General features: G+C 46.9%; 5 protein-coding genes across 9 annotated transcripts in view; 3 read left to right on the plus strand and 2 right to left on the minus strand.

The window, feature by feature from the left end:
* LOC125544684 (GTP-binding protein At2g22870-like) overlaps positions 1-2,577 on the minus strand; it is a 7,463-nt gene extending 4,886 nt beyond the window's left edge. The window contains exons 1-3 of the mRNA XM_048708430.1: positions 1,935-2,577; positions 1,053-1,122; positions 50-212 (exon numbers count right to left, since the gene is read on the minus strand). Of these exons, the coding sequence (XP_048564387.1) occupies positions 50-212; positions 1,053-1,122; positions 1,935-2,466 (765 nt within the window). The 5' untranslated portion in view covers positions 2,467-2,577. The remainder of the gene's footprint in view (positions 1-49; positions 213-1,052; positions 1,123-1,934) is intronic.
* A 1,843-nt stretch (positions 2,578-4,420) lies between these two features.
* LOC125544685 (mitochondrial import receptor subunit TOM7-1) lies at positions 4,421-4,831 on the plus strand. The gene has a single exon (XM_048708431.1). It carries the CDS (start codon positions 4,514-4,516, stop codon positions 4,709-4,711), a length of 198 nt encoding a protein of 65 aa, XP_048564388.1. The 5' UTR covers positions 4,421-4,513; the 3' UTR covers positions 4,712-4,831.
* Positions 4,832-26,874: 22,043 nt separating this feature from the next.
* On the minus strand, positions 26,875-32,383 carry LOC125544686. 4 transcript variants are annotated; one of them, XR_007299603.1, is made up of 9 exons: positions 32,143-32,383; positions 31,901-32,071; positions 31,498-31,823; positions 31,139-31,373; positions 30,450-30,883; positions 29,643-30,329; positions 29,446-29,485; positions 29,268-29,342; positions 26,875-28,252 (listed from the first exon to the last, which is right to left on the minus strand). XR_007299603.1 is itself a non-coding variant. In XM_048708432.1 (4 exons), exons 1-3 carry the CDS (start codon positions 32,279-32,281, stop codon positions 31,669-31,671), a joined length of 465 nt encoding a protein of 154 aa, XP_048564389.1. In that variant the 5' UTR covers positions 32,282-32,383; the 3' UTR covers positions 30,893-31,373; positions 31,498-31,668. The 4 variants fall into 4 exon arrangements, 1 of the variants encoding a protein (XP_048564389.1); XR_007299601.1 differs by having other exon boundaries at positions 26,876-28,252; positions 29,446-30,329; XR_007299602.1 differs by having other exon boundaries at positions 26,877-28,252; positions 29,446-30,329; positions 31,498-31,791.
* A 626-nt stretch (positions 32,384-33,009) lies between these two features.
* LOC125548582 lies at positions 33,010-34,837 on the plus strand. Of its 2 annotated transcripts, none has more exons than XM_048712153.1 (2): positions 33,010-33,547; positions 33,663-34,541. In XM_048712153.1, the coding sequence occupies exons 1-2, from the start codon at positions 33,228-33,230 to the stop codon at positions 33,703-33,705; spliced, it is 363 nt and encodes a 120-aa protein (XP_048568110.1). In that variant the 5' UTR covers positions 33,010-33,227; the 3' UTR covers positions 33,706-34,541. The 2 variants fall into 2 exon arrangements, with proteins under 2 accessions (XP_048568110.1, XP_048568109.1); XM_048712152.1 differs by lacking the exon at positions 33,663-34,541 and adding an exon at positions 34,553-34,837 and having other exon boundaries at positions 33,029-33,547.
* Positions 34,838-50,957: 16,120 nt separating this feature from the next.
* LOC125548583 (pathogen-related protein) lies at positions 50,958-52,416 on the plus strand. Its single transcript, XM_048712154.1, has 2 exons — positions 50,958-51,220; positions 51,412-52,416. The coding sequence occupies exons 1-2, from the start codon at positions 51,074-51,076 to the stop codon at positions 52,048-52,050; spliced, it is 786 nt and encodes a 261-aa protein (XP_048568111.1). The 5' UTR covers positions 50,958-51,073; the 3' UTR covers positions 52,051-52,416.
* The last annotated feature ends 18,016 nt before the right edge of the window (positions 52,417-70,432 follow it).

Here is a 70,432-nt window from a genome sequence, read left to right on the forward strand (position 1 = left end):
TCAACATCTTTCAGTATGAAGATTTAGTTGTTTGGAAAGGATGGCTTACCTTATTTTGCCCAAGCCAACTAGCATAGTCAAGATCAATCTTCTTAGCAGGAATACTTGCATCAATAAGGAGAAAAACTGACACCAAATTATCTCTGCTGAGGAAGTAATTTCTTGTAAATTCATCCCAATCTTTACGAGCTACCTGTGGTGCTGAAGCATATCTGTTCAAATAAATGCTTTAGTTAAAGCCAGAAGATGGAGAATATTTCAAAAAATATATAAGCTCCAACCAGTAGAGTTTAATTTTCTACTGTCATGGATCCTTTTCTCGTTTGATGTATGTCCGAATAAGAAGTATATTTTGATTTTTATTAACCTACATAAAGCAGGTTCAAAGAAGACACAAGTCAAGAAAGTGTTTTTGACATATACAATATATTAGTGTGTAACTCAAATTAATAAAGATATTGATATGCACAGTCACGGTCCATACTAGATGATGTGAACACTCTTCTAAATTCCCAAATATCAAATATATTTCGAAATGATTGGCACCAATTTGATCAGCATAATCATGTTTATGTACAAAGTCTAAAACTCCAGGTTAAAGTGCTCTGCTTTTCACCAAAAAAACTAACCATGATTTAATCAAATCATTTCCTGTTACTACAGATATTACCTATACACCATAGAACTTATTATCCACTAATGAACTATTCGTAGGTAGACAGTAACTTAAAAATAGGCATCCAGTAGGGCACTAACTCAAAGAGGGCCGATATGTTAAAAAGGGCAATTAAATTCACAATTTGAGAGTACAGTTAAGCTACTCAATTCATTTCAAGAATATCGATATTTGCAAGTAATGTGTCAGCTTTAATTCCAATGGATCTGTAACATCGAAATTGGCATGGAGAATTACGAAGAGATATGTTAAGTTTCATGGCAACAAAACAGGCTTGAAGTTCAATGGTCAAACATTTCAATGCATTTGTCTGCGTAGTTAAGAACTTTTTTCGGAAAATACGGAAACTGAAAGTGGGCTAAGAGCAGTAGCATACCCATAACCAGGCAAGTCAACAAGGTACCAACTGTCATTTATTTTAAAATGATTGATACACTGGGTCTTTCCTGCAATGATAAAAACAATTAAGAAAATTAATGAAATTAGGATAGAGAGTTGATTTCATAATATTGAGGTTCTGCTGCAGTGTATCGTGTAAGAGGCCAAGGAACGAACAGCTGGAAAAAGGTCATGTTGAACATATTTCTAGAGAATATATTGATGCTAGACCACGCAGTTCCATGTGCTTGCAGAAATTATTATTATTATTATTATTATTAAAACCAAAAGATACAGTTTGGCAAAAGAAAAATTATGTAGAACTAGACAGCAGAGGTTCATGGTCTTTCTGCTCTCTTTTAAGTATGGGCCGACAGATAAGCTCCTATATATAAGATAAACATCAAACATGTGGCCAACAAAACAAAACTCGAAGACCAGAGTGCCAGACCTTCTGAAAAGCCAACATTACAACAATAACCGGGCATAGCAAGAGAACTATTATCATCGGTGTGCGTGACCATTATAAAGAGAAAAGAACCATGTATGAAGAAAGAATAACCAGCTTTTCTATGTATGAATGGAATTGAACAGCTTGGTGTAAGATGCAGACGCATAATGTGCAGTTTTAGAGCTAGACACTAAAACCCAGAATCAAGTCAATCATATCCCCTAAAAGGTGCCTCCTATGAACACATTTGTGCACTCAAACCCCAGAATAGCCCGCTTCCACCATATCTCAAAGTACTCGCAAAGCCATCGTATCAACTAGGTAATCGCCTCCTAGCAAGTAGGAACGAGAGGACCTAAACCTTAAACCCCGGCAGCATTACAGTTGCAGCATATAATTAGGCAACAAAAAAAATTAAGAGCGGCCTACCAGGTTTCTTGGAAGTGAGCGCGAGGCGCTTGCGGCGGACGAGCGAGTTGAGCAGTGACGACTTGCCGACGTTGGAGCGGCCGACGAGCGCGAACTCGGGCAGCCCATCCCTGGGGCAGTCATCGGGTCGCACGCTGCTCTTTATGAAATCCGCGTTAACCACCTGCGCATCGCCCCGCGCGTACGTGCCCAGCACGATGTTGGAGCCCTTGAGGACCCGCGCGGTTACGACCTCCTCGTCCCCCGGGGTCACGCTCGCCCCCGGTGGCAGGAAGAGCCGGTCGAGGGGGAGCTTTACCTGCACCTCCTGCGGCTCCTGGGGCTCCTGGGGCTCTTCGGCGTCGAGGTGGTCGGCGGATTCTTCGGCGTCGGAGTGGTCTACGGTTTGGGGGGCCGCGAGCGCTGAGAGCGCGGCGCAGCGAGGCAGGAAGGGGCGGCGAGGAGGGAGGCGGGAGGGGCGGATGAGGAGCTTCGAGGTGGGGCTGGAGGGGAGGGAGAGGAGGCGAGGGAGGATGCGGTGGTAGAGGAGCATCGCCGCCGCCGGCGGTCAGGGATTTGGGTTTTGGAGGCCGCGAGAAGTGTGCGGCGTGGTTGGGGGCGCACGGAGTGGAGTGGAAAAGCTCGCAGGGATGGATTGGGTGGGACCGGAAGGGCTACCATAAGTATAAGAGTAAATAGTAAAGTACTAATAAAATGCATCAAAGGAGTTGTTTGTTTCAGAGATTTTTGCCCATCACCTGTTTATGCCGTAAAGTAAAACATGAACAGTGTTTGGTAACTATACACATAAACACATCCCTCCGTAAATGGGTCCAGGGAAGTTAATGATCGATACCGTCCACCCATCAGTAAAGGGTGTGATACCGAGCACATTGCCTCATCCTCCCCCGAGCTCCCTCTCGGCCTCATCCTTGCCTGACCTGAGTTCGGCACCGCGCCTCCTCGACCCCCTTTGAGCCCCCCTTGCAACAACCAGGCGTGTGAGATTGAAGAAGGCGATGGCGCTTGTGAACGGGAAGGGCCGCCGACGCTTGAGATCCTGGGCGGCTGAGGCCAATCAAGAGCGAGCTATTTTGCGGGGAGGATGGTGGCCAGCGAGGAGCAGGGCCGAGCAAGAGCAAAGTGATGGTAAACAATTCCTTTATTTGAACATGAACCAAACAAACTTAGAAAAAACTCATTACGCCTCCTTAATCGTTGTGATATGATTACATTCACATTTCAGTTGCCAAAGACCTTCAAAGTTTTTTTAAACACGGTACAAACGTTTATGAATGCTTATCATACCGTTGTGAACATTTTCAAGGGTTTGAGCCGACTGATCTTGACATCAACAAAGTTGTTACAGACACATCATAGTGGACGAGCACGTGGTACATTGAAAGAATAGCGCCGGAAAGACTATTGAAGAATATGCAAATACTGGTGTAAGAGTCAAGAACATCTATCTATACCTACCAGTAAATGGAGGTGATATTATTGGTCCCTCGTATACAATTGCAGACCCCCCCTAACATTTTCTGTAGTATAAATCAAATAACGCGAGGGTGAGGTTGCGGCGGGTCCAACGAAAGTTGAGCTCAAGGTTATTGCAACAGTTGCTCCAATCCTCGATCAATCGGTTCTTTAGACGCCACGGGCTGGTAAAGAGTCATATGATGTCGCCTATTCGAGTGAAAGGGTCAAGCTCGCGCCTTTATCTTCTCCGGTGCTCGTCTTTACTTCTGTGTTTAACACATAGATCCTTACCGCTCTTCCACTATTCCAACTAAATCTCCTGCAGAAACGGGGTACTGAATAATATGCATGGAGCCCCTCACCTAACTTAGACAGATCCTTGACATGGCTACCTTGGTCATGCCTGATAGGCCGACATATTAGCACGTGTGCCCCGACCCGTGTTAGGCTAGCCCGACACATGGCCCGCCTAGGGTCGTGCATGAGTCGCAAGGCTAGGCACATGCGCTAGCACAACACAACCCGTTTAATTTTTTTTTCTTCATCATAGCACACAAACAACCAAACTAGGCCCTAAAAAACAGCCTTAATAGGCCTAAAATCACGCAGTCTGGTGGGCTAAACCTGCCGGCGGGCCGACCTATTTTTATTGTTGTGGCGTGCCTGGGCCTGGAGGTTGGGCACGTGAGTCGGCCCCACACATGGTTAATCGGGTCATGGCCGACACATGGCCCGCCTAGGGTGGTGTATGGGCCGCAAGGCTGGGCACACGTGCCGGCACGACACGGCTCGTTTAGTTTTTCCTTTAGTTCTTTTATATATTAGCACAAAACAGCCTAAATAGGCCCAAAAAGTAGCCTAAGTAGGCGGGCTGGTGGGCTAAAAGTGCGACTGTTGTCGGCCCATTTCCTCGTTGTGCCGTGCCTGGGCCCGAAGACTGGGCACGCGGGCCAGGCCGTGCCAGGTGCGTTAAGCCCTGGGCCGGGCCATGTGGCCACCAGATCCCCATCGCATCCTGAACCTCCTCTCCTCTGGTTCTCCCCATCATCACAACTCACAAGCTGCAATATCCAAAATTCCAAATCATTCTTCTCTCGGCGACGCGATTGGCAGAAGCGGCCATGGAGAAGGGGAAGGCCCCAGCGGAGGCAGCGGAGTCGGCCGCGGCGTGTGCGGCGCAGCTGGTGCGTGAGTGGAGCACTTGGGCCATGAAGAACGCGAAGGTGGTCGCGCACTACGGCTTCATCCCCCTCGTCATCCTCGTCGGCATGAGGTCCGAACCCAAGCCCAGCCTCGCCCAGCTCCTTTCCCCCGTTTAGCTCCGTCCACCGGCCCGATCCGCACGGTTGTTCGCGTATTGAATTGATCAATTGTTGTATTCCTCCCTGAATAATTTCGATTACTTTTTGAATTGCTCTGATTATGGGTCTCCCTGATTACCACCGAGAGCCTACCAGCTAGTTTATCTCTATTGACTGTATTAAGCTAAGAGCTGTGATTAGTTTGCAAATACTGGTACCGCGAGAATGTATTACAGTCTCAAGGACGAGTTCGTGCTTCACCCTTTGAGATGGGAGGTGCCACCGTGGGAGCAAGCAAAGGTAGGGTGGTTTATAGGATTTGTGATGGATTTGGGAGTAGAAATTAATGCTTGCATACGTATACAAATATGTGACGATTAATAAAATCAATTAAGATAAGGTGCGATGAAAACATGACATCTTGTACAATAGATAGAATTGTCTTATCTTTATATTTGGAAGACATTATCCTGAACAAGGGAGAGATTCAAACAGTGGGAAAGGGGCTTATGATCGAGAGGCAGACCACAGCGCGCGCGCGCGGGGCATTACTAAGAATCACCATTGTACATGCTTTCCCTCCGCTAATTACAGACAAATCACACAAAAAAGCTTATAGGAAAATGGGGGAAAAGATATACACATAACATTTTGGGGGATGATGGAGTATTGTATGTGCTACAGTTATGATTTGACACAGGGTTACAATGCTTTGGGGTATATACAATCATACATACCATTATTGCGTATATTGTCCTCCATATCACCTACAAATAGAACTGTATGTCTGACGATAGTCTCCTTTAGATCTAACAATTTGTGAGGGTAAGATTCAGATGACACACATATCAGAATAATAATAGCATCTGTCTGCCGACTGTAAGTTGTTCATATAAATCTTACAGCCTTACAGGTGGTTGTCTATAGAGTTGTAGACCACCTCTTATTCTGACATGGTGTGACAGTTTGACAGTTAAACACTCAATCTTCAGTACATTAGTTGTTTGTTCAGGTGCTAATATTGCACCGAACTTTGCATCTTGTCGCTGTGATATACTCCCTCCATTCCTTAATATAAAACCTTTTAGCCTTTTCTTGATTCGTATGTATGTAGACACATTTTAGTCACTCATTTTAGCATGTATGTGGTCAATACTTTGGAATAGCTAAAAGGTCTTATATTAGGGAACGGAGGGAGTAGCTTGCAAGGACACTGAGGAACTCTTTTCCCTCTCTTATGCAATCATCAAGATAACACGATGCCTTTGCATCAAGTAGTGATGCCTGAGATAATGCGGTCTTGGCCTTTACGAGACACACCCTGAGTTCTTCTCTTGGCTTTTCATATGGAGGTCATTGCTCGTATCTCTGAAAACTTTCTCCAGCGAGTACTGATGCCTATTCAGTTAATTTTCTGTCTTTATTCTGCCTTTAGCCTTTGTTGAACTATGTTGAACCTTGTCATATGGTTTCATTTCTACGAAATGGAACCGGGGCGAGACCCCTGTTGATCGCAAAATATGGAGGTCATTATGGTCCCACATGCTAGAATTTGTGGTATGATCGTCCTGCTACTGATTGCAATTTATATGATCTCTGAAATGTTCTTCAAACAGCCATTCTATCTCACACAAACATGAGGAATTAGATATGTATGTACCACTGCAAAATTCTCAGTTTTGAGATCTACTGATATTCCACTATGGAGTGGTTGAAAATTGGAAGAAAGAATTGCCTCTACGTTTCTCATACGGAAAATTTGATAAAATACCAAATTTTATCAACACTTGATCATATAACACCTTGTACATTGTAACTGCTAAAATAACACTTATTAGTCTACCACTTTGCTGAAATACCGTGAAATGCTCTTCGTTTCACGTTTTAGCAGCTTTAAGAATGATGGCCAAACTAATCATGAAATGACCATATTACCATTGCCACATTCATCAAAGGTACGCATCTAAGTGTTGACCTGACCACATCGGTGATAGAACAGCTCGCCCCGTGTTCCCCCACTCCCCACTCTCCATGGCGAGCAAGAAGGGGTGTCGTGAAGGTGAGCTTGGTGACAGCATGTTCTGCCTTGACGGCGACAAGGCCGACTGCTCTGCATCGATGTAGAGGGAGAGCTCAGCGTCATCGTGGAGAGCGAGCCCGATGGTGGCAAGATGGTCTCCTCTATGGCGATGCAGTAGGTATGGCGGCGTGGAGGGCGAGCTTGCCACTCGCCAGCAGCGCGGGCGACTGCTCTCATTATCCATGGACTCTGGTGGATACTCTTGCGTGCGCATCATGGCAACAACAGTTGTTGAAATATATTGCCCTCCTTTTTTCATCAATTTGGAATTTTGAATGAATTAGCTGGAGCATGAATTCAATATGGTATCTGAGACAAAAGATCTTGAGTTTAAGACCTTGTCATGCAGTATTTAGAAAAAGATTATGTGACCTGCATCAATCCCACGTTTAACAAGGACTATATAGGACTAAACGTGAGCGAGTCGAAAGAGGTGTTATTTCTAAAGACCGTTAAGTCTAACACCATTTTTCACAAGGGAATAAATATGTTGTTCGTATGTTATATACCCAATTGCATGACTGCTTACACCATTTTGTTACTTGATGCGATTACCATCGATACTATGATTATCATGTTTTATCTACTGTTTTTCTAGATTGAACTTGATGAAAAATTGCTCATTATTCAACAATTTAATGGTTGAAATCTAGACATCTAAGGGCATCTGTAAGGGCATATTTATCCCTCCAGTGGTTTTGATGATTGATAACAATACATTTGCGGTCTAATCGTGTGCACTAAGTGTTTCAGGTGATCTATTATAAGGCTTTGCGATTGTTCCCCTCGAGGACTTCACTTTAGACGGATTATTTTCCTTCGTTTCTTTTCGGTGGAATTGAGTCGTAGGGATAACCGTACTATCAAGAGGGGATCCGTTTCGGAAGAGTATGGGTGGAATCATCACGTACACTTTTTCCTTGCACCCTCGTTGTCTTCCTGCCTATTGGTGTTTCCGTGTTGTGCAAAACAAGGGGTGCCTTGTGCTACGCGGTAGTACCGCGGCCAGGGCGGTAATACCGGTGGTACTACCGCCCCTGTTGTGGTCTCGACTTTTTCATGTCGGGTTTTCGTAAAAGACCACGTAGGGGGGCGGTAGTAGGGACGACAGTAGGGCGCGGTAGTACCGCTTGTTTAAGCGGTAGTATCGCTCCTACGTTCGCTCCAGCTGCCGCACAGCTCGTTGCCCTCCTCTGTTTTTTCAGCGGCTGTAGGGAGCAGCAGTACCGCTCACTAGCGGTAGTACCGCCCGCAGGGCGGTTGTACCGTTCGTGTGCGCATACTTCTTCCTCAGCCCTGGTTGACCTATGCCCGCTTGCCACAACGGTAGTACTGCTGTGGCAGCGGTACTACCGCTCCATCTACGTGTGACGCCCCAAGACCGGAGCTTCAGATGCCTTCCATGTTTCCGGGTTTCGTCGTGTGTTTTGTTTGGTTCGTTGCATCATGTGCATTGCATCATGTCATCATGCCATCATCTCATAAATCTTTTGCAACTCAACTAAATAAATTGCATGGATCTTCGGTCCATTTAAATCGAGGGAATTCACATGGTGATTCTCTTTATAACATATCCTCCCAATATTAGGGAGCTAAATAAAAATATTCCACTCGTTTGGAATTACCGCAAACACACTTGCAAAATATTCCATGCTTTTCTTACTATATTCCTCGTCTCCAAACTTTGCCCTAAATTCTTTCTTCACTTTCCGGAGGTCTACCAAAAATCTCAACATTTTGGGACCTTTCTAACGCCCACTTCTTATTCGAACTCATTTGAATTTAATTCAAACGAGTTCGAATCCAAACTTTGTACACATGCCCATTTATACTTTTATTGGATCAAGATCTTTATTGCGAGTCCAATAAAATTATCCCCATGCTCAAAATCCTTCCCTAACCCTCTCTTTCTTTTCCTCTCTCTAATTTCTTTTCTGTTAAAGGATTAAGTTTTAAAGAGAGAGAGGGAGAAGAGAACCCAGGCCCATCTTTTCCCCGCAGTCCAACCAGCCCCTAAGGCCCACCTAACTATACCTCGCGGCCTGACCTAGATGGCCCAAAGCCCAGCTCCTGCACCGCACTTCTCTCCCTCTCGATCCCTCCCTCGCGCCGCCAGGAGAGGAGGCCACGCGCTCGACCCCTTCTCTGCCCGATCCCACTTCTCTCCCTCTCGTTCTCTCCTTCCCGATCCTCATCTCCTTTCCCTCGCGCCGCCACTCACTCCTCACGCCACGAGAGCCCCGTGCTCGATCCCTTCTCCTCCCTCGCGCGTCACCACACGCAGGAGAGGGCGCGCCGACCATCTTCTTCCCCCATCTCCATCGATCCCCACTCAGAGGAGCCCCTCTGCCTCGCCGTTGCTCCTCGACGCGCCGACGAACAGGACCACGTCGCGGCCATGGCATCACCGTCCTCCCAACGCCCCCTCTCTGTCGGACCAGCGCTCGTCCACGCCGAATCCTGCAGCCCCGCGCAGTCCTCTCCTCCGCTCCTTCTTCGTCCTCCCGGGCGAGCTGCTGCGACACTGCACCCCCACAAGTCTAGCTGCGCATCCCCTCTGCGCCAACACCACGGCCTCGCCGGCCGGCCATCGGAGTTGTCGACCCGACCTGCCCTGCCGCGCTCTACCCCTTCCCTGCGTCCCCGTCTCGCCGGAGCGCACCACCACCATCATAGTCCTGCGCCACCTCGTGAGGGACGACCTCTTGGCTGCCCGCAGGAACCTTGCTCTGCTCCGGCCCCGACCTCCGCCCGTGACAGTTGCTGCTGCCGCGACTCGAGCTACTGCTCCCTGCTTCTCCACTACCGTCGCCTCTTTGCCATGGCCATCGCCGAGTTCCTCCCAGGACCCCCTGCAGTCATGTACAGGAAAAAAACAAGTCTGAAGACTGGCCGTGGATGTGTGCCTGGTGCTACTTGGATTCATCAAGACCGCCTACCTGGATCGTCAACTACCGTCTCCGGGATTTACCAAGTACCACGACGTATGGTGCCCGAACATCCACCACAACAGCGCCAAGTTCCACTACCGTCGACCCTCGAAGACCCCGTGGACGTCTAGTTCCATGTCGCGATCCCGAACATCTACGGACGCGTACGACTTCCGTGGCCGAAGACCCGTGTACAACTACCGTCGCCGTGTACGACTACCTCCACTACGAACGTCCTGAGAACGTCTACTTCCTCTGCTTTGCACCGAACGAGAACCGTCCCTTTTGCACGCTTCGAAGGTATAACCCCGAGACGATCGTCCGAGAACGTTTGCATGTGTTGTATGAGATGCACCCGTTGTCTGCACCGTGTCCGAGTTGTCACTTGCTCGGTCCTCCTCTTTTGCCGCTAACCCGTGGGAACCCGGTTACCGGGAGCACCCCACTGTTCATCACATGACACGCTCCCGTCACTTTCTTTTGCACCGACGTCTCAATGAGTTGACGGAACCGGAACGTTGCCGTGGCACCGTTTCGTTATCGTCGCCGTGGCACCGTTTCGTTATCGTCGCCGTGGCACCCCTTTCATTTCCGCCACGATGAAAAATGTTTCATAATGCTCTTGTCAACTTTTAAGAAAAATTGCATAAACTTGTTCATGTCATCCGCATCATGATAACAACAATTAAAATGTTTAGATTGTTGTTGCACCAAATTACTAATGCATATGGGGATTTACCGGTTTTGTTGTTTATTATATCCGGCCTCATTTAAATTGTTTAGATGGTATAGTTTGTTATGCTTCACCTCTTGCCATGTTAACCAACATTTAAATTTGTTGAGTACCTAACCGGGAGAGAACTAAATAATTAATGTGGTGTTCCGTCAATATGCAACTCGTTGCATATTGAGCTCCACTTAATTTGTAGGATTGTTTGTGCTCTTTGCCATGCCATGCTTCATTAAACCGGACATGCATCACACTTGGTTGCGCATCATGCCATGTTCATGTCGTGGTTGTTTACTATGTTGTTTGTTTCTTTCCGGTGTTGCTTCTTCGGGTTGGTTCCGATAACGTCGCGTTTGTGAGGACCCGTTCGACTACGTCCGTTTGTCTTCTTCATGGACTCGTTCTTCTTCCTTGCGGGATTTCAGGCAAGATGACCATACCCTCGAAATCACTTCTATCTTTGCTTGCTAGTTGCTCGCTCTTTTGCTATGCCTATGCTGCGATACCGACCACTTGCTTATCATGCCTCCCATATTGTTAAACCAAGCCTCTAACCCACCTTGTCCTAGCAAACCGTTGTTTGGCTATGTTACCGCTTTGTTCAGCCCCTCTTATAGCGTTGTTAGTTGCAGGTGAAGATTGAAGCTTGTTCCATGTTGGAACATGGATATTTTGTTGGGATATCACGATATATCTTATTTAATTAATGCATCTATATACTTGGTAAAGGGTGGAAGGCTCGGCCTTATGCCTAGTTTTTGTTCCACTCTTGCCGCCCTAGTTTCCGTCATATCGGTGTTATGTTCCCGGATTTTGCGTTCCTTACGCGGTTGGGTCATAATGGGAACCCCTTGACAGTTCGCTTTGAATAAAACTCCTCCAGCAAGGCCCAACCTTGGTTTTACCATTCGCCACCTAGCCTCTTTTTCCCTTGGGTTAGGCCAGCCCAAGGGTCATCTTTATTTTAACCCCCCCGGGCCAGTGCTTGTCTAAGTGTTGGTCCGAACTGAGTAGACTGCGGGGCCACCTCGGGGAAACTTGAGGGCTGGTTTTACTCGTAGGATGTCTCATCCGGTGTTGCCCTGAGAACGAGATATGTGCAGCTCCCATCAGGATGTCGGCGCATCGGGCGGCTTTGCTGGACTTGTTTTACCATTGTCGAGGATGTCTTGTAGAACCGGGATACCGAGTCTGATCGGAATGTCTCGGGAGGAGGTCTATTCCTTCGTTGACCGTGAGATCTTGTGATGGGCTAAGTTGGGACACCCCTACAGGGATTTGAACTTTCGAAAGCCGTGCCCGCGGTTATGGGCAGATGGGAATTTGTTAATGTCCGGTTGTAGAAAACCTGAAGTTAACCTTAATTAAAATGCATCAACCGCGTGTGTAACCGTGACGGTCTCTTTCCGGCGGAGTCCGGGAAGTGAACACGGTGTTGGAGTTATGCTTGGCGTAGGTTGTTTTAGGATCACTTCTTGATCATATTTTATCGACCGTGCTTTGCCTTCTCTTCTCGCTCTCACTTGCGTATGTTAGCCACCATATATGCTAGTCGCTTGCTGCAGCTCCACCTCATACCTTTTACCCTACCTATAAGCTTAAATAGTCTTGATCGCGAGGGTGCGAGATTGCTGAGTCCCCGTGACTCACAGATACTTCCAAAACCAGTTTGCAGGTGCCGTTGAGATCGTGCAGATGATGCAACCAAGCTCAGGAGGAGCTCGATGAAGATCTTGTCCTTTGTGTTGTTTTCGTTCTAGTTGATCAGTAGTGGAGCCCAGTTGGGGTCGATCGGGGACCTTTGTCGCATTTGGGGTTCTTCTTTTATTTTGGTTCCGTAGTCGGACCTTGATTGTATTTGGATGATGTAATGCTTTATTCATGTATTGTGTGAAGTGGCGATTGTAAGCCAACTATGTATCTCTTTCCCTTATGTATTACATGGGTTGTGTGAAGATTACCTCGCTTGCGACATTGCTTTCAATGCGGTTATGCCTCTAAGTCGTGCTTCAACACGTGGGAGATATAGCCGCATCGAGGGCGTTACACTACGGTAGTACCGCCCAGATGCGGGCTGCGGAATGCATAACGGTTGGATGTGTCCCCCCACTATATAAAGGGGTATTCTTCTTCAAAAAGACTTACCTTTTCCCCCAAAGCTCCATTAATGCTCCAAACTTCATTTTCACCCGATCTCTCTTCCTAGCCAATCAAACTTGTTGATTTGCTCGGGATTGGTTGAGAAGGCCCCGATCTACACTTCCACCAAGAGAAATTTGATTCCCCCACTAATCCCTATCGGATGTTGTTACTCTTGGGTGTTTGAGCACCCTAGACGGTTGAGGTCACCACGGAGCCATAGTCCATTGTGGTGAAGCTTCGTGGTGTTCTTGGGAGCCTCCGATTAAGTTGTGGAGATTGCCCCAACCTTGTTTGTAAAGGTCCGGTCGCCGTCTCCAAGGGCACCAATAGTGGAATCACGGCATCTCGCATTGTGTGAGGGCGTGAGGAGAATACGGTGGCCCTAGTGGCTTCTTGGGGAGCATTGTGCCTCCACACCGCTCCAACGGGGACGTACTTCCCCTCAAAAGGAAGGAACTTCGGTAACACATCCTCGTCTTCACCGGCTCCACTCTTGGTTATCTCGTATCTTTACTTGTGCAAGCTTATTTGTGTTACTTCCCTTGCTTGCTTGTGTGCTTGTTGTTGTTGCATCATATAGGTTGCTCACCTAGTTGCACACCTAGACAGCCTACTTTGATGCAAAGTTTATTTTGGTAAAGGAAAGCTAGAAATTGTTAGTTGCCTATTCACCCCCCCTCTAGTCAACTATATTGATCCTTTAAATTGGTATCAGAGTCTTGTCTCTTTTAAGGACTTTGTCGTCCGAAGAGTATGGTTGACGTCGTAGACGGTGTGGAGGAGCACTCCGGTGCGAATCCGGTCTCGTCTACAGGAGATGGGGGGACCTCGGTCTCTCATGAGGAATTCAATGTGGCCTTGGAGACATTGAAAACCTGCATGACGACCGAGGTTGAAAGCATGTTTACTAAATTCATTGAAGGGCTTAAACTATCCACCGCACCGTTGAAAGTGGGTGATCCCACTAACAAGGTGACGGATGCTACCTCCGACAAGGGGGAAGCTACGAGTGAAAAGGCTCCTTCTTCTAGTGGTAAAAATGGCATCGACATCTTTGCCCATGTGGAACCTCCACTTGTTTATGATGGACCGATTCCTTCCACTCATTTGAATCATGTCGGTCCTCCCCCTAAGATTGTGAAAAATAAGGACTTTGATTCTTGGGTCTATTGGTTTAAGCATCATTTAAGTCATGTGAATACTAATCTTTGGAGAATCATTGAAGAAGGTTTTATCCACATGACCGAAGCAACTTCACTCCAAGAGAAGCCGCGGACAATCAATTCAATGAGAATGCTCTCTTCATCATCCAAGATGCAGTTCCACCCGAAGATCTTCCTCACCTCCTACCTTACGCCATAGCCAAAGATGCATGGAATCAAGTTGTCTCCCTCTACCGGGGAAGCGCAAGCATTCAACGCTCCAACTATGAAGTGGCGCAAGATGAAGCCGATGAGTTTGCAATGAAAGAAGATGAAGAACCTCGTGAGCTTTATCGAAGAGTAACCAAACTCGCGGTTTCACTCCGAGATCATGGGAGCAAGGACACGGATGACAATTGCATCAAGCGCAAATTCCTCAAGGCAATGATGCCTTACCATAAGGCCATGTCCTCTGTCATTCGTCAAAGGCCGGACTTCCACACCTTGTCCTCAAGTGAAGTGTTGGATGAGTTTGTGGCTATGAGCATCTTGGACAAGACCGCCGACAATGCGGTGCTTCGCTCTCAAAGGTCAAAGAAGCCCAACCTTGCATTGAAGGCCAAGGTTTGTGTTGAAGAAGAAGAAGAAGAAGAGGAAGAAGAAGAAAGCAACCCCGAAGATACAAAGTATGCCTATCATGAACACATGGCACTTGCTTCAAGGCAAATTTGGAGCAAGAAAAACTTCACCAAGAACAACTCAAGTGGCACGAAGAGCAAGCAATATGTGAGGACTTGCTATAATTGTGGCAATGTGAGCCATTTTGTTGCGGAGTGCCCGTATGAGAAGAGGGAAGACAATGGTGGCAAGCTCATCTGAAAGGACAAAGCCAAGTCTTTTCCAAATAAGAGCAACTTCACCAAGAAGACTTCTCACAAGGCGTTGGTGGTACAAGAAGAGTACCATGAGGATGATGATGATGAAGATGATGAGTCGGTTGCCATGGCCTCTGTTGCCATTGCAACAACTCCACGGGTGTCTCTCTTCGACTCACCTAATGAGAACATCACCGCCAAGTGCCTCATGGCTAAAGCCACCAACAAGGTAACCCCCAACATCAAAACTACCATCATTAATAATCCCTCTTTGACGGATTGCATTGATGAACATGCGGGGTCTAATGTGGTGGAGAATGAGTTTGAGTCTTTTATGAACAAACTCAAGGGTAAATCCAAGAAGCACTTCGTTGCTCTCTTGGAACAACTTGGTGAAGCCAATGACATGATTGAGGCTCACGAAGATACCTTCTCTAAGATGGAGGGGCATAGTCGTGACTATGCCGATGAGATTTCAGATCTTTCCAATGCTCTTGAGGAAGAGCGTGGTCTTCGTTTGGCTCTTGAGGAGTCACACAATGATGATCATGCTAAATTAAAGAAAAATCTTGATCATGCTCTTGTTGTATCTCGTGTGCTAAATTCCGAGAAGGCCAAACTTGGGGTTGATCTTGCTAGACTCAAGGTGGAGTTTGATATACTTGACAAGGCTCACAAGGCCTTGAAAGGTGTTCATCCTAGCCTCAAGGAGTCTCATGATCAACTCCAAGTGAAGCTAACCAAGGAGAAAGCCACCTTTCCTCATATGGTGTTAATTGATAATGCAAATGCTACTAACCCTTGTTGTGAGCATGTGCATCTTGTTGAGAAAAATGCTAAGTTGAAGGAGCAACTTGAGAAAGGCCTTGTGTCGTGCATACAAGGTGAGAAGAACCTCAACGACCTTTTGAGCAATCAAAAGGAAGTTGTGGCCAAAGAAGGGATTGGGTTCACACCCATGCCCAAGAACAAGAAGAAGAATGACAAGACCAAACGACCTCCCCCTCTCAAGAAAACCTTTGTGAAGGAGGGAGAGGGTGCTTCCAAGCAGAAGAAGAACAATGTGAAGGGTGGTGGTGTCAAGAAAGGCAATGCCACCTCGTCCAACAAAGCCGGCGACTTTAACCCTTCTTATGTGTTGTGTCGTGCTAGTGATGGACATGTTTATGCCAAATTTATTGGTTCTCCTTATGAGTACATTGAATGGTCTATTTAGATTCCTAAGGCCCTTGTTACTAACATCAAAGGACCCATTACAAAATGGGTACCTAAAACCAAGCATTGATCTCTTGTAGGTGTTTGCTTCCGGTGGGGGATCATGGTTGCTCGATAGTGGAGCTACAAATCATATGACCGGAAGCGAGGACTTGGTGGTGGACGTGCACAAGATTCCATCTATGCCCACCAATGTCGAATGGGGTGATGCCTTGTCTTCTAAGGTATTGGGACTTGGCAAGGTTGTCATCTCTCATGATCTCACGATCGAGAAGGTCATGCTTGTTGAGTCCCTTGCATACAAATTACTTTCCGTTCGTCAACTTGCACTCATGGGCTTTGCCACCTTCTTTGATATTGATACCGTGGCCCTCTTGTGGATCAAGACTCTTAAAGTAGCCTTTGTTGGACATGTTGAGAACGTACTCTATGTGATTAACTTTTCGGAGCGACCCACTAAGACCGCGACATGCCTAATGGCTAAAGTTGACGTGGGATGGCTTTGGCATCGCCGTCTAGCCCATGTCAATATGAGATCTTTACAAAGTCTTCTCAAAGGGGACCATGTTCGTGGACTAACAAATGTTCATTTTGCTAAAGATCGTGCTTGCAGTGCTTGTATCGAAGGAAAGCTACATGAGAAGGCTCACCCTCCCACGACTATCATTTACTCGAAGAGGCCTTTGGAGCTCCTTCACATGGATCTCTTTGGGCCTCCATCCTTTGATAGTCTTGGGGGAAGAAAGTATTGCTTAGTGATTGTGGATGACTATTCAAGATACACGTGGGTATATTTCTTCAAGAGGAAGAGCGAGACCCAACAAAACGTCATTGACTTTGCAAATGAAGCTCAACGTAAACACAATGCAAAGATCTTGACTATAAGAAGTGACAACGGCACCGAGTTCAAGAATTACACCTTTGATGAGTTTCTTAGTGATGAGGGGATCAAGCATCAATATTCCGCACCATACACCCCTCAACAAAATGGTGTAGCGGAAAGGAAAAACCGGACATTGATGGATGCGGCAAGGACCATGATGGCGGAGTTCAAGTCTCCATACAACTTTTGGGCCGAAGCCATCAACACCGCTTGTCATGCTTCCAATCGGCTCTACCTCCGCAAGGGTTTGAACAAGACTCCATATGAGATACTCACCGGTAACAAGCCCAACCTCAAGTACTTTCGGGTGTTCGGGTGTAAGTGTTTCATTCTCAAGAAAGGTGTTCGGTTGTCTAAATTTGAGGCTAGAGCTTATGAGGGCATATTTGTTGGTTATGCTATAAACTCTCATGCTTACCGTGTCCTCAATAAGTCCACGGGACTTATTGAGGAGATGTGTAACGTGGAGTTTGATGAGAATAACGGCTCCCAAGTGGAGCAAAGTGGCACTTGTGATGTAGGTGATGAAATTCCTCCTCAAGCCATAAGAAGAATGGGAGTTGGTTTTATCCTACCCATTGAGGAACCCCTTGTGACCGAAGGAGAAGGACAATGCTTCACTCAAGTGGAGCCATCACCAACCCAAGGCCCACACGCTTCCGAAAAACAAAGTGAAGGCCCTCAACCTCATGAACAAGACCGAGGGCAAGATCAATCTCAAGACGGTGTTGAATCATCAAGTGATGCCCAAGATCAAGTTCTCTCCTCCGAGCAAGGTCAATATCAAGAGCTACCCCAAGATCAAGAATAAGCTCAAGACGGCGCTCAAGATGATCAAGTGACCGCTCCTCGACTCACCCCCGAGGAGGAATTGGAGCATCGTGCCGCCAAGGTTGCATCCAAGCTCTCCACCAAGGGTAATATCATGAAGAATGTGCTTGGAAGCATTCAAAAAGGGGGTAAGCACTCATAGACAATCGGCAAACTATTGTGAACATCACGTGTTTGTCTCTTGTGTTGAACCCCAAAGGTATATGAGGCGCTCGAAGACCCGGATTGGCTAAATGCCATGCATGAAGAACTCAACAACTTCGAGTACAACAAGGTGTGGAGATTGGTGCCAAGGCCAACGGGGAACCACAATGTCATTGGAACCAAGTGGATATTCAAGAACAAGCAAGATGTTCATGGGACCATCGTTTGCAACAAGGCAAGATTGGTGGCACAAGGCTACTCCCAAGTCGAGGGTATCGACTACGGTGAAACCTTTTCTCCCGTTGCTCGCCTTGAATCCATTCCTTTGTTGATTGCCTATGCTTCTCATCACAACTTTAAGTTGCAACAAATGGATATGAAAAGTGCTTTTCTTAATGGTCCTATTAATGAGTTGGTATATGTCAAGCAACCCCCCGGGTTCGAGGATCCCTACTTTTCCGATCATGTGTATCAACTCGATAAGGCACTCTATGGCCTTAAACAAGCCCCACGTGCGTGGTATGACCACCTTACCGAGTTGCTACAAGATCGTGGATTTGAAGTTGGGATGATCGACCCCACTCTTTTTACTAAGAAGGTCAAAGGGGAGTTGTTTGTGTGCCAACTATATGTTGATGATATTATCTTTGGTTCCCCTAACAAAGCTTTCAATGAGGAATTTGCCGCTCTCATGACCTCTAAGTTCAAGATGTCTTTGATGGGAGAGTTGAAGTTCTTCCTTGGATCCAAAGTCAAACAAAGAAGAGAAGGAACCTTCATCAACCAAGCCAAATACACTCAAGACATGCTAAAGAGATTCAAGTTAAGTGATGTCAAGCCGGCTTCCACTCTAATGCCCACCAAGTGCCAACTTGACATTGATCCCAATGGTAAAGCGGTGGATCAAAAGGTATATCGCTCCATGATTGGCTCCTTGCTTTACATTTGTGCATCTAGACCGCATATCATGTTGAGTGTGGGAATTTGTGCACGGTTTCAAGCCGCACCTAAGGAAAGCCACTTTGTGGCGGTCAAGCAAATCTTTCGATATTTGGCTCATACCCCAAACTTTGGCTTATGATACCCAAGAGGAGCAAACTTCAAACTTGTAGGATATCCGGACTCCTATTGGGCGGGAGACAAAGTGGATAGGAAGTCCATTTCCGGAGGGTGCCAATTTCTTGGTTGCTCTTTGGTGAGTTGGTCTTCCAAGAAACAAAGTTTTGTGTCTCTCTCGTCCACAGAAGCGGAGTATGTGGCGGCCGGTAGTTGTTGTGCACAACTTCTTTGGATGAGGCAAACTTTAAAGTATTATGGCGTCATTTGTGACAAAGTGCCTCTTTGGTGTGACAATGAAAGTTCCATCAAGATTTCTCTCAACCCGGTCCAACACTTCAAGACGAAGCATATTGAGATTCGGTATCACTTCATCCGGGATCACATTAGGCTAGGGGAGATCGAGCTCAACTATGTCAACACTCATGATAACCTTGCAGATATCTTCACGAAGCCCTTGGATGAATCAAGATTTCGCGAGTTAAGGCATGAGCTAAATATCATTGATTCGAGCAATGTGACTTGAACCCTTGCACACCCCACCACACTCATCTTGATGTCTACTTTAGATGTAGGCATGGACATAGGGGGAGTGTTGTTCTCTCAATGAACTCTTCCTCCCCCATTATGCATAAATTGATCGAGTCTCTCACATTAGCCATTTTTGATGGTTCTTGTGCCTGAAAGACGGGTTTTGGTCATGGGCCCAAGGATAATTCTTCGCGGCGCCATACCATTTGCTCAAACATAGGTGGCCTCGGCCACCGCCCTCTCTTCTCGAGAGTTTATCTGTGTGATGTTTCTTATTGCTTGTGCTTCTCTCTTTTAAGTGGTTGTGCTTTGGTTTGGTCGTGTTCGGTTTTGGCTTGTCGTGTCTTGTGTGGTCCTTCTGTTTTTTGCTAGTCGGGCGTAAGCCATTGTTTCCCCTTGTTCCTGCTTTGGGGCGCCTGAGTGGTACTACCGCGGCAGCAGAGCGGTACTACCGCCCGGACGACACGGTACTACCATGGAGTGGTTCACTGGGCGCTTCGTGCTCCAGATCTGCACCGGAGCGGTACTACCGTGCCTTGCGCGGTACTACCGTTTGGGGCGGGGCGAGTGGGGTATGTATCGGGCAGGGGGAGTTTCTACTCCCCCATACCTGTTCAGTTTGCCCCATCTCCTCGTCCTCTCCTCTCTCAGGCGACTCCCCAAGCACCGGAGGCTCGCCGCCGGGCCGCCGGATTCAGGCCGGCTCCCTCGTTTCCGTCCGATGGGATCCTTCCCCACCCTCTCCTCATGCCATGGATGCCGGTATTGCCCCCGTTCTTCTCTCTCTTGGTTCTCCTTCTTGGATCTAGGTTTTGGGGCTATACTCGTTGCATCCCTCGATTTAGTTGTTGAATCGAGGCTTAGGAAGGACTTGGGAGACTGCTAGACTAGGGTGTTTGTCGATTAGGTGTAGAAATATGATCTTGTGCATCTCCGGTAGTACCGGATATTGCTGCGGTAGGTGTTAGCCCGCTGACAACCGCTCCAGCGGTACTACCGCTGTACCCTAGCGGTACTACCGCTCTGGTGCACGGTACTACTGCCGTGAAATGCCATTGCTCCTGTTTCTATACCTAATTCTCTTTTTGGTCGTCGTTTTTCCATGGCTTATGCTCTCTTGCTTTTTGTGGCCTTTGTGTGCATGTGCTTTCAGGTGGTAGTAGCTCCGGGCATCAGGCTCGTCGCAGGAATCCAGACCGTGCAACAGGTTCCAAGCGCTTTCGCTCGTCAGATGCTCCAGAGTCTGCTGGTGGTGGTGGTGAGGGTGTCTCTTCTGAGCCGCCAAAGCGCAAGGCCAAGGTTCCAACATCAAAGATCTCCGCTGGACGCAAGCCTGCTAATCTGATGTCTGCCATGGAGTTTTGCACCAAGAGGAAGCACAATCCCTATCATGTGGTTCAAGAGCTTGCTCTTCAGAGGCGTCCATTTTGGAATAGGTTTCAACAGTCAATCTACCATGATGTCTTGAAGAAAAAGAATAACTTGTTTGTGAAGGTCAAGTCTATCGATCTCACATACATGGAGAAGGACCTGCCATACCTTGGGAATGCTCTGCAGAGGTGTGAGGAGTTGGACATCAAGAGGATCATCACCTTCAACAAAGACTTTGATGCCGAGCTCGTGGCCCAGTTCTTTGCCACCGTTCACTTTGGGCATGATCCGGCCCGTACTCTGTCTTGGATGACCAATGGTGTCGTCTGTCTGCACCATGGAAAGATTTCATGGTCAGCTTGACGTACAATGATGAGGGTGCCCAGACCCCACTTGGGTTTTGCTCTCATAAGGAGATTGCCGCTACTCATAAGGAAAAGCTTTGGCCCTATTCTACCAGGAAGGTGTCTGAGACTGGAAAGATTTCTTATGAGCTCTGGCCCTTTATAGACATCATGCGGATCTTCCAGAACTCCCTATTCCCTCGGATTGGCAACTTGGATCGGGTGCACTCTTACCTTGTGGACATGCTTCTGTTCTATCAAGAACATCAGGGCTCTCAGCAGGTGCTGGATGTGTCACATGTGATGTGGTCTGAGCTTCACTCTGCTGTCATGGAGCGCAAGTGCATCATCTATGGCCCCTATCTTATGCAGCTTATCAAGGACACTTAGGCAGCCTAATTTCCAGATGAGGAGCTTGTCACAGACAAAATGGTGTCTCATGACACTATCGAGCTGCGTCAGAAGAAGAAGTGGAGTTTGTCTACTCTGGCACCTCCTGTGTAGGAGACTGTCCTATCTGATGATGATGAGGAGGAGGATGAAGATGGGCCGGAGTATGAGCCCCCATCTGAGGAGCCCTCTTAGGCGAAGAAACTCAAGGAGAAGATGAAGCGTCTGTTCTGCTTCCAGGTGAAGGGCCAGTACAAGGCTCACAAGGAGGCCAAGATGGCTCGTCGTCGTGACAAGGCCATTATGAGACAGGTTGGCCTTGAGGTTGCTGATGGCTCTGAGGAGCGGATCACTGATGAGGAGTCTTGATTAGAGTGCATTGCCCGTGGTCTGACACTGAGGAGGACACCGGAGTTCGTGCTTCTCCCCGTACTGCAGAGGCCTCTGAGGAGGAGGAGAGGGAGCATGAGTGGTGATGCCATGGAGACCTACTACCATCGTGGGTCGTGTCGTCCCTTTTGGTGTCTTGCTGCCAAAGGGGGAGAGTTAGGGATTTGCCTTAGGTCTTGTGTTGGCGTGTTCGTGTTCTCGTGTCTCGTGTTCGTGTTTTTGTGTCTTGTGTTCGTTATGTTCGTTCGTTTTCGTTTGCTTTCTTTCGGCTGTGAGCAAGACCATATGGTGTAAGACATATGTGAACTACCCTATCCTATCTACTTTAGTTTCAAGTACCCTATTATATTGTGAGAGGCTTCATCCTCAGCATTTATATTATTGCCCTCATGCTCGTCCTTGCTTAGTTGTACTTGTTGTTATTTTCATATGCAAGGATGTTGCCTGCCTACAAAATATAGGGGGAGTTTGATCCCAAAGATGTGCACACAGATTTTCATGCTAATTCCTTGGTGCACACCTCTAGGGGGAGCCCGTCTATATTTTGTTAGAAGGGGGTTTGCTTATTTTCAGTCACTTTTTGTGCAAATCCCGTGTTGTCATCAATCCACCAAAAGGGGGAGATTGTAAGGGCATATTTATCCCTCTAGTGGTTTTGGTGATTGATGACAATACGTTTGCAGTCTAATCGTGTGCACTAAGTGTTTCAGGTGATCTATTATAAGGGCACTTTGTGATTGTTCCCCTCGAGGACTTCACTTTGGACGGGTTATTTTCCTTCGTTTCTTTTCGGTGGAATTGAGTCGTAGGGATAATCGTACTATCAAGAGGGGATCCGTTTCGGAAGAGTATGGGTGGAATCATCACGTACACTTTTTCCTTGCACCCTCGTTGTCTTCCCGCCTGTTGGCATTTCCGTGTTGTGCAAAACAAGGGGTGCCTTGTGTTACGCGGTAGTACCACGGCCAGGGCGGTAGTACCGCCGACCGACGGTAGTACCGCTTGTTAGTACCGCTGGTACTACCACCCCTGCTGTGGTCTCGACCTTTTCGTGTCGGGTTTTCGTAAAAGACCACGCATGGGGCGGTAGTAGGGACGACAGTAGGGCGTGGTAGTACCGCTTGTTTAAGCGATAGTACCGCTCCTACGTTCGCTCCCACTGCCACACAGCTTGTTGCCCTCCTCTGTTTTTCCAGCGGCTGTAGGGAGCAGCAGTACTGATCACTAGCGGTAGTACCACCCGCAGGGCGGTAGTACCGTTCGTGTGCGCATACTTCTTCTTCCTCAGCCCTGGTTGACCTATGCCCGCTTGCCACATCGGTAGTACCGCTGTGGCAGCGGTACTACCGCTCCATCTATGGTAGTATGGCCCAGATGCGGGCTGCGGACTGCATAACGGTTGGATGTGTCCCCCTCACTATATAAAGGGGTCTTCTTCTCCAAGAAGACTTACCTCTTCCCCCAAAAGCTCCATTAATGCTCCAAGCTTCATTTTCGCTCGATCTCTCTCCCTAGCCAATCAAACTTGTTGATTTGCCCGGGATTGGTTGAGAAGGCCCCGATCTACACTTCCACCAAGAGAAATTTGATTCCCCCACTAATCCCTAGTGGATCTTGTTATTCTTGGGTGTTTGAGCACCCTAGACGATTGAGGTCACCACGGAGCCATAGTCCCTTGTGGTGAAGCTTCGTGGTGTTGTTGGGAGCCTCCGATTAAGTTGTGGAGATTGCCCCAACCTTATTTTTAAAGGTCCGGTCGCCGCCTCCAAGGGCACCAATAGTGGAATCACGGCATCTCGCATTGTGTGAGGGCGTGAGGAGAATACGGTGGCCCGAGTGGCTTCTTGGGGAGCATTGTGCCTCCACACCGCTCCAATGGAGACGTACTTCCCCTCAAAAGGAAGGAACTTCGGTAACACATCCTCGTCTTCACCGGCTCCACTCTTGGTTATCTCGTACCTTTACTTATGCAAGCTCATTTGTGTTACTTCCCTTGCTTGCTTGTGTGCTTGTTGTTGTTGCATCATATAGGTTGCTCATCTAATTGCACATCTAGATAACCTACTTTGATGCAAAGTTTAATTTGGTAAAGAAAAGCTAAAAATTGTTAATTGTCTATTCACCCCTCTTTAATCAACTATATCGATCCTTTCAGCATCTCCAACACAAAGCCCCAGATCTATTGTCCCATGAGCCAAGTAGGTTCGGATGCCACCATGGATTAAATTTAATGCCTCAAATATGTCAGTGTAGCTTGCGGAGGAGCCAGTCGCTTGAGTGGAAAAAGCAAGAAAAGGGAGAAAGAGACGTGGTCTAGATGCATAGGCAATATAGCTCACCAATCCATCGTGGCTCACTTCATGAGGCTACCTGTGCGTTGGATGAAAGTGAAACTGGACGGTGCTTCAACTCTATGTGCTGATGCCGCCTACCACTGTGCTGATGCCACCTATCAAAACTGCTTCGTTCGCTCTCTGGAAACCACTCTAGAGAGGCAATCGAAGGCGACCTTCCGCCTTCCCTCTCGACATCAGTGTCGTCGTGGGTCCTCGTCCTTCTTGTCTGCCGCTTCAGCGGCGGGAGTGGATGGGGACCTTGGCAGTTTCTGTTCAGTAGGGAGATAGGATAGGTTGAGACGGCGTCGTGTTCGAATAATCTGCTTTTGCTCTTCCTCCATCTCAGTGATGTTCTAATGGTCGGCAACGAGGAGCAGGCGACTCGGTCTTCTTGCCGGTCTCCAGATCCAGTGAGATTTGTGCCCAATGGTCGACGCACGACACCCTCCCGGGTGGTGTTGGCGTCGACTATTGCAGTTGTGTTTGGTGTCTTGCAGTGGGGTGCGTGGATGGCGACAAGTAGTGACATTCCTCTTCTTCGACCACGTCAGATGATGTTGATGGCGTCGGGATCTAGCGGACATAGGGAAGAGCCCTAGCCGATGTGCCACAAAGCCTAGGTCTCGTCGCTTGTGGCGGTCCGATCCATCGGCTTGAAAAGCATCCTTGTATGTGAAGGTGCTCCTCCAGATCTGAATATGACGACAACTCTCGTATTTCTCTCGTGTTGCCTCGGTGACTGCGAAATATAATGGTGGATGACATTTCGGCGTGGCACATGATTCTTCCAGAGTGAAATTCTAGTTTTACTTCTTTTAAATAAAAGGCATCATGCCCGACTTAAAATTAATGGAGTCATCAACCGGCTAGGGGATACAATGGTGTTGCAAACATTGGTACAAACTTGATACAAAGAGTGAAAAGAGGAGGCATCTAGACCAATATGCTAACTAGAGAAGGTTACACACAGGTGCCACTAAAGACAATTACAACGCGTGCATAGGTCGAAGAGACACACGAGATGGAGGGTGACCGCGAGAATGAGCACCGTCGCAAGAGTCAGGACAACAGGCCGGGGACGGAGGAGAGACCACCATCTCTCCTCACACATTGCCGAAGGGGAGACCTCATCTTTGCTCGCCCCACTAGAGCACCACCACCGGCCAGCAAACCCACAACGCCACCTGACAGCGAACCACAACGGTCAGTGCGGGAAGGCGACCACACACCCACCACCAATGACATCCTGCGGAAAACACACAGCCGCCATGGACGCAGACAACTCGATGCACATCCATAACCCTCCACCCATCACAAGGCGGCATCTTCAAGAAGATCACGACGACGGAGCGCCACTGCCGCCTGGTCGCATGCATCCAAGGTTTTCACCCGGGATGAGGAGGAGGGAGGAGGAGGGAAAGGAGGAATTCGAGCGCCCCCCTCAGGGAAAACGGGGCGCCACCATTAGCATCGAGGTCGACGGGAGGTCGACCGGGGGTTTCCCCTCCCAGATCTTCCCCCACCACGCCCACTGGCCGGTCTGGAAGCATGGGACCCGGAGACAGCCGGATTCGCAGCCGGCGAGGGCGGATGTGGCCGAAGCAGCACGCCGGGATCCAGATCTGGCGCAGCCGCCGAGGCAGACCAAGCCGCGAGAAGCCACCGCCTCCCAACCACCGCCCACGTGACCGGGAGGGCGAGCCAACACCTGTAGTGCCACCCGCCGGACGAGGTCGCCGCCGCCTTTGCACCTAGGGCCGCCGCCTCAGCGTACCAAAGCTCCCTGACAAGACGCAGGCAGCAGGGACCTCGCCGCCACCTTCACCGGCAGCCGCGCAGGAACGCCGACGACCTCCTCGGGTGGCGGCGGGGAGGAGAAGGAAGGAGATGGAGGCCTGGAGGGGCTAGGGTTTGACGCCCACGAGGAGTGACCCGAGAGCAGGGGAGGGCGTCGGGCTTCCTCCTTTGCGTTTTTTTTCTAGTTTTACTTTCTGTGAAGTCTTTGATGCAATATTACAAAACATCTACTCTATGTAGTACTAGTAAAACGCCCGTGCGTTGCTACGGGCTACGATTCACATAAATGAATCAATGAAATGATTAGGTCGTCTCCAAGGTTGAAGTTCCCTTTTCCCGCATACGTCCTAACGTGTAGGATATCAAACAAGCTTCCAGCAGGCTCCTCAAAATCCAACCATCTGGACAGTCCGTGTCCGGACTATCTACCATATTGTCTCCAGCACTCTGTCCAAAAAAAACTCACCCCACAACATACCCTTCCCTTTTCCTGTCGAACCCTGCCCTTCCCGCTTGGTTTTCCGCCATAGCAAGACATTTCTCCCGGAAGCTCACTCCTTTAAAATCAGATGGCGCCCACCTCATCGTCACCATGGCACCCTCTGTCCTTCACACCATACTTCCGTACAGACAGCCAAGGAGGAGTCCCCCGCCAACCGCCCCGCTCTCCGCCTTGATCCCCTCCCCTAGTGTTCATGTCGATCCACCGCCTTGATCCCCTCCCCTAGTGTTCATGTCGATCCACCGCCGCTATCAAGGGGGACGAGGTGTGCGCCAAAGTAATATTCATCATATGAGATGGTACCATACTTTATAAGTTTGAATGTGTCGAGAGTTAGGTTTAAAGTTGTCGAAGACAGTTTTCCATTAGTTATCTTGATATAAATAGAGATCATTGATCACGCTTTTAAAAATCCTAAGCATTTGCATTGATCACAAATAACAAACCACATAAAACAGATGATTATATGTGTGAACCTCATGTATTTTCAGGACAATGTTGCAAATTGCAAGTGAATATTTTTTCTCCCCAAGAGAATTTACACACATGCTTAGTAAGGCAACATCAATGTTTGATTCTACAACATTAGATGCGAAGACTGCATTCATACATTTTGAAGGCAATATTATTTCAAACTAAACAGATGCATGTTGGTTAGATTATTTTACCCTAAAGATTAATTCATTAATATCATCTTGTAGACCATCCATCACTTTGTTTTGCCCGCAATTTTAGTATGTACAAGTACACCATCCACATAATCAACAAGATACACTTGCACAGAACAGAACAAAGAAGACAAGTTGGGAGTTGAACATCTCAAACTGATAAGGATCTTGTATCTATTTTCTAAAATGATTCCTTTATAGGTAAATTTTATTGGTGACAAGATTTTGTGGAAGTTTTTTTCTAACTTAATCAAACCCTTCAGCAGCTGTTGCGGTTCTTATACTTCTAACTGAATGAAGGTCATCCAACTTACATCAGAAAAATGGGATGACGAAAAGACAAATTTGGTACCAAAATATTTGGAATTTTCTCGAGATAAATGTTCTTGAGAACCATGAAACTGTGGCTTGATGGGTCCCTAAATTTAAGGAGCTCTTGCGGTGTGCACCACCAAACCAAGGCATATGACTTGCTGATAATAAAATTTAATCAGTACTAAGCATACGGTGTTCTGGCAGCACAATGCTATTGGTTAGTGCCAGAAAAGTTGCATATAGGAATGAAAATAATAACTCCTTGTCACCCTATGTGTACCACTATCAGTCTGTTCATATTACCATTATTTTTCACAGTACAAGTCTATCAACGCCAATTAAGTGTTTAGTACCAAATCTGCCCTCCTAAACAAAATGGACGACTCCAAGCTCGTAATCTTGTAGTGGGTCATGTATTTGGATTATAAATCTACGAAAATAATCAACCTGTAAATATGAACAATGTTTTGGGTCGATCTATTTCTTAAGAAGACAATAAATAAAATCTACCAACATGTTATGAGAAACCCGACGATGCACTGCCTTCAAAAAAGAGTAATCAAATTAGCACAAATGAGGAAGACGGATAGCACAGACAACGACCACGACACGATGCATCACCTTGAAATATCTTGTTCATTTAGAAGTGGACGTGCCAGATCTACACTGGTCACTGGGTATAGCTAATTAGTGAAATAATCTTCAGAAATCATACCTGGATCAAGGGACAACAGCCGCTTGTACTGCAGCAAGACATCAAGTTCAACATGGTCGTGCTTGGATGCTCTCTTGTCTCCCTCAAAATATGTTTATCGTGAAGGATAACATGGTTGAGAACGTCACAGGATGTTGTGATGAGCTCTGCTCGATATATCTTAGTGAAGATCCTGCGGGCAAAAGGAAAGCAAGTTATCATATGAGGCCTGCAACTAATAGAACGAAAAAATAAATCTAGCAAACCTAATTGGATACTATGTGCAAAAATTAACAAATTTGCTAGCCAACGCCTCCACAAACATATCTGATGACCTATAGAAAAACATAATTCAGTAGTACTCGTGTGTGTTTTGTATTTTGTTATCGTCATAGGTAAAACTACCATAATCAAATCCTTAAAACAATCTGACATCCACATTCGCATGCATTATTTTTCAAGACAATGTTACTGAGCATCTTGTTAATTCAGGGCAGAAAGAAGTAAATCATATCAGGCGTGTTCTCACTCAAAGCTTCAGACCGCACAACTCATACAGATTGCAGGGAGGTAGCAAAGTAGCTATGACAATGAAGAGCAGATGCGGGGAATATACAACAGCTTTTCCCCAAAAATCTAGACCTGTCACTTCAATTGCATGGATGGTTAACCTGCATGATTATATCACCAAAAAACCTCCCACGTACAGATGGGCCAATATGCCAGATTGGTACATCAGTTTAACATGAAGTTGTTCCACTTGGGTACAACTATATATTGGTTGTGAGGCCACCCATTCATGTTGAATGATAATATTCAAACAATTAAGATCATGCACAGATGCATTACCGGCAAGGTTAGTAAAATTCGGAATGATCCAGCATAAACGTAATTTTCATGAACATGCTTAGAAAATGATTATCATGATATATACACCTATTTGCTCTAAAAAACTTAAACCAAATGTGTCGTGGCACAAAAATGTCATAGTACGCTCCCAAAAATATTTATACATGGACACAGCAAGCTCTAATCAGAAATAACAAAACAAATGTCATCTGAAAAAAAAAAACCATGGGAGGTGGGACGAAAAAAAACCCGGAACGGAGACTACCAACTGAGATATTATATTTAGTGGTATGTTAATCACTAAATACCAAGTATTAAACAATCTTGATAATTTGAAGTAACAGTAAGCAACTCCATACCTATTCGTTAATGTAGAGATGAACAATTGATTCAAGCAGACAACATAGAGTTCTTCCTTTAATTCAGATCGCCTCCTGTATTAAAAATGAACTATAGATCAAAAAATATGTAAGCTTGCTTGGCGAAGTAGCATGAAGATGAGATGATTCCACATTATTCTTAGAGATTCATGCATACCATACGTGAGTAGACCAAGAAGATTGGGACATGTCTTTATCTACACAAAGTGAAAAATATAGTTGGAAGTGAATGATAAAAAGAGTTGGGCGTGAGTAAGGCTAGATGGTGTATCTACACAAAGAAAACTTACTTAAACGCCTAATTGTACATTCAATTTTGTTAAATAAAAAAGGTGTAAATAACAGAAGCTTTACCTATTAGCACAATGTTTGCAATTGAATTAACAAATGGTACTGAAAAAACAAATAATTTGAGTTCGGCCTGCAGCTCCAACCACTTCAATCCCTGGAAAGCCATCTAAACCTAATACTATTGGCTTATGGGGTCCTGCAATGTATAAACAAAAACACTTTGACGAAGATCGGCAAAAGATAAATCACATTTTACATTTTGTAGCAAAGAAGCGACATAGGCATTGGAGCCATCATTGTTTGTCAAATTAGCTAAGAACTATATCAATTATAACACATAACTAAACTCAAAGTACGATAAAAAAAATCTCAGACTAAATTTGAAACTGTACCTTATAAAATAGTTAAAGATATCATTTGATAATCTTAAAAGAAAAGGCGGTTCGAAAGTAAAATCAAGGTATGAACAAAATATCGGACTAAATGTGGAAGGTCACCTTACATTTTATGACTGAAAGGGGAGAAAAGTATCAGCAAATGATTTTGCAATTCAAAAGAAATCAACACAAAGATTACATAAAAGCTGAAATTGAACCTACTGGTCCACGCCAAGAGTTAACGGCTGGATCGACCTCTCCTAGCCAACAACATTGTGACCGCGCACTTGAACAAGACATGGCATAGCCACCTTACCGACTCGATTGCGTATATCGGCACCATCAGAACGACGCCGACGAGGAACTTCTGCTCCTGGAAAAGAAGAAACGCAGCAGCGGTGAGTCCAAACACGAACACAGCTCCAGCAACAATTTACCCTGCTGTATAGAAAATAAGAAATTCAACACCGACTGATGATAACAAGCAACCGACCTCTGGGTTCTTGTAGGCCGAGAGGTGGTTCAAGAGCAAGTAGATGGACAGCGAGAGTGATACGGCGACGAAGAGCCCCGAGATTATCATGGCCCAAACTGGCAGCGAGTAACTCTGGAGCACCAGTAGCAATTTGTCGGCCAATTCCATTGCCATTGCCATCGCGCCTGTCTGTCCCGCCACTTGGCTGTACTCAAGCTGATGCCCCCTCCTCTCTTGCGCCGCGGGCACATTCGCGATCAGGATTCACTGTTCCAGGTTGCGGTTCATATAGCATCATGGTTAGGAATTGGACCTTCCAAATGGAAAATTCCCAGTGATGCACAGCCCCCTGGCTGATACTGAAGTCGTTTTGGCGAGACCAAAAATGCAGAGTGGCGTGCCCTGTTTCTGTTCCTTCCTCCGCCTAATAATACTCGGCGGGATTCAGTCACCTGCAAGCACAAATTTAAATGGCGTTTACACGAGGCAGCAAGTGCTCCGTCGGATCGGAAGGGAAGGGCCAGCAATGGCGCAATTTCGACTGGAGGGAAATAAATAAATAAACATGCTAGGAGCTCGTAATCGAAGAAGACGAAGCAGAGCCACCCTCTCTGTATTTTTTAATCAACTTCAAATAATTAATTGTGTTACCATTGGATTACATTTTCTTCAGGCGCCTTGGACAGTCTATTTCATTGGCAACCAACCTGAAACTATACAGAACTGAAATCTAATGAATTTCAGCATCGAACCCCAACACAGAATCTGCTCAAGCTTGGACCGGCCATCCTGCTGCTCCTTTTTGGCTTTTGAACCACACGACATGTAGATACAGATTGACACCATTAATACGCATTCAGGTGCCATGTGAGATACCTCACACAATTGATCAAACAACCACCGGCAGCTTTGCATGTCGCCAAAGAACTGGATCTTTTTCATCTAAGTAAATACCAAGACACAGTCAGAGCAATCTTGGTAGTAAGGCAATCATATATGTTAGAAACCCAAAAGTAAAGAGATCAGACTATTCTAAGGGAGGGCGAGATCTAAGAAGATGGAGAACCTGATGATGGAGGATCAGGGCATCTGAGGAGGCCTAACCTAGACGACGGTGAAGATCTAAGATGTAGTACCCGATCTCGGCCGCCTCCGCAAGTGTCGCTCCTCATCTGTCTTCCCGCTTGGTAGCTTCGCGGCAAGCATCTTTCTCCTCTGCGCACTCGTCCCTGCTTTCTTACTCCTCTCGCCCCCTCGGCATGTCAGGAGCGCGAGATGAGGTGGTAGCGCGGCGGGCGGGTAGAGGGAGGAGCCGCCGCCGCCGCCGCCGAGATCCACATAGCATGACGGTTGTAAATTCCTGGTCAACATATAGTTTCCTATAGCCCAATTCTGAACGCGAGCCATATAGGAGTACAGTTCAGACACATTTACAGTTTAGAGGCAAATTAAACGGCAGAGGCACGCACCTCCATCGTCGACGGCGTCCACATCAACCCCTAGCTCCTCGACCAGGTACCCGCACACCCGTGGCCTTCCCTTCCCGGCAGCGAAGTGCAGCGCCACGAGACCTTGGTCCTTGGCCGCCTCCACGACCTCCCTGGGACGGCCTCTGCCCTGATTCAGATCTCTCACCAGCCCTGCGACGCGACGAATGGGAGAGTCAATGCCTCCCAGATCCAAACAAAACCCGCCCGGAATCGCCACGTACTCTTGAAGAGGCGGAGGTCGCCGCGGCTCGCCGCGTGGAGGAGTGGAAGCGATCCGTCGACGGGCGGAGGGGGCGGGCTAGGGTTTGGAGGGGCGGCGCGGTGCTTGGCTGAGGTGGCGGCGGGGTGACACCGCGCCATGGCGACCAGCGGTGGCGAGGTGGCGCTGTGGGATCCGCGGCGGCGGCGGCGGCGTCCCTGTCGATCCCAGATCGAGGCCGCTGGTGAGAGGAGAGAGAACTTTTTTCCTTTGCGATTCTGAAAACCGGTGGACGAAGGCGTGGGAGCGGGATGTGACGAAACAAAACCGACGAAAAAAAGCCGACGAAAAAAAACCATTGAAGGTGGGACGAAAAAAAAACCCGGAACGGAGACTACCAAACATTACAAGTAGAGATTGATTGGTTCGATTTTTTTTGCGTGGAGGGAACTACCTGAAAGGTGGGAGGAAGTACGAAAATAAACCGTTTCGGCTGAGCGGGAGGTGGGAGTAAGTACCAAAGAAGTACTAAAAAAGACCGGGTAAGGTGCGACGAAAATAAAATCCGGAACGCGATCTATCAACTAAGATATTAGGAGTAAAGATGTCTCTTGTGGCGACATAGTGTGTACTCTTTGTATTCCGTTTTCTTAATGAAATATATATGGTTACTTTAAAAAGAAACTCTGTGCTGATGTGGCTGGCTGGAGGTGCTGCCAGCATAGTTCTTGCCCTAATATGCGTGGATGGCTGGATGGTCCATGACTTGTGCCGGTCAAGCATCAGCACTCCTGAGTCCTGACCACGTCGGCAACACAGCCACCACAGGTTGTCCGGCCGGATCGACGGACGCCTGGTGCTTGTACGGGCATACCGTGCCGAGCCGGCAGATAGGCCGTGATGAGTGATGAATTTGATTTTTTTTTTGAGGGAAGAGTGATGAACTGATGACACGCGCGTCGTGTGCAGGCCGGCTCGACCCAACTCCCTCCCGCGTCCATAGCGTAGCGACGCACCCAAACCGTCCCGCCGCACGCACCACGTATTATCACACCGCCTCCTGTTCCCGCCGCAGCCCCCGCGACCGACAGCTTCGCCCCGAGAGCGATGCGGCGAGATGCGGCCGTCGCGCCCGCGGCGGTCGTGACCTCGCCGCAGATCGCGGCCGGCGGGGCGGAAACGGCGAATGCCGAGGCGGCGGTCATCGACGTCGACTCGGCGCCAGCGCCAGCGTCGGCGGCCATCGACGTCGACCTCGAAGCGGGGGGCGCGACCCACGGCGTGGCGTGCCGGATCTGCCACCTCAGCCCCGAGGGCGGCGACGGGCCCGGGTCGGAGGTGATCCGGCTCGGCTGCTGCTGCAAGGAGGAGCTCGGCCACGCGCACCGACAATGCGCCGAGGCGTGGTTCCGGATCAAGGGCGATAGGTAAGACCTCCCTGGCTCGCTCTATCCTCTGCTGCGCCGTGTTGCTCGCTTGTTTCCAACGCGGTACGAGTTGTCGCCGAAGTGTATGCTAGCTGCTTGTTGTAATTCCTTGCAGAATGCCGTACAAGCGCACCGGGCGTGTGGCTTCTCCCTCCTAGGCCAGGAGTTGCCGTTTTATAAATGTGAATGATCTTGAAGTTAGCAGACTAGAAGTCAGGAATACAGTGCTCGTTCTGAAATCTGAATGGCCATAGGGTCAAAATTCTATGTTATAGAGGGGAAAGCTTCAGAGTTCATAGGGCAACATGAACAGTTATCGCTATTAGCCACTGAGCCAAAGTTGCTACGAGAGAAGAGAATGTACCGATCTTGCTTCTTTGATACGGCAAAGTTTTAGCGTCTTAGGTTTGGCCAAGCTTCACTCGCTGTTGCTTTTTGAAATGACGATTTAGGTTGGAGTGGACGTTCGGAAAATGTCTGGGGTGTTGCTTGGTAGCCACCTCAGTATAGAATCTCTTGTGTGTTTTTTTTTTTGTGTGTGGAAGGGTTATTGTCCTGAATGAAGCAAAGGACTAAATTCGTTCCTTCTGGATGCTGGCTGGGATTATGCTTTTCACCCTCTTGTATGTCGTGACTATCTAAGCCTTTATGTCACTCTCGACATGTGAGTGGCTTCCCTTTGGCATTGACGATATGAGATATTTTTATCAGATAAACCCAATTGTCTTTTTCTCTTGGCTGGGTCAAATCAACCAACTACCAGGGTCTCTGCAGTTATTCAAATTCTCATGCTTTAACAATCTTGTATCAACCAAAAAAAATCCGTAGGCGAACCAAACCTTTTACATTTAATTCAGTTAGCATTTTTCTTAGCAACTAGCCAACTACCAGGGTCTCTGCATTTATTCAAATTCTCATGTTTAACAATTTTATCAATTTGTCCTGTGATCTCTCTGAAACTTGCATCAAGTGGCTAAGAAATGCAAAACTTTAATTACTACACAGGCGCTGTGAAATTTGTGGTTCAGAGGCCAAAAACATTACTGGCGTGGAAGTGAAAAAATTCATGGAGGAATGGCATGGGCGAAGAATGGCAACTAACGGGGCTATGGTAGAGAGGGAAAACACTTGCTGGAGGCGGCAGCCATTTTGCAACTTCTTGCTAGCTTGCTTACTGATTGCTTTCATGCTTCCCTGGTTTTTCCGTGTAAATATATTGTGAGTTATGCTGCTGGGACTGGGTCATGTGGAATCACGCAAATTGCACAGAATTTATAGGCACAATCACAACACAGTTCCTCCTTTTCTTTTTCCTTCAAAATTGTCCATCTGGGTATTTGTCCTCTTACATTCATCACTTAAAATCCAAATACCCCTGTTTGATAATAAATGTTTATTTGAGATTCTAACATAATAAAATATACTCCCTCCGTTCCTAAATGTAAGTCTTTTTAGAGATTCCAATAGGAGACTAGATACGAAGCAAAATGAGTGAATCTACACTCTAAACTACGTCTATATATATCCGTATGTAGTCCATAGTAAAATCTCTAGAAAGACTTGTATTCAAGAACGGAGGGAGTACATCTGAATCAAAGACGCCTAAGGACATCTCCAACGGCAACCCGCAAAAAACCTTCTGCATCAGTAGCCGCATACATCCGGCCTTCTGGATTTTTTCCCAGTCTGCCCGATCAAGTAGCCGTATGCAAAGGGCACATAAGTTCAAATAGCTGCATGCAGCACTAGTTAAAATTTAAAAAGGTTCAAATATTTTAGATCCCAACATTGTTGTCCCCTTTCATCGCCCATTGATGCTCAATTAGATCTTCCTTGAACTGCTCGTGAGTTGGTCGATGCCGAATTTGTTGATGCATTTGAATAAACTCCTCGAATGTGGTTGGATTCTGGTCCGGAAGTTGGATAGGATCATCCATGTCCTCAAATTCCTCGACGATCATGTTGCGCATGATCACACAACATGTCATCACCTTCCACAAGGTCTCCAAATCTCATTGTTTTGCAGGTCCACGGACAACTGCAAAACGGGCCTGAAGAACTCCAAATACCCTCTCGACATCCTCGAAATAGGCTTTCGCCCCGCTTTATAGATAAAGCAAAGATCCATACAACCAACATCCAGATAAGCCATAAAGGCGACGACCGGGGCAACAACACAATAATGCCCAAAGAGAAACATAAGAGAAAAGCAAAACAAGGCCACCTAGTGGCTGTCTACGAGTGAAGCTAAGCTGACGAAAGCCGACGTGCCGAATCCACGAGCGCATCCAACATGGTGTCTAAATGATCACAATTGTGCTGCCTAGTAAGCGGGTGCCATTGCTGCATAAAAGCAAGGAATTTGAACAAAGAGTCAGCTGCCTGCCTAGGGAACACCTTCTCAATCACCAATTTATTTCTTGTCATCCAAAGAATCTATGACATGGCCACAAAGATCAGCCAGAATATGCGGCGGTGTCGTCCTGACATGGTAGCCCTAGCCTGGAGGAAATCCACGAGATCCAGGGCCTCCCAGTCGGGGCCTAGTGCCTCACGGGCGAACTGCCAAAGGACCCGAGCCGCCGTGCACGAGAATATGATATGGGCCACAGTCTCAGGGACCCTGCATAAAGGGCAAAATCCATCCCCGAACCCTGTCGCTTGAGCACCTCCGTCCCCGAAGGGAGGTGATTTCTAAGAAGTTGCCAAACGAAGATCTTTATCTTCAAGGGCATGGGGGCCTTCCACAAGTTAGCTAGCCAAGGGATAACGGGGAGGCGGCCTAGAGCCTTGTATGCGGATTTGACGGAAAACTCACCCTGAAGGTGAGAGCCGCCACGATACAGTGTCCGGATAGTCCGGCAACACTGGCTGCAGAGCTGCCAACAGTCTAGTACATTCGGCATGCTCTGCTTGCCCAAACATCCGGGGGAACCGGATATCCCATTGTCCCGATCGTGTTGCCGCGGAAACTAGGATAGATGGGTCCGTGCAGATAGAGAATAGGGTAGGGAAACCTACCCCAAGGGGCTCGGTACCCATCCATGGGTCTAACCATAATTGGGTCCCGTCCCCATTACCTATAGTGAAGGAAATCCCAAGGCGGATATCCTCCTTGATCTTTTGGATGGATCACCAAAACCGGGAACCTCCCGGCCGGGAGCATGCCAGGAGGGGTTCTTCCCTTAGGTATTTTGCTTGAATCAGCCGTAGCCACAACCCTCCCTCGCCGTGCATGATCCGCCATACCCATCGTAGCATAAGTGCAACGTTCATGCAACGAGAGGCCATAATGCCCAGACCACCATGGTCCTTGGGCCTGCAGATATCTGCCCACTTGACCATGTGATACTTCTGGCGGCCGTCTGCGGCCTGCCAGAAGAACCTCGTGAGCTCCTTATCGAAGGAGCCATGGACGCCCTCCGGTAGGATATACATCCCCATCAAGAACATGGGGAGAATTGCAAGGTTAGCAGAAATAAGGATCGATTTACTTCCCTTGGATGTAAACCATCCGCGCCAGGGCTCGGCCTGCGTCGCCACTCGTTCTACCAACGGATCGAAGGCACTCATTAGAATCTTCGAGTCGGCCATCGGCGTTCCCAAGTAAGTGATGGGAAATGATGCCAGTCTACAGTTCAAGTTATCCGCAATCCATTGTTGCTCATCTGTCGGGAAGCCTAAAATCACGACCTCGCTCTTATCAAAGTTGATCTTAAGTCCTGACATAGCCTCAAAGCAGAGGAGCAGGAACTTAAGATTCACTATGTCAAGGGCCGACCCTTCCACCATAATCATGGTATCGTCCGTATATTAGAGGTGGGTGACCCCACCCCCTGGGATCAAATGGCCAACAACCCCTGATATGTGGCCAGACGCCCTAGCTTTATCCAGGATGCCTTCCAGGGCGTCAACGGCGAGGTAGAAGAGGAGAGGAGAGATCGGGCCGCCTTGCTTCACTCCCACAGAGGACGTGAAGAAAGGCCCCACCTCGCCATTGATATTGATCGCAGTCCTACCAGATCGGACCAACAACATGATCCAGTAGCACCATCTGTCATCAAAGCCCCGACGCTGAAGTACCAACCTCAAGAAGGACCAATCCGGATGATCACAGGCCTTCTGGAAGTCCAACTTGAGGAAGACACCCTTATGACCACGCGTCCTGACCTCATGAATAATCTCATGAAGGGCCAGAATCCCATCATGGATCCGCCGCCCTTTCAGAAAAGCCGTCTGTAGGGGGTGATCCAAGTACTCTGCTACATGGGCTAGATGGGTCGCGCACACTTTTAAGAAAATGCGCTCAAGCACATTAATCACCGTGATAGGTCGAAAGTGGCGGATATCTGTAGCCCCAACTATTTTGGGGATAAGGGTGATGTCCCCATAGTTTATTCGGAACATGTCAAAGGTTCCAATGTAGAACTCATGGAACATTGGCATGACCGGTTTCAATACGTTCCAGAACTTCTGGAAGAAGACCACCGGCAAGCCGTAGGGCCCCGGGGCCGACCCCGCCTTCATAGAGGCGATGGCCCTACCCACCTCTTCCGGGGAGAGTGGGATTGTAAGCTCCTGTAATGCCCTCGATGCGGCTATATCTCTCACGTGTCGAAGCACGACTTAGAGGCATAACCGCATTGAAAGCAATGTCGCAAGTGAGGTAATATTCACACAACCCATGTAATACATAAGGGAAAGAGATACATAGTTGGCTTACAATCGCCACTTCACACAATTACATGAATAAAGCATTACAACAACCAGATACACACAAGGTCCGACTACAGAACCAAAATAAAAGAAGACTGACCCAAATGCTACATAGATCCCCGATCGTCCCAACTGGGCTCCACTACTGATCAACTGAAAAACGGAACAACATAACAAACAAGGTCTTCATCGAGCTCCTCCTTGAGCTAGGTTGCGTCACCTGCACGGTTTCATCGGCACCTACAATCTGGTTTTGGAAGTATCTGTGAGTCACGGGGACTCAGCAATCTCACACCCTCGCGATCAAGACTATTTAAGCGACTAGCATATTTGGTGGAGCTGCAGCAAGCGACTAGCATATTTGGTGGCTAACATACACGCAAATGAGAGTGAGAAGAGAAGGCAAAAGCACGGTCGAACAACTATGATCAAGAAGTGATCCTAGAACAACCTACGTCAAGCATTACTCCAACACCGTGTTCACTTTCCGGACTCCGCCGAGAAGAGACCATCACGGTTACACACGCGGTTGGTGCATTTTAATTAAGATCAACTTCAGGTTTTCTACAACCGGACATTAACAAATTCCCATCTACCCATAACCGTGGGAACGGCTTTCGAAAGATCAATCCCTGCAGGGGTGTTCCAACTTAGCCCATCACAAGCTCTCACGGTCAACGAAGGATATTCCTTCTCCCAAGACATTCCGACCAGACTCGGCATCCCGGTTACAAGACATCCTCGATAATGGTAAAACAAGTCCAGCAAAGCCACCCGGATGTGCCGACAAATCCCGATAGGAGCTGCACATATCTCGTTCTCAGGGCACACCTGATAGGTCAAGCTACGAGTAAAACCAGCCCTCGAGTTGCCCCGAGGTGGCCCCGCAGGCTGCCCATTTCGGACCAACACTTGGAGAAGCATTGGCCCGGGGGGGTTAAAATAAAGATGACCCTTGAGCCTGCAGAACCCAAGGGAAGGTGGTAGGTTGTTAGTGCAAATGGTAAAACCAAGGTTGGGCCTTGCTGGAGGAGTTTTATTCAAGGCGAACTGTCAAGGGGTTTCCATTATAACCCAACCGTGTAAGGAACGCAAAATCCAGAAACATAACACCGATATGACGGAAACTAGGGCGGCAAGAGTGGAACAAAACACCAGGCATAAGGCCGAGCCTTCCACCCTTTACCAAGTATATAGATGCATTAATTAAATAAGAGATATTGTGATATCCCAACAAAATATCCATGTTCCAACAAGGAACAAACTCCAATCTTCACCTGCAACTAGCAACGCTATAAGAGGGGCTGAGCAAAGCGGTAACATAGCCAAACAACGTTTTGCTAGGACAAGGTGGGTTAGAGGCTTGGCTTAACAATATGGGAGGCATGATAAGCAAGTGGTAGGTATCGCAGCATAGGCATAGCAAAAGAGCGAGCAACTAGCAAGCAAAGATAGAAGTGATTTCGAGGGTATGATCATCTTGCCTGAAATCGAAGAAGAACGAGTCCATGAAGAAGACAAACGGACGTAGTCGAACGGTTCCTCACAAACGCGACGTTAACGAAACCAACCCGAAGAAGCAACACCGGAAAGAAGCACACAACATAGTAAACAACCAACACATGAACATGGCATGATATGCGGGATGCGGTATGCGGTGCATATGCATGATTTGAAAAAAAAATGATTGAACCTGGCCTCAACTTGGAAATCCAAGAGTGCCACTGGAAAGAGGAGTTGATTTCGGTCGAAATCGATATAAAGATCACCGGAATCGGATGCACGGTTTGGAAATGGCAAGCAAAACAAATATGACACTGTTCTGCGATAATCAGCACGAGACCATCTAAATGCATCAAGAACAACATGCTACTGCACTCAAACATGACAACAAAATACATGGCAGGGATCCACTCATGATGCCTGACAAAAGATGAACACTGAGCTACGGCTAATTCACTCATTAACAGGTTCAAACAAGTATGGCAAAAGTGCAAATGATAACATGTTTCAGACTGTGAAATTAACAACATGTCAGGAATTTATCATCAGGAAGCAATGTTTAGAGCACGATAACTACATGCTACAGGGACATATCATGGCAAAGCAAGGCATGGCATGAAGCTACTCTAAGCACATCACAAAAGTCCCTTAGTGACCATGAGCCAAAAGGGATCAGAAAATACAATTGCAAGCATGTGAACATAGCAAAAACATAAACAGATTCAGACTTAGTGAAAAACTGGAACATGGCAAAACAGTTAATAGGTAGGCATGTTTACGAGCTCGATGCACTCACTACAGAATATGGCATGACAAACTAAGCATACACCCATCAAGAAGACATGGCATAGAAGCTAGACATGGAAAGAACACCATCATAGCATGCACGGAGCAACAACAACAAGCTCGGCAAAATCGCTAAACATGTTAACAATCTGCCAGGAACATTTTATAGCAAAAGTAGAGCTCGATTGACTCAAGCTAGGGTGCTCCACAATTAAACAAAGACATGGATGGGTAGAGCACCACAATATTAACAAAACATCCTTACTGATCATCCTCAAAAGAGGCACAGATCACTAGGAAACAACATGAACATATGACATAAAAATAATGACAGGCAAGGACTTAGTGAAATTCTAAGTCCCTGAAATCGGCATCATCGAGTAAGCTACTTTGCATGCTTGTGCTAGTCACCACAAAGATCACAAAAATACATGGCATAGGCCCCTGTAAAAATGGCATGGCATATAACAAAACACATGTAGAGCTCAGGATCATAGCATGCACACATCAATCATGGCAAAAATGACAAAAGGCCATTTGCTGAAACAGATTTGACATAATCATCACATAGCCCTCTTCCAACAGCATTTCGGGCATCAAGATGAGCTCAAATGAAAATGATGCAATGAGATGAAATGATGTACTCGTCGAGACAAACATTTTGATATGCTACACGCACGAATCAAAGCTACGATGAGGAAGTTATGATGCGATGAATATGGGCATATGAATCTGGAAACTTCGGGGACTTGGTGGAATTTACCTCCGCGAAAAGTCAACGCGGGATGAGGATATCCGGGACGAGGGGGCCGTTTGGATCGCGGGATTGGAGGATCTGATCCAATCTTTGGGATCTCGCCGGAGTACGTCGCCGGAGCAGACGAGGAAGGAGGCCGGAGGCGCGGGGGCTCGCCGGAGTTGCGGGGAAGCTTACCGGGGTGCGGGATCCGGACGGATCTCGCCGGATCCGGCGCCGGTGGTGGCGGGGAGGCGCAGGGCGCGGCGGCGCCGGTGAGGCGGCGGAGGAGCGCGCGGCCGGAACAGTGCAAAGACGGGGCGGCACGCGGCGGCGCTTGCCTGCGAAGGGCGGCGGGCGGTGGCGCGGTCGCCCGAGGCGGCGAGGCGTTAAGGCGGCGCGACGATGTGCAGGCGCGGCGGTAGCCGGCGACGTGGTGGCGGGGAGATGCCGCGGCGAGGCGGCGGTCAACACCGGCGAGGTGGCGGAGCAAGGAGGCGAGGCCCGCGAGGTACGGGCTCCCTCGAGCCCGGCGCGGCCCGGGGCGGGCCGAATCTGGGCACGGCGGGCCTGCGCGGTGGAGAGAGGTGGCGGTGACAGGTGGCGGACGCGGGTTGGAGGAGAGCGGCGGCGGGGCTGAGGTGGCGGCGCGCGATTGGTCCGGGTGATGTGGCGGCGGGGTGGACGCGTCCGGCGGCGGAGTGGACATGTCCGGCGACGAGCGGGGGAATTTTTAGGGTTTCATCTGCGCGAATTTCGGAGGGGATCACATATTTATAGATAGAGGGAGCTAGGAGAGTCCAAATGAGGTGTGGTTTTCGGCCACACGATCGTGATCGAACGCTCTAGATGATGGAGGAGGTTTAAGTGGGGTTTGGGCCACTTGGGGGGGTGTTTGGCTGCAACACACGAGGCCTTTTCGGTCCCTCGGTTAACCGTTGGAGTATCAAACGAAGTCCAAATGGCACGAAACTTGACAGGCGGTCTACGATAGTAACCCAAGGCCGCATGACAAGTCTCGGTTCAATCCGAAAACGTTTAACACTCACACACGAAAAGAGGTAGAAAGGGACACCGGGTGACATAGGAGCGCCGGATTACAAAACGGACAACGGGGAAAATGCTCGGATGCATGAGACAAACATGTATGCAAATGAAATGCACATGATGACATGACATGCAATGCATGACACACAAGCAATGACAAGGCAACAACAGCGAATAACTGGAAGACACCTGGCACATCGGTCTCGGGGCGTTACAGCTCCGCATTCTCGCTTTCAGAGACTCTGTCCGCAGCCGGCCAGAAGTCCTCCGCCAGGGACACCCCATCCCGGGATTCCGCCGTGAAGAGCTCCTTAAAGAGGAGTGAATGTGGGATCTAATCTCGTCCGGGTATTGTAGGAGGGTGTCCCCCTCCCAGAGACACGGGATGGAGCACTTCCTACGACGCCCATTGGCGATCGCCTAGAAGTATGCAGTATTGACATCACCCTCAAGCAGCCACTTCTGGCCCCCGTGTCGTTGCGAGAATAGCTCTTCACCCTTGAATATCTCCATCAACGAGTATTCAAGGGCGTACCGCCGGAGCCAGTCATCAACCGAGAGGCCGGTCGAGTCGGCCTCCTCATCTAGGGCCTTAATCTGGTCCAACAGCTCCCCTTTATGAGCCCGAAGGTCCGCACCAAGGTTGGCTCCCCACCCTCGCATGAACTGGCGGGGGGCCTTGCTGCAGTGATGCCATATGTCCGTGGCGCAGAAAGACCTTGGCGGAGAAGCCATGACTTCAGCCCACTAGTCCCGCACCATTTCAAAGAACCCTGGCTGCAATAACCAGGATGGCTCGAAATGGAAGCGTCTCGCCCATGGTGGCTCCCCTTCCCCAGAGGAGAATAGCAGGGGAGCATGGTCAGACCCAATCCGCGTGAACCCCCAAAGCGAGCAAAGCGGGAACATGACCTCCAACTGTACAGACACCAGGACCCTATCCAGCAAGCTCCGGATCGGGTCCGCCTGCTTGTTTGTCCATGTGAATCTAGCCCCTACGTGAGCTATCTCCCGTAGGGCCATATCCGCAATGCAGTCCTTGAACATGCGCATGCACCGCCGGTCCACGTTAGGGGTGCTCTTGTCAGCCTCAATCCGGATCAGGTTAAAGTCTTCGACCACCACTACCGGTGTAGGGCAGCGAGCGACCTTATCCTGAAGCTCAACCAAGAAGTTCGCTGACCGCCCGTGATCAGCCGGGCCATAGAAGATGATCACCTCCCAGCTGAGGTTTAATCGTCGGTCAGTGACGGGCATGCTCAGGAAGAATTCCCCTCGGTCCATATCCTTAACCAAGAACAGATCCTCCCGAACCCCCAACAGGATGCCCCCAGAGAGCCCTGTCGCTGGCAACCATTGCCAGGCAAACGGGTGTCGCGGGAGTCCCTGAAGCTCCTGGATGGTAAAGTTCCTTTCTAGCTACTTCTTGTCTTTGGGCAAAGTGAGCCTTTTTCTGGCCAATTGGGTTTGAGATGGTGCCGACAAAGGTAGCCCATGGAGGATAGATACCGTCAACCAGATAGTAGCCCATGTTGTACTCATGTCCATTGACAGTATAGTGGCAAGGAGGAGCTTTTCCTGCAGCCAGCCTCACAAACAACGACGATCATTGCAGCACATTGATGTCGTTGTGAGACCCGGGCATGCCAAAGAAAGCGTGCCAAATCCAAAGATCATGTGATGCAACTGCTTCAAGAATGATTGTGGGCTTCTTAACATGACCTTGATATTGCCCTTGTAAAGCCTTCGGGCAATTCTTCCACTTCCAATGCATGCGGTCAAGAGATCCAAGAAAACATGGTCACCCCCTTGCTTCTGAGATTGCCAGGAGCCTCTCGGTGTCTGCCATCGTTGGTTCTCTCAGGTACTGAGGTCTGAACACCTCGACCACGGCAGTTGCAAACCTGACCATGCATCTTCACATGTGCTCTCAGACATCCGTAGGTACTCGTCCTACGAATCAGTGGCCGTGCCATATGCAAGCATCCGGAGTGCGCCCGTGCACTTCTGGTAACTAGAGAGACGATCGTTCCCATGACATCCTTCTTCAAGATGAAGTAGTCATTGTAGGATCGGACGCCATGATACAAACGATCGAAGACAGTCTTGCGCATTCGAAAACGCCGGCGAAAATGGTCAGCGAATAGTGCATTGGGGGAAAAGTAGTCGGCCATCGTGTCAAATGCCCGCACGCCCTGTTGCGGTTGAGCACTCGATGATCCTTGATCGAGCCCTTAAAATTGAGAACATGCTCCTCCGCATGCTCTGTGTCTTCAAGGACCGTCTGCATCATTGTCGTCTCATCGAAGTACTCCTCCGACGAGCCGTCAGAAGAACTCAACATACTGCTCGTATATGTACTCCAAATCGAAATCCATTGGTACAAACAAGAAGGGACAACTGTTTTCAGCTCCGGTGATTCATCGAACAATTGTCGTGCATGGTAGAGTATGGTATCTGGCGGGGCGGTCGGAGGACAGGGGGTTCAACGGAGACGGAGGAGAAGCGGCGGGCAACCCTACTGGATCGCCGGAGGTGATGGAGACGCGGATTTCCAGCAGGGGTGTGGCATGGTGGCCGGGATGGTGGAGCGGCGGCGACGGCAAGAAGGAAAGAAAGAAGGAGAGAAAATGGGAAGGATAGAGTCGCGGGGTCCGGGAAGGGTTTTGGGTGGGCCTGGGGCGTCGGATTCGTACGTTTTGCGTGTCCGGACTTCCGCAAACCTCCCCCACTTTTGTCTCCGTTTTGTGGTAGAAATCGCGTTCAGACCGCCCCGCGGACCGATACATGATCGCGTAGGATGGCTTCCACCGTCTGGACAGCGCGGTCCGGATGGTTGCGGGAGTTTTAAGTGACTGGTTTTTTAACCTTATACTCCCTTCGTCCGAAAACACTTGTCATCAAAATGAATAAAAAAGGATGTATCTAGACGTACTCCGTCTGAAAATACTTGTCATCAAAATTGATAAAAGGGGTGTATCTAAGACGTATTTTAGTTCTAGATATATCCCTTTTTATCCATTTTGATATCAAGTATTTTCGGACAGAGAGAGTATGTTTCGGTCATGATCAACTGATCAATAACGCATCTTTCTTGAGGATGGTATGCTCCTTACGACTTTTCACCCTTTCTGCTTTATTTTATAACCACTGCTGACATGGGCAGCAAGATTATTCCACACGTGAAAGCGAGGTATTTGTAGTAGACGTTATCCAAATGTCATACCTTCTTGCTTGCCAAAGATTTGGACTCCGGTAAACATTTTATTAGATGACGTGCAACATTCTGGTAAGCCTTTCATTAGCTTGTTGACTCTGTTTAACATCATCTCAGCTTCCAAGTTTTTGTTGTAAGCCAGGAAAACTTACAGGTTCTATAAAGTTTAAGAGTCTGGGAGGTGTGCCTAGTGAAAAGTTCAGAAGTCTTTGTTCTCCTCCTGGCATTTGATGTGTAAAACCATTTTTACCGTCCTTGCATCAGAAAATATGTTTACACTAAGTCACACTTATTCCCACCTCCTAGGTACTCCTCTGGACGCAAGTGTATTACTCCCTCCGTTTTAAATATAGGCCCTTTTAGAGATTTCCACAGGGACTATATGCGGATGTTTATGGACATATTTTAGAGCGTAGACTCACTCATTTTGCTCATATATAGTCTGTATTGAAATATCTTAAAGGGCTTATATTTAGGAACGGATGAAGTACCTTTTAACTTTTAAGCGTGAAATGAAACAGACCTCAAGCTCCAAACGAGACGAAATGAACTTATAAGATCTTTCCAACAAGACATGGACGCTTCGAAATGCTTGGGGCTGCAACAACAGAGACATGCACCGCCTGTTCCCCACCCTTGTAGATCACACCCTAGACGAGTTGAAGGCATGAAAGGAGGCCGGTACGGTGTACATAGCTTTTCCTGAGTAGTTAGTTTTTTTTTTTGAAACGGACCGAGTAGTTAGTTTAAATCATCCTTTGGTTTGGTGTAGTCAGTGTGATTGCATGGCATTGTCGAGGACTCACTTGCCAATCTATTTGTTGTCTTCTGTATAAAAATATGATAGTACAATCATTGGCGTACTCTGAAAAATATAGTTCTTCCCCACAAGACAAACTAAACTTATACTAGTTCGAAGCGACCCTCGGCGGATTCCGTTACCATTGATGACGGAATACGGAGGTTCAAACACGCAAAGCAACGTATAAGATACGGAGACTAGCTGCTTGAGGCCCCAGCTTATCCATGTTCGTCCATTTTCAGTTCATGTCATCTTGCAATCAGCTCGAGCGCCACTTTGCTTGTTCCAGCGGCAACGCGAAAGAGGTGTCGTCATCCTGAGAATAAACAACATGGTCGTTCTCCCCGTCCCCGTCCCGGCTACTGTGCGTACGTAGCTGCAAGGCAGTCATCGCTCTTGTGCTTGGACTTGGATATGTTTGTCAACGCAGTAGCCGTCCACCGCCAGCTCAAACTTATCTCTTGCTTTTTCAAAAGAAAAATATTTTATCTCCTGCAGAAGATGAAGATCCTCGTCTATACGCTGCAGGAGCATTTGTTGCCCCTCCGTACGTGGCACACCGCCGACGATGGTGGCGTCTGTACGTGTGCATACATGCCACATGCATAAGTCGTTTACAGGACCCAACCAAGCAATCGGTACGTGTGGGCGTGGCTTGAATCATCGGCGCTGCGGCGAGATTCCCACAAAAACCGATGCCCATGCCGGCTCGTCGGAACCCCAAGCGCCCGTACTACGTACTTGCCCCAACACCACGGATTTTGGGCGGTTCAATTTTCCGTCTTGTTTTTATGGGATGAAATTGGGTATCACGCGGGTGTTAAACCAACTGAGGATGGTCATGTGCTCAATCGTACTCTTTTCGTCCGAAAATATTTGTCAGACAAATGCAGTGGCCGAGCTAGAAGCAGGTTATGCCGGGGGCTGTGCTATGCTGAATGATAAACTTCTATAATTTTCTATATTTTGTATAGAAAAATTACAAGGAAAGTTGTTACTGGGCCTGAGACTATAGCCCTAGTTGCCCCAGGCCTGTCTCGGCCAATGGACAAATGGATGTATCATTTTAATCTCTTCATATACGTATGCTTATACACCAGCGCAGGGGCGGAGCTACATGCACTACTGGGGGTGTCGCTGCCCCCCCCCCCCCCCCCCCCCCCCCCCCCCCCCCCCCCCCCACAAGTTACATATTTCCTTTTTGGCCCCCCTAGATCCTTCGCTAGCTCCACCACTGCACCAACGCAATATTGTTGGGTTTAGGTGAACCCAACGACTTTTGTTAGCTGTGGACGAGTGTAAAGGTGACCACATCAATTTACACAATGCAACATGACAACGTGAACAAGGCCGAAAGCCCGCAAGCTAATTTCCTCCGTTCCTCCCAGCTTAAGAAGAGATTAGAACAGCTCCGTGCTATTAGGGATAGGGTGGGACCCTTCTATGAAGAAATCAAAATCAAAGGCCATATTCCAGAACTGATGAAGAAATAATGTGGTGGCAGCGGCCTAGTGTCCAATGGTTGGTTGAAGGAGATAGCAACACGGCTATTTTTTTCACAAGAAAGCGAGCAATTAGCGAAAGAAAAACCGGGTTGAGAGGTTTGCCCGGCCGGATGGATCGTTTAGTGAGGATCAAGCTGAGTTTGATTTCAAGAATATGATGTTTTATAGAAGTCAGTATATGTCCGAGGGAACCATTGGCATTGAGGAGGTTTAATCATATGTGCCTTGTAAAGTTACAACTGATATGAACCAAGCTTTGTGTCCTACGTTTAGTGAAAAATGGAGTCAAGCAAGTTTCAACGCATCCTCAGTTAATTCTTACTCCCTCCGTAAACTAATATAAGATGTTTTAGATCAGTATCAATCCAGATTTAAATTGTGCGTTCTTTGTTCCCTGTAGTACGTGTGATCGGATTTACAAACAGTGTGGCACCGAAAGTGATTTAGTTGCTTGATAGATCCTGCTTTGTTTTTACCGAGGTAAAGGGGCCTTTTTCTTTGTCGACAAAAGGGTAAAACGACATAAAGGGGTTGCAGGTGACCGGTATCATTGTAGCCGTCAGGGGCATGCTTTTTTTTTTACTAAATAATGAGCTCAAATTGAGCTACGTACAAATGTTTGCTTGTGAGAAAGTGATCAGGCTTGTACTTGTTAATGAGGCTTAGCCGCCGGCCAGGTAGATATATTATGCACTCAGAATGTCAGATGTCCTCACGGGCCTCGTACTCCGCAGAGATGCTTAGTGGCCGGGTGCATATTATATCGTGATTTACCATCAAGAATATGATAGAATCTGGCGATGCCCATGCATGTGGTTTGTGCGTGGGTAGCAACTGGACGGTGGATAGTATGGCTATGGCGGCTTAGGTTCTGTTGGCTAGCGGCGAGCGGGATCAGCGTGGGTTGGACAACGATGATGTCGATTGTCTAACAGTCTAGGGAGGTAGGAGTACATGTTTTAAGGTGGCACGATAGGCTGATAGACTGTGAGCCTGTATCGGATCTCAGATCTATTTGGACCTTTTGGTTGATAAGGGCGTCTACAATGGTAGACTCTCATGCAGGCACTTACAGTGAAAAAAGAGAGCAGAAAATTGAAAAAGAGCTGGGCGCTTTATCCTCCAACGCAAGGCGCTAATCATAGGGATCAGCGTGGGTTGGACCACAATGTTGATTGTCGACAATCTAGGGAGGTAGGAGTGCATGTTTTAAGGTGGCAAGATAGACTGGTAGACTATGAGCCTGTACCGGATCTCAGATTTATTTGAACCTTTTGCTTAATAATATGACTGCATGTATCATTCTGATGCAAAGCAACAGAGACGAGGCTGGGGATAACCATTCTTATAAAATAAGATAAAAATAAGATAGACTGATAGAGGTAGAGGCGATAAAACCAAATTGCTAGATAATTCAGTAGCTAGGCTCATCCTTCCATTTCGAAAAGAATTAGCTAAACTCGGCCCTAATTTTCTAGTGGTATTCGGTCTTCGAGCTGCAATCCTTTTAGTGGAAGCTAGGGAGTCAGGGAGTCTTTGGTTACTTGGTCTATACGATGAAAGATGGTAGCTCGGATATGTACAATCGGTTTGGATGGCGGTCCAGTAATAATAGGATAGGTGTTTAGTCATCTAGTCCTGTTTTCGTCTGTTGTGGCACTTTTTACTTGTTTTTCTTTTTACCTTTTCACCTCTGAGCAAGCTTATTCTGAATCATAGACCTTTTGAATACTTTGATTCATAAAGGGGCTGCCATCATCTGATGCAGAGGCCGGGGTAATCTTCTTTTCTAATAAAAAATCTTTTTAATGGTATTTGGTCTTCGAGCTGTAGGCGGTACAAGGCTAAGGTGAGGAAGGTGGTGTGGTCAGGCATAAGAAGATGAAAAGCTGAGTTAAGTTTGCGTTAAGTGATGTTCCCCAATCAATTTGAGTAGCCATTGTCAGGAAGCAAAGGGTCAAAAAGATTCTCGGTCAGTTAAATAACCCCGGTAGTCAAGCCTTGAATACTTTTACCCCACCATAACAATAATAATAATATAATTAACATCTCAATCATACTCATCTAACCATTCTCCATGCTTCTAGTGCTACGACTACGAATTAGCCCGATAGCAAGCAAGGAATACTGATCCCTAGTGGCTCCAGTACACCCTATCCAATGAACACCCTCGAGAGACTGAGCCGGCATATCATTTTAAGATTTAAAAAGAAGTCATCGTAGACGCCTCGTCGGTTCCTCTGACCATTCAACCACAACTTGGTTCGTTGTTTGACCCTATTTTTAGTGGTACTAGACAATTGCATCTGTGCTGCAGTAAGGTTAGCTTGCAATTGCGCCGCCATTGTTTATACATTTATGATGTTAAAGATTTAGTGAGATTTTTTATGTGATATAGAAAAAAAGTGGGACTTTTATATTTAGTAAACATTTATATTAGTTTATCAAAGGAAATACTACGTTTTTATTCGGCATGTTTAGTAAACATTGATCAAATGATCTTATATTTAGTAAACATTTATTAGTCTAGTAGAAACCCAAAAGATAAAAGGAAGAAACTTAAAACAGGGAGGGGGCGGGGAGAACGTAGGGCGGTAAGCTTAACAGGACGAAATAACTTTATCTTTTTTTTTCAGTGCGTATAAGGGGAGTTTTGGTCTTGAGTTGTAGTGCCTTTCTTAGTAGAGGGGTAAGATGAGGAAGGTGGTGATCACCCATGAGAAGCAGATGAAGCGCTGAGATAAGTTTGCGACAGTCAATTTGGGTGGCCAAGGTCTAGAAGCGAAGTGTCAAAAAGATTCTCCGTCGGATAAATAACCTCTGCAGTCAAACCTACATTTCTTTTACTCCATCAATCAAGACAGTAACAGTAGTAATATATTTCCACAAATTGTCTAAGCAACCACTAATTCCCGAGTGTTTTTTCATCGAAGAAAAAGTTTAAGGCAGGTAACAATGGCCTGGCTGGCAAAAGGCAAAAGACATATATACACGCGCAGCATCTACATTGGTTTCCTGAGGGAAAAACGTTCATCTGTCAGATAAACAAGCCTGTATACCCTCCGACGCACACCTTTAAAAACCCCACCCACCCATCTAGCCATCCATAATTGCATTCAAAGGCGAGCGTGAGACTACCCACAGCACTCAGCACTCAGCACCTTCGTCACCATCCGTTGAGTGTCTCAGGCTCTCAGCGTGCGCGTCTGATCTGATGGCGGCACCGGCAGGAGATTCCTCCGGCGGCGACAAGTACAGGTCTCACCTGGCCGGCGAGGGCGAGAAGAACACCGTGTGGCGGCACGGCGCGCCGCCCACGTACGACGCCGTGAACAGCCTCTTCGAGGCCGGGAGGACTCAGGTATTTCGTCGTCGATCTTCAGTTCGTCACACGCACGCGCGTCCTATGTCCGTCGTGTGGAAGGAACGCCACGGTTCTTGTTTTCTGCGACGGGGAAAGAACGCCTCTTTGTCGCGGCCTCGCGGCAAACCGGTGGCCGCATCTGCATGCACCGGTGCGTCACACGCGTGTTTCTTGTCCCTTCTTTGCAGGAGTGGGCGAAGGGGTCGCTGGAGGAGACGGTGCAGAACGCGATCAAGACGTGGGAGATGGAGCTGTCGCACAAGGCCCGCATCGGGGACTTCAAGTCGGTGAGCCCCGGCCGGTTCACCCTGTCCGTGAACGGCGGGCGGGCCCTGACGGGGGAGGAGACGCTGGCCATGGGCAGCTACAACGCGCTGCTCGCCAGCCCGATCCTGCCGGCCACGGGCGCGTACGACGCCGCCGCCGAGACGTTCGAGTCCTCGCACGACCTGTTCCGCTCCGCCTTCCCGCGCGGCTTCGCGTGGGAGGTGGTCAAGGTCTACTCCGGCCCACCGGTGATCGCCTTCAAGTTCCGGCACTGGGGCCACATGGAGGGGCCCTACAAGGGCAACGCCCCCACCGGGGACAAGGTCGAGTTCTACGGCGTCGCCGTGCTCAAGGTGGACGAGCAGCTGCGGGCGGAGGACGTGGAGGTGTTCTACGACCCGGGGGAGCTGCTCGCGGGGCTTGTCAAGGGCCCCAAGGAGGAAGACGAGGAGGCGGCGGCGCTCGCCGGGAGGCTCCGCGAGGCGGCTACGGTGTCGGCGTCAGGTGCCGACGCGCAGCCGCAGGCCTGCCCCTTCCTTGGCTCTGGAAAGCAGGGGTGATCGAGTGGCCTCATCCAATAAAACGTGTCGAGCCTCCAGTCTTCAGGGGGTTGCTGTTGCATCACTGTTTCGCAATCAGAAAGATCTTTTCCGTCAGCTTTGGAGACCAACTGAAAGCTCAGTTCAACGTGTAATCGTACTGTGAAGTGCTTGTTGTTTGGTTGGAAGTTGTTGGGTCAAGATCAGGATCGATCGGGATCGGTGAGTACAGCTCTGTGAAGAAGTGGTTTCTGACGTGCTAGATGATTGATTGCTGCTTGAATTAAACTGTTTCTTGCACACACACACAAAAGATCTTATTTCATATTTCCTTTATGAAATAAATTTATGCAACTTTATGAACAAAAATAGTGATGTTGCACGTGACAGACCTATATGTAGGTGCCACATCAGTCAAAACGCTAATCAAAACCACTCCGCCGAACTTGCCCGTGGGAACTGAACCTTAACCTTTCAATCCCGGGAATCGATACCCTTTGCGCACTGATCCCGATCGATCCCGGCCCTGGTTGATGCACGGGGAAAAAATCATTACCAACTGGGATTATAGTCTACTATCATCGATTATAATGGCCCACATGTTATACTCTCTTCGTCCGGAATTACTTGTCGTATAAATACATAAATATGGGTGTAGACTAAAACATATCTAGATACATTCATTCGTTTCGACAAATAATTCCAAAGGGTGGGAGATTATCTTCATCCTCGTTGTCGTAGAACTGATCACATCGCGCATGACGACAAGGGTACCAACTGCACTAGCGTTCTATTCAACTCGCCATGGACACCCACACATCAGCTTGGCCTTTGAGCTTGGCCTGAGGAATAGACGGGCGCACACCCCACCACTACCACGTATGTCGCATCATTAATTTCTTTTCTTTTTCTCATGTTTCTTTTTTTTACGCTTTTATTGGTTTTTCCAATTTTTATTTTTACTATTTTCTGTTTAATTCAGGAATATTTTTTGAATTCACCAATGTATTCGAAACACGGGAATTTTGTAAAGTTCATAAACATTGTATGAATTTTTTGAATATATTTTAAAATCTGTGAACATTTTTAAAATTTGGAATACTTTTCAAAATTCCTGGAAAAAATATATTCAGAAAATTATTAAATTCATGAATATTTCTTGCCATTCGAAAAAAAGGAAATGCGGTTTAAAGTTGTGAACACTAAAACTCATGAACACATTTCAAATTTGGGAAAAATATTAAGTTCATGAGTATTTCTAAAACTCATGAGTTTTTTGAATTTTAGGGAAGTTTTTCTTAAATTCAGGAATATTTTTTTAATTCATGAATATATATATATCATATATATATATTATGGCCAATTTTTAAAATTTAAGCAAATAAAATAAAGTCTGAAACAAAAAAAACATGCTGAAAAAAGTAGTATACATGCCGCAATAGCTGGCAAATGATGAACTGTTATATGGGCTTTCCCATTTAACACCCTACACAGGCGATTGCCCAACATCCAATATGTTGCGTGTGTAGGGTGTTATATGCCGCAATAACTGTTATATGGTCTCCTTCTTGAACTGTTATATGTTGCATTGGCTAGAGCATGAATTCAATATGGTATCCGAGCCAAGAGGTCTTGAGTTCAATACCCTGCCAACACAGTATTAAATAAAAACGATTCTGCGGCCTACAATGATCCCACGTCTAAGGACTAAAATGGACTAGACGTGAGGGGAAGTGTTGAAATATATTGCCCGCCTCCCTTCATCAGATCGGTCTTTTGGTTGCATTAGCTATGCTGGAGCAGGCGACTCCGGCCGTGATAGATGCGGGATACAGGGACTGATCTGGTCACTGTAGGCTCGCTGTGGGCGGGGTGGACCACGACTCCATGGCTTCTACGACTAGGTTCTGCGGCGGTGGCGGTGCGAGACTGCATGGACGAGCTTCTGTGGGCATGAGCGAAGGTGTGCGGCGATACGGGCGAAAGTCCTGCACGACCAGAGGCCGGTGGCGATGGCGCATGTGGGTGTCATTTTCCTCGGAGGCGTCACCTGAGGTGTGTTGGCATCTTCCTCGTGCTCGGATGGTGGTTTATCTCCGGGCGAAATCCTAGGTCTGGTGTTGGATCGGTGTGATGGCGGCGTGTTTGACGTCGTTCCTTTGTTGGTAGCATCACGTTTGGAGACATTTCCTGGAAGCTCTTTGCGGCGCTCCTTCAGTGCTCGCCGCTGTTCAAGGTGAAGCTCCAGACGCAATGTACGAAATCATCGATGAGTCCAAGGCGAAGCTCTTCCTGGGATCAACCAAGTCCCGCCATTTCCCCCCTACTTCCAGGGTGGATGGTGCGTTGGCGAGGGAAGTTGCAGTGGGAGCTGCTGCTGTCTTCGGAGGTGATCGGCGTTGTTCGAGATGCGGTGGTGATGCTTAGCTTAGGACAGGTGCTTCGGTTGTGTAGTCATGTTGTTTGTGGTGGGTGTAGCTCTCTGCAGCTATTAGGGCCGCAATTTTTCCTTTCTCTTTTGATCCTCAGATCTTCACCATGTTGTTCTTTCGCTGTTTTCTGCTTAATCTGAATCAAGCCAGCAATTTGTTGGATCTTTCAAAAAAACATGCACTTCTACAAACTGACGACTAACCAACAGTAACATAAAGTACTTGAAAATATTGCGAGTGATGGTTAACATGAGGACACCCTAGTAGTGAAATGTTGTTATGGCCAAATGGTGTTTGCATTTGAGTAGAATAGTATTTATAGAAACAACAACATCATCTGCAACCGAGGAGGATCAGAAACCACATAAAATCCAGTAATTCAATTCCGTGCCCGAGCTCATCTGTACCTGGTGAACAGTAAATAAAGAAGTAGCAGAAACATTGAAAAAAGATCTGATTTTCTTAATGCAAAATTCTTGAGTGTATCAGGTCCGTGCAAAATTTTGTGCATAAGTGACAGTCGAGTAATTCGTGGCAAAAAAGGCAAAATGAACTCTGAATAGCGTTGTTTTCAGAAGTTTCACACACGCCCGAAATTTGTCTTTTCGCCGAGAGCTAATGAGATGTCCAAACACCACAAAATTTGGCACAGGCATCACACACCACAACAAATTTCAGTTTTTTTTGGATTTTTTTACCATTCTAAACGATTTTACTGTTCACCCACAAGAGCATTTGCACCTGTGAGCCAAACGTCGTGTCCCATAAGGGTAAGTCACATTACATATGCATTTTATACATGTTGTTATGAAAACAACTCTCGAATAGGGAGTATCCTTAGTCGTGCAATTGTAAGCAAACTTAGCCCCCCGGTGGGGGGGGGGGTGCACAATATTCTTATAGTGAAGGCCGTCGTACACGAACAAAACCAACAACATTGTTTTTTGAATAGGTCAAGTCGCCTCAACACAACACGATCTAGTCGTATGTTAGGAATGCCTCAGGGAGGTGGATGGTCGCAGTCTCTGAGTTGTTCGTGACTCGTGGAACCCTTCCCAATTCTCCTGCCCGAGATTGGCCTGAGTCATATGCAACTCCTTAGACTCAAATCGAGAGATTCTTGAACTTACAGAAAAGTGTTGGAAATATGCCCTAGAGGCAATAATAAAATGGTTATTATTATATTTCTTTGTTCATGATAATTGTCTATTGTTCATGCTATAATTGTGTTATCCGGAAATCGTAATACATGTGCCAATACATAGACCACAACACGTCCCTAGTGAGCCTCCAGTTGACTAGCTCATTGATCAAAAGATAGTCATGGTTTCCTGACTATGGACATTGGATGTCATTGATAACGGGATCACGTCATTAGGAGAATGATGTGATGGACAAATCCCAATCCTAAGCATAGCTCAAAGATCATGTAGTTCGTTTGCTGTAGCTTTTCCGAATGTCAAGTATCATTTCCTTAGACCATGAGATTGTGCAACTCCTGGATACCGTAGGAGTGCCTTGGGTGTGCCAAACATCACAACGTAACTGGGTGACTATAAAGGTACACTACAGGTATCTCCGAAAGTGTCTGTTGGGTTGGCACGAATCGAGACTGGGATTTGTCACTCCGTATGACGGAGAGGTATCTCTGGGCCCACTCGGTAATGCATCATCATAATGAGCTCAATGTGACCAAGTGGTTGATCACGGGGTCATGCATTATGGTACGAGTAAAGTGACTTGCCGGTAACGAGATTGAACGAGGTATTGGGATACCGATGATCGAGTCTCGGGCATGTAACGTACTGATTGACAAAGGGAATTGTATACGGATTGATTGAATCCTCGACATCGTGGTTCATCCGATGTGATCATCGAGGAGCATGTGGGAGCCAACATGGGTATCCAGATCCCGCTTTTGGTTATTGACCGGAGAGTCGTCTCGGTCATGTCTGCGTGTCTCCCGAACCCGTAGGGTCTACACACTCAAGGTTCGGTGACGCTAGGGTTGTAGAGATATTAGTATGCAGTAACCCGAAAGTTGTTCGGAGTCCCGGATGATATCCCGGACGTCACGAGGAGTTCCGGAATGGTCCGGAGGTAAAGATTTATATATAGGAAGTCCAGTTTCGGCCATCGGGAAGGTTTCGGAGGTCGCCGATATTGTACCGGGACCACCGGAAGGGTCCCGGGGGTCCACCGGGTGGGGACACCTATCCCGGAGGACCCCATGGGCTGAATTGGGAGGGGAACCGGCCCCTAGTGGGCTGGTGCGCCCCCCTTGGGCCTCCCCTGCGCCTAGGGTTGGGAAACCCTAGGGGTGGGGGCGCCCCCCACTTGGCTTGGGGGGGGGGAAGCCACCCCTTGGCCGCCGCCCCCTTGGAGATTCATCTCCTAGGGCCGACGCCCCCCCAAGGCCCCTATATAAAGAGGGGGGAGGGCAGCCACACCCCTTGCTCTTGGCGCCTCCCTCTTCCTCCGTAACACCTCTCCTCCCCGCTTGCGCTTGGCGAAGCCCTGCCGGGATCCTGCTGCATCCACCACCACGTCGTCGTGCTGCTGGATCTTCATCAACCTGTCCTTTCCCCTTGCTGGATCAAGAAGGAGGAGACGTCTCCCAACCATACGTGTGTTGAACGCGGAGGTGCTGTCCGTTCGGCACTTGGTCATCGGTGATTTGGATCACGACGAGTACGACTCCATCAACCCCGTTCTCTTGAACGCTTCCGCGCGCGATCTACAAGGGTATGTAGATGCACTCCTCTCTCCCTCATTGCTAGATGACTCCATAGATTGATCTTGGTGATGCGTAGAATTTTTTTAAAATTCTGCTACGTTCCCCAACAAAAAGATCCAAGATCCCTAGTTCCACCTCCCCCTTGAGTTGTCTTTATTTATTTATGACCTGCATGTCAACATAAATTTCATGTAATTACTTTACTTTATTGCTAAAGCGTTAGCCATAGTAGTAGAAGTAATAGATGACGAGACAACTTCAAGAAGACACGATGATGGAGATCATGATGATGGAGATCATGGTGTCATGCCGGTGACAACGATGATCATGGAGCCCCGAAGATGGAGATCAAAAGGAGCAAATGATATTGGCCATATCATGTCACTATTTGATTGCATATGATGTTTATCATGTTTTACATCTTATTTGCTTAGAACGATGGTAGCTTAAATAAGATGATCCCTCGTAATAATTTCAAGAAAGTGTTCCCCCTAATTGTGCACCGTTGCGAAGGTTCGTTGTTTCGAAGCACCATGTGATGATCGGGTGTGATAGATTCTAACGTTCGAATACAACGGGTGTAAGCCAGATTTACACACGCAATACACTTAGGTTGACTTGACGAGCCTAGCATGTACAGACATGGCCTCGGAACACAGAAGACCGAAAGGTCGAGCATGAGTCATATGGAAAATACGATCAACATGAAGATGTTCACCGATGTTGACTAGTCCGTCTCACGTGATGATCGGACACGGCCTAGTTAACTCGGATCATGTTTCACTTAGATGACTAGAGGGATGTCTATCTGAGTGGGAGTTCATTGAATAATTTGATTAGATGAACTTAATTATCATGAACTTAGTCTAAAATCTTTACAATATGTCTTTTAGATCAAATGGCCCACGTTGTCCTCAACTTCAACGCGTTCCTAGAGAAAACCAAGCTGAAAGACGATGGCAGCAACTATACGGACTAGGTCCTGAACCTGAGGATCATCCTCATAGCTTCCAAGAAAGATTATGTCCTAGAAGCACCGCTAGGTAACGCACCTGTCCCAGAGAACCAAGATGTTATGAACGCTTGGCAGTCACGTGCTGATGATTACTCCCTCGTTCAGTGCGGCATGCTTTACAGCTTAGAACCGGGGCTCCAAAAGTGTTTTGAGAGACACGGAGCATATGAGATGTTTGAAGAGCTGAAAATGGTTTTCCAAGCTCATGCCCGGGTCGAGAGATATGAAGTCTCCGACAAGTTCTTCAGCTGTAAGATGGAGGAAAATAGTTCTGTCAGTGAGCACATACTCAAAATGTCTGGGTTGCATAACCGCTTGACTCAGCTGGGAGTTAATCTCCCAGATGACGCGGTCATTGAAAGAATCCTGCAGTCGCTTCCACCGAGCTACAAGAGCTTTGTGATGAACTTCAATATGCAGGGGATGGAAAAGACCATTCCTGAGGTATATTCAATGCTGAAATCAGCAGAGGTGGAAATCAAAAAGGAACATCAAGTGTTGATGGTGAATAAAACCACTAAGTTCAAGAAAGGCAAGGGTAAGAAGAACTTCAAGAAGGACGGCAAGGGAGTTGCCGCGCCCGGTAAGCAAGCTGCTGGGAAGAAGCCAAAGAATGAACCCAAGCCTGAGACTGAGTGTTTTTATTGCAAGGAAAGTGGTCACTGGAAGCGGAACTGCCCCCAAATAGTTAGCGGACAAGAAGGCCGGTAACACTAAAGGTATATGTGATATACATGTAATTGATGTGTACCTTACCAGTACTCGTAGTAGCTCCTGGGTATCTGATACCGGTGCGGTTGCTCACATTTGTAACTCAAAGCAGGAGCTGCGGAATAAACGAAGACTGGCGAAGGATGAGGTGACGATGCGCGTCGGGAATGGTTCCAAGGTCGATGTGATCGCCGTCGGCACGCTACCTCTACATTTACCTACGGGATTAGTTTTAAACCTCAATAATTGTTATTTAGTGCCAGCTTTGAGCATGAACATTGTATCAGGATCTCATTTAATTCGAGATGGCTACTCATTTAAATCCGAGAATAATGGTTGTTCTATTTATATGAGAGATATGTTTTATGGTCATGCTCCGCTGGTGAATGGTTTATTCTTAATGAATCTCGAGCGTAATGTTACACATATTCATAGTGTGAATACCAAAGGATGTAAGGTTGATAATGATAGTCCCACATACTTGTGGCACTGCCGCCTTGGTCACATAGGTGTCAAACGCATGAAGAAGCTCCATGCAGATGGACTTTTAGAGTCTCTTGATTACGAATCATTTAACACGTGCGAACCATGCCTCATGGGTAAAATGACCAAGACTCTGTTCTCAGGAACAATGGAGCGAGCAACCAACTTATTGGAAATCATACATACTGATGTGCGCGGTCCAATGAGTGTTGAGGCTCGCGGTGGCTATCGTTATGTTCTCACCTTCACTAATGACTTGATTAGATATGGGTATGTCTACTTAATGAAACACAAGTCTGAGACCTTTGAAAAGTTCAAGGAATTTCAGAGTGAGGTTGAGAATCAACGTGACAGGAAAATCAAGTTCTTGCGATCAGATCGTGGGGGAGAATACTTGAGTCACGAATTTGGCACACACCTAAGAAAATGTGGAATAGTTTCACAACTCACGCCGCCTGGAACACCTCAGCGTAATGGTGTGTCCGAACATCGTAATCGCACTCTATTGGATATGGTGCGATCTATGATGTCTCTTACCGATCTACCGCTATCATTTTGGGGCTATGCTTTAGAGACTGCCGCATTCACTTTAAATAGGGCTCCGTCGAAATCCGTTGAGACGACACCGTATGAATTATGGTTTGGGAAGAAACCTAAGCTGTCGTTTCTAAAAGTTTGGGGATGCGATGCTTATGTCAAGAAACTTCAACCTGAAAAGCTCGAACCCAAATCGGAAAAATGCGTCTTCATAGGATACCCTAAAGAAACTATTGGGTATACCTTCTACCTCAGATCCGAAGGCAAGATCTTTGTTGCCAAGAATGGGTCCTTTCTAGAGAAAGAGTTTCTCTCGAAAGAAATAAGTGGGAGGAAAGTAGAACTTGATGAGGTATTACCTCTTGAACCGGTTAGTGGCGCAGCTCAAGAAAATGTTCCTGAGGTGCCTGCACCGACTAGAGAGGAAGTTGATGATGATGATCATGAAACTTCAGATCAAGTTGCTACTGAACTTCGTAGGTCCACAAGGACACGTTCCGCACCAGAGTGGTACGGCAAGCCTGTCTTGGAAATCGTGTTGTTAGACAACGGTGAACCTTCGAACTATGAAGAAGCGATGGCGGGCCCGAATTCCGACAAATGGCTGGAAGCCATGAAATCCGAGATAGGATCCATGTATGAAAACGAAGTATGGACTTTGACTGACTTGCCCGATGATCGGCGAGACATAGAAAATAAATGGATCTTTAAGAAGAAGACAGACGCGGATGGTAATGTAACCATCTATAAAGCTCGGCTTGTCGCTAAGGGTTATCGACAAGTTCAAGGGGTTGACTACGATGAGACTTTCTCACCTGTAGTGAAGCTGAAGTCCGTCTGAATCATGTTAGCAATTGCCGCATTCTATGATTATGAGATATGGCAAATGGACGTCAAAACGGCATTCCTTAATGGTTTCCTTAAGGAAGAATTGTATATGATGCAACCGGAAGGTTTTGTCGATCCTAAGAATGCTGACAAGGTGTGCAAGCTCCAACGCTCGATTTATGGGCTGGTGCAAGCATCTCGGAGTTGGAACATTCGTTTTGATGAGATGATAAAAGCGTTTGGGTTTACGCAGACTTATGGAGAAGCCTGCATTTACAAGAAAGTGAGTGGGAGCTCTGTAGCATTTCTCATATTGTATGTGGATGACATATTGTTGATGGGAAATGATATAGAATTCTTGGAAAGCATAAAGGCCTACTTGAACAAGTGTTTCTCAATGAAGGATCTTGGAGAAGCTGCTTATATATTAGGCATCAAGATCTATAGAGATAGATCGAGACGCCTCATTGGTCTTTCACAGAGTACGTACCTTGACAAGATATTGAAGAAGTTCAAAATGGATCAGTCAAAGAAGGGGTTCTTGCATGTATTGCAAGGTACGAGATTGAGCACGGCTCAATGCCCGACCACGGCAGAAGATAGAGAAAAGATGAGTGTCGTCCCCTATGCCTCGGCCATAGGGTCTATCATGTATGCTATGCTGTGTACCAGACCTGATGTAAACCTTGCCATAAGTTTGGTAGGAAGGTACCAAAGTAATCCCGACATGGAACACTGGACAGCGGTCAAGAATATCCTGAAGTACCTGAAAAGGACTAAGGATATGTTTCTCGTTTATGGAGGTGACGAAGAGCTCGTCGTAAAGGGTTACGTCGATGCTAACTTCGACACAGATCTGGATGACTCTAAGTCACAAACCGGATACGTGTATATTTTGAATGGTGGGGCAGTAAGCTGGTGCAATTGCAAGCAAAGCGTTGTGGCGGGATCTACATGTGAAGCGGAGTACATGGCAGCCTCGGAGGCAGCACAAGAAGCAGTCTGGGTGAAGGAGTTCATTACCAACCTAGGAGTCATACCCAATGCGTCGGGCCCGATGACTCTCTTCTGTGACAACACTGGAGCTATTGCCCTTGCCAAGGAGCCCAGGTTTCACAGGAAGACCAGGCATATCAAGCGTCACTTCAACTCCATTCGTGAAAGTATTCAAAATGGAGACATAGAGATTTGTAAACTACATATGGACCTGAATGTGGCAGATCCGTTGACTAAACCTCTCCCTAGAGCAAAACATGATCAACACCAGAACTGCATGGGTGTTCGATTCATCACAATGTAACTAGACTATTGACTCTAGTACAAGTGGGAGACTGTTGGAAATATGCCCTAGAGGCAATAATAAAATGGTTATTATTATATTTCTTTGTTCATGATAATTGTCTATTGTTCATGCTATAATTGTGTTATCCGGAAATCGTAATACATGTATCAATACATAGACCACAACACGTCCCTAGTGAGCCTCTAGTTGACTAGCTCGTTGATCAAAAGATAGTCATGGTTTCCTGACTATGGACATTGGATGTCATTGATAACGGGATCACATCATTAGGAGAATGATGTGATGGACAAGACCCAATCCTAAGCATAGCTCAAAGATCATGTAGTTCGTTTGCTGTAGCTTTTCCGAATGTCAAGTATCATTTCCTTAGACCATGAGATTGTGCAACTCCCGGATACCGTAGGAGTGCCTTGGGTGTGCCGAACGTCACAACGTAACTGGGTGACTATAAAGTTACACTACAGGTATCTCCGAAAGTGTCTGTTAGGTTGGCACGAATCAAGACTGGGATTTGTCAGTCCGTATGACGGAGAGGTATCTCTGGGCCCACTCGGTAATGCATCATCATAATGAGCTCAATGTGACCAAGTGGTTGATCACGGGATCATGCATTATGGTACGAGTAAAGTGACTTGCCGGTAACGAGATTGAACGAGGTATTGGGATACCAACGATCGAGTCTCGGGCAAGTAATGTACCGATTGACAAAGGGAATTGTATACGGATTGATTGAATCCTCGACATCATGGTTCATCCGATGAGATCATCGAGGAGCATGTGGGAGCCAACATGGGTATCCAGATCCCGCTATTTTTTATTGACCGGAGAGTCGTCTCGGTCATGTCTGCATGTCTCCCGAACCCGTAGGGTCTACACACTTAAGGTTCGGTGACGCTAGGGTTGTAGAGATATTAGTATGCAGTAACCCGAAAGTTTTTCGGAGTCCCGGATGAGATCCCGGACGTCACGAGGAGTTCCGGAATGGTCTAGAGGTAAAGATTTATATATAGGAAGTCCAGTTTCGGCCATCGGGAAGGTTTCGGGGGTCGCCGGTATTGTACCGGGACCACCGGAAGGGTCCCGGGGGTCCACCGGGTGGGGACACCTATCCCGGAGGACCCCATGGGCTGAATTGGGAGGGGAACCGGCCCCTAGTGGGCTGGTGCGCCCCCCTTGGGCCTCCCCTGCGCCTAGGGTTGGGAAACCCTAGGGGTGGGGGCGCCCCCCACTTGGCTTGGGGGGGGGGAAGCCACCCCTTGGCCGCCGCCCCCTTGGAGATTCATCTCCTAGGGCCGACGCCCCCCCAAGGCCCCTATATAAAGAGGGGGGAGGGCAGCCACACCCCTTGCTCTTGGCGCCTCCCTCTTCCTCCGTAACACCTCTCCTCCCCGCTTGCGCTTGGCGAAGCCCTGCCGGGATCCTGCTGCATCCACCACCACGTCGTCGTGCTGCTGGATCTTCATCAACCTGTCCTTTCCCCTTGCTGGATCAAGAAGGAGGAGACGTCTCCCAACCATACGTGTGTTGAACGCGGAGGTGCTGTCCGTTCGGCACTTGGTCATCGGTGATTTGGATCACGACGAGTACGACTCCATCAACCCCGTTCTCTTGAACGCTTCCGCGCGCGATCTACAAGGGTATGTAGATGCACTCCTCTCTCCCTCATTGCTAGATGACTCCATAGATTAATCTTGGTGATGCGTAGAATTTTTTTAAAATTCTGCTACGTTCCCCAACAAAAAGATCCAAGATCCCTAGTTCCACCTCCCCCAACAAATGACAAAGGTTACCCAATGGTAGATTGCCGAGGCGAATGGTAAAGTTTGGTCCACAAGTCCATGAGGACTAGTTAAAGGTGGGTTGTCCATGGCTAACGATGAGCCATTCTATCTCATCCATTCGTGAATGGGCCTTGGCTAGCTGGGTCTCTATGCTTGGGATCATTTGCTTCTTGGCTTCTTTGTTGACTTAGTATTTATTTTCTTCTCCTTTTGACATATTAACCATCACACTTTGTTTGGAGTTTCTTTGTCGGTTCATTATACGGGCGGTACTCTCGATGGAGTGTTACACGTAGCGGGAAGACTGGATGGGATTCACACGAGGTAATTACCCATGTTTAGGACCTCACGGTGGAGGTAAAACCCTACTCCTACTATGATTATACTGATGGTGGATAGCCTCGTATGAGAGCTTTAGTGTGGTGTACAATGGTGGTCACTAAGATCTCGTAGGTCTATATTGATCAAACCTAGTCTAAGCCTAGCTTCGCCTTATATATGGGAAGAGGCCTGGAATCAAGTATATTTAGCGGTATTGCCCTATGGGCCAGGCTAAGATCACGAAATAATGGTATTCTTTTGCCTCGGCCTGTCACCTATGATAAAAAAAATTGTTTTCTTTCTATGTTAACCTATCCTCGTCCAATTCTTTCTCCGGAACATCATCATCTGAGTCATAACCATAGGCACGCGTATAGGGCCTGTCACGGTCCATGTCCTCCTGAGCGACATGGGCCTCTAAGTCACCGATATAATTAGCATGAATCTCATCCTCTTCCCGTACTCATCACCATCACCGTCACCATCATAACATTGATCCACAATGACACCATCATCTTCTTCATTGACTTGGTCACTAGCATTCACCTCAATTGCATTTGCTTGGCTAGTTGACGGTTGGCTAGAATCTTCCGGGCCATATGCTACCTCTTGAGCACTGCGTTGGTTTTCCCTTGAAGAGTAAAGGGTGATGCAGCAAAGTAGCATAAGTATTTCCCTCAGTTTTTGAGAACCAAGGTATCAATCCAGTAGGAGATCACACTCCAGTCCCACGCACCTACACAAACAAATAAGAACCTCACAACCAACACGATAAAGGGGTTGTCAAGCCCTTCATGGTCACGTACGAGAGTGAGATCTGATAGATATGATAAGATACTATTTTTGGTATTTTTATGATAAAGAGAAATAAAGATGCAAAGTAAAATAAACGGCAAAGTAAATAACTAAGTATTGGAAGATTAATATGATGGAAGATAGACCCGAGGGCCATAGGTTTCACTAGTGGCTTCTCTCAAGAGCATAAGTATTACGGTGGGTAAACGAAATACTGTCGAGCAATTGATAGAATTGAGCAATGAGAATATCTAGGTATGATCATGTATATAGGCATCACGTCCGCGACAAGTAGACCGAAATGATTCTGCATCTACTACTATTACTCCACACATCGACCGCTATCCAGCATGCATCTAGAGTATTAAGTTCATAAGAACATAGTAATGCTTTAAGGAAGATGACATGATGTAGAGGGATAAACTCATGCAATATGATATAAACCCCATCTTTTTATCCTCGATGGCAACAATACAATATGTGTTGTTTCCCTTTCTGTCACTGCGATCGAGCACCGCAAGATTGAACCCAAAGCTAAGCACTTCTCCCATTGCAAGAAAGATCAATCTAGTAGGCCAAACCAAACTGATAATTCAAAGAGAATTTCAAAGATAAACCAATCATACATAAAAGAATTCAGAGGAGATTCAAATATTGTTCATAGATAAACTGGATCATAAACCCACAATTCATCGGATCTCGACAAACACACCGCAAAAGAAGATTACATCGAATAGATCTCCATGAAGATCGAGGAGAACTTTGTATTGAGATCAAAAGAGAGAGAAGAAGCCATCTAGCTAATAACTATGGACCCGTAGGTATGAAGTAAACTACTCACACATCACCGGAGAGGCCATGGAGTTGATTTAGAGGCCCTCCGTGATCAATGCCCCCTCCGGCGGAGCTCCGTAAAAGGCCCCAAGATGGGATCTCTCGGGTACAGAAGGTTACGGCGGTGGAATTAGGTTTTTGTAGTGCTCCTGGATGTTTGGGGGGTACGTGGATATATATAGGAGGAAGAAGTACGTCGGTTGAGCAACGGAGGGCCCACGAGGGTGGAGGGCGCGCCCCTGCCTCGTGGCTTCCTCCGTTGTTTCTTGACGCCCACTCCAAGTCTCCTGGATCACGTTTGTTGAGAAAATCACGTTCCCGAAGGTTTCATTCTATTTGGACTCCGTTTGATATTCCTTTTCTTCGAAACCCTGAAATAGGAAAAAACAACAATTTGGGTTGGGCCTCCGGTTAGTAGGTTAGTCCCTAAAATGATATAAAAGTGTAAAATAAAGTCCATTGACATCCAAAATAGATAATATAATAGCATGGAGCAATCAAAAATTATAGATACGTTGGAGACGTATCAAGCATCCCCAAGCTTAATTCCTGCTCGTCCTCGAGTAGGTAAATGATAAAAGAAGAATTTTTGATGTGGAATGCTTTCTAACATATTTCTCAATGTAATTTTTGTTTATTGTGGCATGAATGTTCAGATCCAAAAGATTCAAGATAAAAGTTTAATATTGACATAATAATAATAATACTTCAAGCATACTAACTGAGCAATTATGTCTTCTCAAAATAACATGGCCAAAGAAAGTTATCCCTACAAAATCATATAGTCTGGCTATGCTCTATCTTCACCACACAAAATATTTAAATCATGCACAACCCGATGACAAGCCAAGCAATTGTTTCATACTCTAAATTTTTCAAAACTTTTTCAATCTTTACGCAATACATGAGCGTGAGCCATTGATATAGCACTATAGGTGGAATAGAATGGTGGTTGTGGAGAAGACAAAAAGGAGGGGTTGTCATCGGGTTGCATAAAGATTCCCCTCCTTTTTGTCTTCTCCTCAACCACCATTCTATTCCACCTATAGTGCTATATCCATGGCTCACGCTCATGTATTGCGTAAAGATTGAAAAAGTTTTGAAAAATTTAGAGTATGAAACAATTGCTTGGATTGTCATCGGGGTTGTGCATGATTTAAATACTTTGTGTGGTGAAGATGGAGCATAGCCAGACTATATGATTTTGTAGGGATAACTTTCTTTGACCATGTTATTTTGAGAAGACATAAGTGCTTTGTTAGTATGCTTGAAGTATTATTATTTTTATGTCAATATAAACTTTTGTCTTGAATCTTTCTAATCTGAATATTCATACCACAATTAAGAAGATTTACATTGAAATTATGCCAAGTAGCACTCCGCATCAAAAATTCTCTTTTTATCATTTACCTACTCGAGGACGAGCAGGAATTAAGCTTGGGGATGCCTGATACGTCTCCAACGTATCTATAATTTTTGATTGCTCCATGCTATATTATCTACTGTTTTGGACTATATTGGGCTTTATTTTCCACTTTTATATTATTTTTGGGACTAACCTATTAACCGGAGGCCCAGCCCAGAATTGCTGTTTTTTGCCTATTTCAGTGTTTCGAAGAAACGGAATATCAAACGGAGTCCAAACGGAATAAAATCTTCGGGAACGTGATTTTCTCACCGAACGTGATCCAGGAGACTTGGACCCTGCTCCAAGGAACAAAAGAGGCGGTCACGAGGGTGGGGGTGCGCCCCCCCTAGGACGCGCCCCCCTGCCTCATGGGCCCCTCGTTGCTCCTCCGACGTACTTCTTCCTCCTATATATGCACACGTACCCCCAAACGATCAGAACAGGAGCCAAAAACCTAATTCCACCACCGCAACTTTCTGTATCCACGAGATCCCATCTTGGGGCCTGTTCCGGAGTTCTGCCGGAAGAGGGCCGTCATCACGGAGGGCTTCTACATCATCATAGCCTCTCTGATGAAGTGTGATTAGTTTACTTTAGACCTTCGGGTCCATAGTTAGTAGCTAGATGGCTTCTTCTCTCTTTGAATCTCAATACAAAGTTCTCCCCCTCTCTTGTGGAGATCTATTCGATGTAATCTTCTTTTTGCGGTGTGTTTGTTGAGACCGATGAATTGTGGGTTTATGATCAAGTCTATCTATGAATAATATTTGAATCTTCCCTGAATTCTTTTATGTATGATTGGTTATCTTTGCAAGTCTCTTCGAATTATCCGTTTGGTTTGGCCAACTAGATTGGTAGTTCTTGCCATGGGAGAAGTGCTTAGCTTTGGGTTCGATCTTGCGGTGTCCTTACCCAGTGATAGAAGGGGCCATCGAGGATAACAAGATGGGGTTTATTTCATATTGCATGAATTTATCTCTCTACATCATGTCATCTTGCTTAAGGCGTTACTCTGTTTTTAACTTAATACTCTAGATGCATGCTGGATAGCGGTCGATGAGTGGAGTAATAGTAGTAGATGCAGAATTGTTTCGATCTACTTGTCACGGACGTGATGCCTATATACATGATCATGCCTAGATATTCTCATAACTATGCTCAATTCTGTCAATTGCTCAACAGTAATTTGTTCACCCACCGTAGAATACTTATGCTCTTGAGAGAAGCCACTAGTGAAACCTATGGCCCCCGGGTCTATTCTCATCATATCAATCTCCATCACTTTAATCTCGCTTTGCTTTTTTTACTTTGCTTTTACTTTTTACTTTGCATCTTTATACCAAAAATATTATATCTATCAGATCTCACTCTCGTAAATGACCGTGAAGGGATTGACAACCCCTAATTGCGTTGGTTGCGAGTAGTTATCGTTTTGTGCAGGTACGAGGGACTTGAGCGTGGCCTCCTACTAGATTGATACCTTGGTTCTGAAAACTGAGGGAAATACTTACGCTACTCTGCTGCATCATCCCTTCCTCTCCGGGGAAAACCAACGCAAGCTCAAGACGTAGCACTCACCGCCGTGCGTGAGTAATTCCATCGTAGGCTTGCTGGACGGTGATGGGTTGGATGAGATTCACCATGTAATCGAGTTAGTTTTGTTAGGGTTTGATCCCTAGTATCCACTATGTTCTGAGATTGATGTTGCTACGACTTTGCTATGCTTAATGCTTGTCACTAGGGCCCGAGTGCCATGATTTCAGATCTGAACCTATTATGTTTTCATCAATATATGAGAGTTCTAGATCCTATCTTGCAAGTCTATAGTCACCTATTATGTGTTATGATCCGTTAACCCCGAAGTGACAATAATCGGGATACTTACCGGTGATGACCGTAGTTTGAGGAGTTCATGTATTCACTATGTGCTAATGCTTTGTTCCGGTTCTCTATTAAAAGGAGGCCTTAATATCCTTAGTTTCCATTAGGACCCCGCTGCCACGGGAGGGTAGGACAAAAGATGTCATGCAAGTTCTTTTCCATAAGCACGTATGACTATATTCGGAATACATGCCTACATTACATTGACGAATTGGAGCTAGGTCTATGTCACCCTATGTTATGACTGTTACATGATGAACCGCATCCGGCATAATTATCCATCATTGATCCGATGCCTACGAGCTTTCCATATACTGGTTTACGCTTATTTACTTTCCCGTTGCTATTGTTACAATCACTACAAAATACCAAAAACATTACTTTGCGTTCATTACTCTTTTGTTACCGTTACCATCACTATCATATTACTTTGCTACTAAACACTTTGCTGCAGATACTAAGTTTCCAGGTGTGGTTGAATTGACAACTCAGCTGCTAATACTTGAGAATATTCTTTGGCTCCCCTTGTGTCGAATCAATAAATTTGGGTTGAATACTCTACCCTCGAAAGCTGTTGCGATCCCCTATACTTGTGGGTTATCAAGACTAATTTCTGGCTCCGTTGCCGGGGAGCATAGATCTATTCTTTGAGTCACTTGGGATTTATATCTGCTTATCATTATGAAGAATTTGAGAGATCCAAAAACCAAGATCTATCCCTCAACTACGAGGGGAGGTAAGGAACTGCCATCTAGCTCTGCACTTGATTCACCTTCTGTTATGAGTAAGCTTGCGACACCTACAACTGCTTCTGCTATTCGTTCTGATATGTCGCATGTTATTGATGATGCTACTTCTGCTATACATGATACTTATGATGAAACTACCTCTATGCCTGATACTACTATGCCACTTAGTGATTTTCTAGAGGAACGACTTGCTAGGGCTAGAGAGATCGAAAATATTGAATCTGATTATGAAGATGAAAGTGATGATGAAGAATCACTTGTTATTCCTGAGGGTTATTTATTTGATCAAGATGCTTCTTTAACTATTTTAGCTTGTAAAGATAGATATGAACTCAAAAGTTATTAGCTAAATGGAATAAGCAATCTCCAAATGCTAGGATGAGACCTGACCCTGCTTTTGCTACTTCACCTATATGTGTTGCTGATAAGGATTATGAATTCTCTGTTGATCCTGATATAATTACTTTGGTTGAATCTGATCCTTTTCATGGCTATGAATCTAAAACTGTTGTAGCACATCTTACTAAATTAAATGATATAGCCACCCTGTTCACTAATGATGAGAGATCTTGCTACTTTTATATCCTT

The sequence above is a fragment of the Triticum urartu genome, chromosome 3 (assembly GCF_003073215.2).
Source record: "Triticum urartu cultivar G1812 chromosome 3, Tu2.1, whole genome shotgun sequence".
NCBI lineage: Eukaryota > Viridiplantae > Streptophyta > Magnoliopsida > Poales > Poaceae > Triticum > Triticum urartu.

Excerpts from the sequence above, each read along its gene's own strand:
- LOC125544685 (XM_048708431.1), top strand. The coding sequence starts at position 4,514 with ATGGAGAAGGGGAAGGCCCCAGCGGAGGCAGCGGAGTCGGCCGCGGCG.
- LOC125544686 (XM_048708432.1), bottom strand. The coding sequence starts at position 32,281 with ATGGCGCGGTGTCACCCCGCCGCCACCTCAGCCAAGCACCGCGCCGCC. Across the intron at positions 32,072-32,142 it reads CGACCTCCGCCTCTTCAAGA|GGCTGGTGAGAGATCTGAAT; the intron begins GTACGTGGCGAT and ends GTCGCGTCGCAG. Across the intron at positions 31,824-31,900 it reads GGACGCCGTCGACGATGGAG|AATTGGGCTATAGGAAACTA; the intron begins GTGCGTGCCTCT and ends GCTCGCGTTCAG.
- LOC125548582 (XM_048712152.1), top strand. The coding sequence starts at position 33,228 with ATGCGGCGAGATGCGGCCGTCGCGCCCGCGGCGGTCGTGACCTCGCCG. Across the intron at positions 33,548-34,552 it reads TTCCGGATCAAGGGCGATAG|GCGCTGTGAAATTTGTGGTT; the intron begins GTAAGACCTCCC and ends ATTACTACACAG.
- LOC125548583 (XM_048712154.1), top strand. The coding sequence starts at position 51,074 with ATGGCGGCACCGGCAGGAGATTCCTCCGGCGGCGACAAGTACAGGTCT. Across the intron at positions 51,221-51,411 it reads TCGAGGCCGGGAGGACTCAG|GAGTGGGCGAAGGGGTCGCT; the intron begins GTATTTCGTCGT and ends CCTTCTTTGCAG.